This window comes from Pleuronectes platessa, chromosome 11 (assembly GCF_947347685.1).
Source record: "Pleuronectes platessa chromosome 11, fPlePla1.1, whole genome shotgun sequence".
NCBI classification, from domain to species: domain Eukaryota; kingdom Metazoa; phylum Chordata; class Actinopteri; order Pleuronectiformes; family Pleuronectidae; genus Pleuronectes; species Pleuronectes platessa.
In genome coordinates, this window is record NC_070636.1 from 24,146,323 (window position 1) to 24,218,411 (window position 72,089).

General features: G+C 40.8%; 4 protein-coding genes across 5 annotated transcripts; 2 read left to right on the plus strand and 2 right to left on the minus strand.

Annotated features, from left to right (window-relative positions):
• Positions 1 to 2,898: 2,898 nt before the first annotated feature.
• On the plus strand, positions 2,899 to 13,301 carry dapp1 (dual adaptor of phosphotyrosine and 3-phosphoinositides). The gene is made up of 9 exons (XM_053434117.1): positions 2,899 to 3,057; positions 4,523 to 4,645; positions 5,182 to 5,315; positions 7,030 to 7,160; positions 7,626 to 7,673; positions 9,194 to 9,256; positions 9,390 to 9,475; positions 11,696 to 11,783; positions 12,552 to 13,301. The coding sequence occupies exons 1-9, from the start codon at positions 3,008 to 3,010 to the stop codon at positions 12,573 to 12,575; spliced, it is 747 nt and encodes a 248-aa protein (XP_053290092.1). The 5' UTR covers positions 2,899 to 3,007; the 3' UTR covers positions 12,576 to 13,301.
• Positions 13,302 to 14,441: 1,140 nt separating this feature from the next.
• lamtor3 (late endosomal/lysosomal adaptor, MAPK and MTOR activator 3) lies at positions 14,442 to 18,319 on the minus strand. Of its 2 annotated transcripts, none has more exons than XM_053434118.1 (7): positions 18,198 to 18,319; positions 17,917 to 17,952; positions 17,483 to 17,517; positions 17,326 to 17,384; positions 16,931 to 17,064; positions 16,487 to 16,550; positions 14,442 to 14,825 (listed from the first exon to the last, which is right to left on the minus strand). In XM_053434118.1, the coding sequence occupies exons 2-7, from the start codon at positions 17,923 to 17,925 to the stop codon at positions 14,752 to 14,754; spliced, it is 375 nt and encodes a 124-aa protein (XP_053290093.1). In that variant the 5' UTR covers positions 17,926 to 17,952; positions 18,198 to 18,319; the 3' UTR covers positions 14,442 to 14,751. The 2 variants fall into 2 exon arrangements, with proteins under 2 accessions (XP_053290093.1, XP_053290094.1); XM_053434119.1 differs by having other exon boundaries at positions 18,194 to 18,289.
• Positions 18,320 to 19,434: 1,115 nt separating this feature from the next.
• On the plus strand, positions 19,435 to 24,940 carry LOC128450574 (protein YIPF7). The gene is made up of 6 exons (XM_053434115.1): positions 19,435 to 19,503; positions 20,634 to 20,756; positions 23,236 to 23,378; positions 23,725 to 23,870; positions 23,979 to 24,160; positions 24,634 to 24,940. Exons 2-6 carry the CDS (start codon positions 20,635 to 20,637, stop codon positions 24,794 to 24,796), a joined length of 756 nt encoding a protein of 251 aa, XP_053290090.1. The 5' UTR covers positions 19,435 to 19,503; position 20,634; the 3' UTR covers positions 24,797 to 24,940.
• Positions 24,941 to 33,166: 8,226 nt separating this feature from the next.
• On the minus strand, positions 33,167 to 35,872 carry LOC128450753 (retinol dehydrogenase 14). Its single transcript, XM_053434404.1, has 2 exons — positions 35,537 to 35,872; positions 33,167 to 34,290 (listed from the first exon to the last, which is right to left on the minus strand). Exons 1-2 carry the CDS (start codon positions 35,792 to 35,794, stop codon positions 33,673 to 33,675), a joined length of 876 nt encoding a protein of 291 aa, XP_053290379.1. The 5' UTR covers positions 35,795 to 35,872; the 3' UTR covers positions 33,167 to 33,672.
• Positions 35,873 to 72,089: the final 36,217 nt, after the last annotated feature.

Here is a 72,089-nt window from a genome sequence, read left to right on the forward strand (position 1 = left end):
CTTTTCCTCTGTCATCCTCTACTCTTGTATCCTCCTCTTTCATCTTCTCCCCTCTTCTCTTCCTCATCCTGAATCTACAGCGTGTCATTGTCACTCACTCCTGTAATGCATCACACATTTGAGATTATGAGTCTTACGTAGAAGAGGTAATATGCCTACCCTTACTCTGTAAAAGCTTTTGTAAATCAAACTAATGAACCTAAAAGGAAAAACATAAGGCTGGTTCCCCTGTGGTTCCTCAGTACAGCAACCTCAAAAATGTCTCACCCCAAATGTTCCTATTTAGTAGTATCATTTTTTTAAAGAAAAAACGAAAAATCCCAAAATAGCTAAAAGTAGATATAAGAATGAATGTTACAAAATTTATCAAGACTAGACTGGTCATGTCAACTAGTATAGAAGTAATGTCACAGCCTAATGTGAAAATGTATTGGTAGTTAGCTAGCAACGCAAGCTAGCCAACACTAGCTAGTTAGTTAGCAAGCTGAATGTTGGCTAGCAAGATTGCACTGCATGTGCTTGCTAACCATCATTAATGAATCCAAATTCAAAACAAACTCCCCTAAATGTGGTGAGTAACACGGTTTTAGGAAAAGTCAGTGAGTGAAATACATATGGGGATCGAACATAGTTCTAGTATTTTAAAAGCAAGGTAAAAATTACGTCAACAATTCTAGTGTAAGCTGAAGCTAGCAAGTTGCAGCTTGCTAGCTAGCAAGATTGCACAGGTTACTAACTAACGTTGATAAACCCAGGTTTATCACACAGTTGAAACACAGCTTCTTACATTTGAGGATAAACTTGCATAAGAAGTTTCACTGTAGATGTCAAGGCTCCCGTGTTGGCTGGGAAATGCATGTATTTGACCCTTCTATTGAGATCGCGAGTAATGTTTCTCGGTTATTATTCCCGAAGTCCACCAATCCGAACTATACTTTTAAAGTCCATATCACCAAGTTGCCTCATCAAATTCCAACATCCAATACACCATATAAGATGCCAAGAGCATGTTCTACAACATGGGATCATCCATTTCTATCTACAGTAAGAGCTGTTCACATGTAAAGGGTTTTTATAAACTTATCTTAATTCTGTGCTCAATAGTTTCATTTTATTACTATTTTACACATCATTCAATACAATTTTCCAGGATAACTGTTTCAATTTCCATGTAAGTGTTCACTTTTGCTCAGTTTCCATGACTTTTCCAAACCTGGAAAATGAAAAAATAAATTCCATGTTTTCCATGGTTTCCAGGTACCGTGGGAACCCTGCTGGTGCGGACCAGGGGAATCCGATTGTTTAATTAAAACAAGCATCGCGAAGGGCCACGGTGGGTGTTGACGCGATGTGATTTCTGCCCGACACTCAAAACAGGTAAAACTGAGGAGGGCTTGTTAAGTTATCTTGACTCACGCAGTGTAACTTGGTGTAAAAAGTATGAGCGTAGCGTCTGTTTAAGTACTTTATTCTCATGTGCATCGGCTCTATTCATCCGTCTCATGCACAGGTAACAAGGGAACTGACAACATACGTCATACACACAGAAGCCGTAACACATCTAATAAACAGGCAATACTGCTACCGTAAATCAATGAGAAGAGCGTTCTCTATAATGATACTTTAACAGGGCTGTTTTAGACAGGGTAAAAAGGTGCTGTTTTAAATAATCCTTGTGGTATTTTGACCAAAATATGTTAGTCATTTCATTAAGATCCCAAGGAACCATTTCAACTTGCGGGAAAATGGTCATTATATGTCTCTGTTAAATAAAGTTTAGTTAAATCAAAGATTGTTTCATAAATCTGATTCAATTTGTGCTCATTAAAAGATAAGAGTGATGAAGGGCTGAACATTTTTTAAATAGTGCTTTTTAAATAATGATTTAATTATTTTTCTGGCACAAAAGGGTGAATGAATAACAACAAAAAGAAAATAAACAAATATCGGTATCGGCTATCGGCCAGATTGTTATTTTAAATATCGGTATCGGCCAAGAATTTCCATATCGGTGCATCCCTATTCAGAACTCTATTTTAAAGATGTATGGAATGCAGCAAACGCTGCATGTTGAATTTCAACCCTCCACTGTGCATTTCTCCATCACATGCACAGATAATTCTGAGCATCCTGCACACTACAGCAGGGCTATTGAGGCCTGCTGTAGTGTACCCTACCCTCTCTCTATTCATTTATCCATCAATTGTAAAATATTTTTAAAGACGATTCCAATTGTTGGGCCAACTATTTATATCTCTGGCATTGCATTAGTGTTTTTTTCAAGCTTTTTTCTCATCTCTATTCTCGGAACAATGCCACGTGCACTATCTCATGTGTGGAGACATTTCACCCCAGCCAATGTAGAAGGAAAGGCTGTGTACATTTGCAAATACTGTGCAAAGACCTATGTTAAGAACTAAGACACTAAGATGCAGAAGCATATAGTCAAGTGCCCAAAGTTTCCTCAGGGCTCAAATCAGCCTATGACATAACAAAATGTTTATATTTATGTCTGTATATGAAAAGGTAAATACAGTTAGTATAAATTACCCACACAATTTCCAGTTTATTCCTGTTAATTCCCATGGAAAGTTTCCAAGTTTGAATATTCCCGGAATTTTGCAACCCTATTGGCATCATTTTGTAATGTTGGGAAACCGAACTGACCACTTGTTAAATATATTTATGAATTACATTTCATGTGCTTACAATAAATGTATCGCTCATTAATCCAGAACATTAATAACAACACTTTTCCCTGAGCCATACTAAGCACAGAGTAAAACACCGGCCTGTCTTCAGATCTCCTTTTTCTAGCCGGGTGACTTGCAGGAATGATTTCACTGGCTGTTTCAGTGATTTGTCATGAGCATGGAAATGCAGAGAGAAAACAGCAATATACCAAATAGGTGTTGGTAAAGCGTATTTCCTCTTAGGCGTGTCTTATCTGAGCTGACAGCTTTCACTTCTGCATGGCTGCTGCAGTTGGACGACCGTTCCTGCAGAGATGAGCTTCTACAGTGATGAAGACACGAGCGACGAACTGGGGACTTTGGGGTAAGACACTGTTCATTTGATTTGAAAGCTCTACTCGGCCTTTCTCCTGATGTTGAAAAATGAAGACCTGCTAGAAGCAAACAAGTCACCACCAGCTCCCCTTGACGTATATGAATATGTTACTTACATGTATGAATAAATGCCTTTGAGGACATAAATCAAGAGGAAAGCAGTGGACTAACCTCTGTCTTCCAGGGCAATAGACGACCATATTTAGATTCTCGGCAATCTGTTAATTATTTTCTGTCAAAAGCGCAACATTTAACAGCTCAGCTCCTTTCTCAGAAAGTAGGTTAAACTGGTTTATCGTGTGACCTATTCAATCTGATTAGGGCAGGGAGAAGAACTCGATAAGTTACTGCATGTAAACAATAGCCAACCTCGTCCCTTTGAGAGAGTGGCGCACAAATGAAAACTTGTAAACTCTTGAATCCTGAAGCGATGCTTTCAAAGCCAGAACACACCGGCCCAGGTTCGCACTGATGCAGCTGACGTCCCCTACACCCGCAGCCCTGAGGAATGAAGTACAGGGACATCTAGTGTCCTGGTGGGGGAAGAGGGGGTCGTCACAGTCACTGGACCAGTTATATTGATACAGAGCGGTTTCAGGGATTTGGAAGTCTTTGCTCTGTGAGTTAAAATGTGCAGATGTATAGAGCATGGGTTGGGAGGCATTTTGTTTTTTGAATGTTGGGCAAGATCAAGTCTGACTGAAGAAGTATCAAGATAATAAGATGCTTCTTTTATTTTTGTGTTTGTTTTCTAAGAGATTCTTCTTTACTCACTCTCATTCACTCTTGATGCAAATATTGAGCTTTCACATCCGTATTCTGGTTTCCTTTGCACCTGTGCAGCACTGTGAGGTTTGATCTGAGGTCAATTCTTCTACATTATTCTAGGCTGCGTTGGACACTGCTTTTTGTTGTGTCTCTGTTCATGGGACTGACGTACAACAGTGTGTGTTCTATAGAGGAAGAGCAGCCAGGAACATCTGTATTAACTCAGAAAGAGAAGAACACGGAGGCGTACGGGCTCTAATGGACTTGGATTTCAGAGACACTGTTTTGGTTTCAAACAACTCAATCATGCTGGTGTATTATTTCATAATGAATGGAATGAGACATGAAGTTAAACACAAGGTGGAGTAGCTAAACTGTAAAGGAGACTTGAAATACATGTTTACAGGCAACTCAAAAATGAAAGAACGATTTGATGGAATGAACACAGTGGGACAAAGCATATCACAAATACTATAAAAAAGGAATGTTATTAATTACTGTGATGTTGCAAAGAATACCTGGAGTAATATTAATACCCACAAAATTAAGCTGTGATGGCTAAGGGAGGAAAACTTCATTGATTGTAGAGAGTGCCAGGCTGCCCCAGGCCTGTCAAACTGATCAATATGGCTCCTCAGCTCACCCTGGTATTGAGGTATAGTTGTTTCTTCTTTTCTTTGTTGAAGGTGGTACCACCATGACTTGTCCCGCCACGCTGCAGAGGCTCTTCTCTTATCCAACGGCACTGATGGAAGTTATCTCCTGAGAAACAGTAATGAGGGACTAGACTGCTTTGCCCTGTCTGTCAGGTCAGTTTGTTCTACAACATTGTTATTCTAACTGAACGACTTACACCATTGTCTTTATTAGTTCAACCGATGAACCTACTTTAAAGTACTAAAATCTGAGGTGACTTATCTGGTTTTATTAATCCAGGGTTGGCTATAGAACCCTTATACTTCAATGTGTATGTTAGAACAAGTACCGAAAACTGTCCATTACCAGAAGTCAGCAGTCGATATCTGATCGGATTCATAAATCTGTTTATTCATTATTTGATCAAGCAGTTCAGATCAGCATGTTGACAGTTGTTGGCTGTTCATTATTTAGGAAGAAATCACGCATGGATGATTGTTCAGAAATGTTAAGAAAACATTATTACAACCTTTGGCTTCAATCTCTCATCTCTGAAATTCCATAAGATGGATATTTACCAAGTGATGGATTATCTCTGCTCTTCCTCCCAGTGGAAATGTCCCACTGCAGCAAGTTTTTGGAAGATTTCTGTGCAGACCAAGTCGTTGTCCTTGACAAGTGCAACGTGAAATGTTTTTTTGTTTGTCAGGGCGAAGGATTCTGTCAAACATTTTCACGTGACGCGCAAAGACAGCAGCTACGTGTTCGGCTTCAACGAGTTTGCAAACCTTCACGACTTTGTCTACCACTTTGCCAACCAGCCTCTATTGGGCAGTGACTCAGGTACACACAACTTCAGATCCTCACTGGCTGCACTGTACTGCATGTTACCAGTTTATGTAATAAAACTGCACAAAGCCCTTTTGGTTCCCCTCAGTTGATGCTTATTTTAGAGACTATAAGGCAAATGTAAAATCTCTGGTTCAGTATTTTCATGGTAAAGGTGGCCTAGAACTCACTTCTTCCAACACAACTCTGTTACTACAACTCAAGTATAAATAGACAGCAATCTGAAATGTTCTAAAGTAGAAATGTGTCAAGAATACAAAACAATCCCGATTATTTGACCCATTGACTGTGGACAACATGACTGCTCCCCAAAAGGGAAGCCAAAGCATCTCAATCACCCCCTGGTGGCTGGCTGCACTATAGGTCATAAACCCCGCCCCCCCTCTATGTTAGTGAATGGGAAACAGAAAAAAGACAATTCTTTTGCTTGTTCTTATCACACTGATCTATGTCCAGTTGTTCCATGTTTCTGATCATTTTGGTCTTAATGAGATATTTGATGCCATACAAACGGGCTATGACCTCATGAGTGACTTGTGTGACTGACTTCGCCCCCAAATGATGTCTTCAGCACAAGATGGCAACATTTACATCAGAGCAGTTTGGCTTCATTTATAAGGGGAAGAGAATTCTCATGTTAAAATAATATTATATTTCTTATGTTATTTCTAGAATTGAATCAATCCATTTCTTTAAAATATTTTCAGAGAGTGATTCATGACTCTATTACCTCTTGCCTGGATTATTGAAACGCTGTGTTAACATACCTTCACCAAACCATGACTGCTCTGCTTCATGGTGTTCAAAATGCAGCCGCAAACTAGATCCCGTAAGCATGATCACATCTCCCCCGTGTTAGCTTCCCTTTATCTGTGTTTAAGCATAGCTTTTTAAATACTGCTGTTGACTTTCATGGACTTAATGACCTGCATGGTTTGGCACCAAGCTACTTGGTTGAGCATCTAGATCAGTGCTCATCTGCCTGTAGCTTCTACTGAGGCCCAGTTATCTGTTCCTCTGTTGTGATTGGCCCCGTACCCACCGGGTATTAACATGATCCGATCACAAGTGGACCGCTCTAAGTACAGATGTGAACACATCCAGATTGGATTCATTCTTATCACGACCACATTTGGAGTTGGTCTGGGTCACATCTGTCTACATTCTTTGAGCAGTGTCATTGCGAATGTGTCCTGGGCCACATATGAAGGACCGGCTTCTCACCTGATGACCTCTGACCTGCTGCAGTTTCACTATGAACTGAACCTATTTCTACTCTTATCTGTGCACATATACAAAATATCAACACTGACCACGACATCCTGACTGATCCTTTTCTTCGATCTTTCTTCAATGCAGCAGCACGAGATCCATTCAGCACCTCCTGACTTCTCTCTCTCCCTCATGCCGGCACAGACACACACAAACAGTATCATTGGACACATCTGTAAACTCAGACTGGCTCAAAACAACATAATATGGTCTTAAATGACACAAATGACATCCGTTTTAATTTGCATGTAGAGCAGGGAAGTGGTTACAGGAGAAACATTCAGGGTGCGTTACAATGCCAGGTTTGAACATATGTACAAAGCTTAAAATGTTTTTTTTTTAATGAATCGTTTATAAGAGAAAACACCCACCAATGTTTAGTAGTGTTTCTCCTCTGCTAGTCCGGCCTGAAACCTCCCCTCTGCTTCTCAACCAGGAACCCTGATTGTGCTGAAGAGTCCATACCCGCTGCGAGTGGAGGAGCCGTCCATCTACGAGTCCGTGAGAGTTCACACAGCCATACAGTCGGGCCGCACAGAAAAAGACCTTGTGGCGAATGCACCCTCTGTAAGACGCACACCCCCACACGCCTATGAAAATAATGTTCTATTGCTGTACCATAGTTCTGTTGGAACCTAGGGCATTTCAGTGATGCAATGTGTTACTGTAACGCTACTGCTTTTGGCATTAACTAGTATTGTGACTATTTACTTTTTTTCCAAATAAGTAACCCGTGGAAAATCTTTTGTGAAATGAACATTCGCTGACAACAGTAGACAAATGATGCCGTCACCCGTCTTTAAGGTGTTGCAACCAAACATGTGCCAATCAGCATCAGCTCACACAGTCGCTGTCACTTTGAGTAACAAGGGCTTTTCCTGCTGAAAACAAGTTAATTTATCCTCCTTAACATGGAAAGGGAAAAGGCCAATGAGTGGCTATTGAATGATGATGTGTTTGCCCCAGATCCAACTTGTATTAAATCATAAATATCCAGTAGCCATTGACCTGGTAACACGCATGTCTTTTCAGCTGGGCACGAAGGAAGGCTATCTGGTGAAACAGGGAGCATTTGTAAAGGTGAGTGCAGTGGAACAGAGACTTACACCACATTGTAGAGTACAAGAGAAGAATAAACTCTTGAATCTTGAATCTTGATGTCACCGTTTCACAGGGAATCTTTTACTTCCTGTGACTTCGGCCAAAAGATTTCCACAGTGGTATTAATAATGATGTGAACCCATTGGAATGAACTGGTTTTCTGCTAAATGTTCACAAAATGCTCTGGTTGTTGAGACATTTTGATCATCCTCACACATTACATGGGACATCTTACATCTGTACACCATTAGGAGAATATAGACGGCCTCATTCCACACATACTCCCTTCTCTCTCCAAGCAGTACCCAAGGTCAGGTTATAGATAAAGGGCCAACTATCAGTACATTGTAGTTTCTATGCTGAGGTACTTTCATATCTAACTCAGATGCCCCAGACAGACAGTCACCAAACTCCAACCTTTTCGCGTGTTTAACCAGTGGAAAGACAAAAGAACACAATGTGATTTAGGAATGCATGCGTTTGGCTTAACTGTCCAATAGGATGCAAACACACCATGTGTAACATAGAGAGTGAAAGCAAATCTAGCCATTCATGTGCTGTTGGAAAGGTTGACGCAAGTAAAGGGAGATACTGTATATGTTGATGCTGTGGGAGACATCTTCAGACTTGATGGTGACAACTTCTCATGTTACTCTGTTGGCGTTTGTATATTGTTCTACCTTCTGGTCTCCTTGATGCATCAAGTCTACATTAAAACCTTCTGCATAAGACATCAGCTGCTGCCTGAGTTCTCCTTTCACCGGCCTCCAGGAAACTTCCTAACACGGGTCAGGTATCAATGTACGTCCTGAGGGATTCTATCACAATGAACAGCCTAACTGTAGGTGTGAAAACACCCAGGGAAGGACCTACTTGAGATTCAATCACTCAGACCACATTCCAAGGTGGTCTGGACACATGTGGCCACAAATGAATACGCTGTGCTGCAGATTCTTCTCAAACAATTTTTGAGAAGAAGTTTCAACATTTTTCCTGAGCCCTTATGGTTTGTCAACACAAGTCGAGCCCACTGTTGGATTTAACTAGAGTGCTCAACGTGGACTGATGGAAATCTAAATTTCCCTTTCCATTTTTAAACAAATCAAATATTGTTGAGCATAAACCTTGTGGTTGTGTGTGGTTCAAAATGTATGAGAAGCTCGATCACACATGTACAGACACACATCTTCTTTCATTGGATGGACTTCAGCTTTGCTAACTCCTGACTTGAGATAGCTTTTTTCAGTGTCATAAGAACAATCTGATGTTATATGAACAATATAAGGATTTGTGTATTATTAGTTAAAATAGAATGTGATTGTCTCGTAGATGAAGATCTGATGGCAATTTAAGACACATTGTATATAAACACCCGCTGTTTAAAAGGGTTCACTTACTTGGTGTTGCTGCTGTAACTGTAGTGATCCACAGTGTTTGAACACAGTGCAGTGAGTGGAGTGACATTCAACACACAAAGACATATCAACCTTTTTTTGCAGAACTGGAAGCAGAGATGGTTCACACTCAACCGATATGACCTCAAGTACTTCAAGGACAAAATGGTGAGTCTGCTTTTTAGGATTTGTGAGTACAGGATGTGGCTGGAAGATATTGTGTTAAGTGTCACCTGTTTCCATCGTCACACCAGACAGTTTGGGATTGTGTTTAGATTAAAGCTGTTGTTTGTCTGTGCAGGATGAGGAGCCCATTCGAACCCTGGATCTGAGAGCCTGCTCTGCAGTCCAGTTCGACTATTCTCAGGACAGAGTCAACTGCTTCTGGTAAGTGATGGTCAGTCATTGATCAGCACTGAGACGACCTACTGTCAGGGGGTTTGAAATGGAACCTCAGGCCTGTTTCCTCATTCAACTGGAGCCATTTCAAATGAAGTAACAAGAGTAGAGGCCAAGAAGAGGCTTAGGGCAACACACCATGTTATAGATTTATCAGAATATAGAATTGAAGGACAATTTTAGTGATTCAACTTGCACTGAGGACTTTTATTCTCAAGTTGTAGTGTCATTAACTAATTAAACGTTGGTTTAAAGTTATATTAATTAGTTACAATTAATTATTCACCCTATGTTTGCTATCATGGCTAAGTTTTGTCAATTTTTTAATCACAAACCGTGCCTGTCAAAACACCAACGTTTTGGTTTTGTGTGGAGTAGCACTTTTTGGGGAATAGACATATGAAAATGATCATTTGAACAAAGATAATAAAGGTATTAAAGGTTGATTTACAGTATCAGGCTTTTCTAAGAAACAACGCCACAGCAATGTTTAATACACAGAACAGAGCCCTGCACTGAATAATCCATTTTTGCTAACTTGCACCCACCAAACCCGTTACAGGCAATTTTTTCCAGGTCAAATCTGAACGCGCCAGGACTCATTAACATACGACCCTAGTCTACACCTACCACCTGTGATTAAACACACATGCTCCATACACACTCACTCACATTAAATGCGTTACTCCTCCTGTCCTTTTTATAGTTGTGTTGTGTCCTTGAAAGATATATGTGAATTGTTGTTGCATCTGTACTTCTGCAGCCGTTCATGACTGGGCATTTGATGCACAAATGTGGGATTCATCAATATCCTCTTACCTAATTGTGTTCGCAGAGTACAAACAAGCTCAGAACTTCCTGAGACCATGCGTACGCACAAATTAAATCTCGGCTGTCCTACAAAAAGTAAACACACACCCTTTTAACCATATGCATACTATGTTAAAACAAAACACAAAAAAAAGGTCTTTAATAGACAACAATGCATTCACCAAATGAATGAAATCACCATGAACTTCATGCCCTTTCATCCTTTCATCATTTATTGCCAGCAAAACCACTGACAATGAAATCCCAACTGGCTCTTTTTGTCTTATTCAACAGTTGTGATGTTCTAGGTTGTTCAGTGTTGGTAGTGACAATTGATGGAGCTGAAGTGAAGCTGTCAAATGTGGTGGCTTTCACGATACTGATACATTCTTGCAACTGATAGGCTTCATACAAGTGGGTTTAGAAGATGAAAATACAGAAACTCTTGACACTTTATAAAGCATAATTGAATCATTAAATCTAAGTGTTCCATCTATTTAACTTACTTGAATACAATGAAACATACGTGATATGATAGAGTGATAACCCAATGTGTATTGGATATGGACATTAACAATATGTCAAAATACATATTTATACAGATTTGACTTTAGCCTCCAGTCTGTGGCCACACTGAATGTTACTTTCTGAGCTGGACTTCCCCGTGGCAGAAAAATCGTTTGTGTTGTTTGAAAAAGGGGAAGTTTGAATTGGTGAAAAACAGAAGGAAACAGGGGGAGGGAAGGAGAAGTGCACATGAGGGGGAACAAGGCAGAGATTACAACCACTGACCAACTTTTACCGTTTTACACAATGTCTAACACCGTTTACTGATTTTACATTTGATTCTGTTTCCTCTACTTCTCACTTTATGCAGCAGCAATGTGATCATTTTCCAGAAACACTTCTCTATCTTCTCTCTTCTGCTCTACTGCTGTCAGTCTCAGGTCTGTACTGTGTTGAGCCAGCACACAGCCAGAAGAGCCCTCAGTACAGGGGCCGCACCCTTCAGAGGACCGGTCTACGCAGCCAAACTTTGAAATAAGATTTACTTTTAACACTATCAGGCTGAGTAGTTACATTAAAAAATATATATTATTCGAACGTTTTCAACACACTTTTTTGCCGCCGTAACTAATCTGAGAACCAGGTCGTTTACAGAAGCGCAATGAATCACGGGATATGTTGGACCAGAAAGGATCCACCTGGTGGAGTCTCCTTTGCTTGGGGGTTAAAAAACAGCCCCCGAATTGAAACACAGCTCTCCTCATTCTCAAAAGGCCAATGATGGAGTTGAAGTTTCCTCTGTGTCAACACTTTGAATTGCAAATACACAACTGTTGTGGCTAAGAATGTAATGTAGAAGTCTCCCTTCCTCCCTCTTCTGTGTGTCGACAGCATGGTGTTTCCCGAGAGGACATTTTATCTTTGCTCAAAGTCGGCTGTGGAGGGCGACGAGTGGATCAAGCTTCTGAGGTGGAAACTGGTGAGGCTGCTCAGGCTGGATGTTTTTACACAGTTAACTGCTCATTTTCATGGGGGTTGATGAAAATCCTCCTGGAAAACAAGAAAACCACCAATTGAGTTTCTGTTGAAGAAGACAAGGCGGGACGAGGGAAAGCAGCTTGTCACAACATCTCATGACTCAGTATTACAATGTAATGGATCCATATGTCGGAGGCAGAAGTTTCACTTTGAGCAATACTAACAAATTGAATGTCGGTAATAAGTCAATACTCACCCGCTTCCTTATTACTGAAAAAAAACCATGTATCTTAAACCACCGACTCACTGTTGGACAATCAAGGCGTTTTTTAAGAAATATGACAAGCATGATCTAAATAAGTAGATCTTTTAAATATGCAATGACAGTCTCACAGTCACTGATTCAGGTGGAGAGGGGTTCACACCCCACAGAGGAATATGAATCCCATTAATTTAAGTATAACTTTTGATAAAGTTAATTGAAAGCTCAAGTATCTAATATACTGATCTGGGGGAAACCCTGTAAAATTCACTCTTCTTCTTTATCTTAAGTATTTGATTGAGTTTAAGGGAATCTCAGAGGTCGGCCAACTTTCATTCAACCCAATATAGAGGATGACTTGAACTCAGTCAAATCGGTGGTTGCAGCAATTTGATATACTTGGCATTGGCCTAAAACTGTAAAAAGAAATACTTGATTGAAAGGATGAGTTTTCTTGCATCTGGACTTTTGCAGCCAGCAGTGACCCTTTCTCTTTCTTTTCTGCAGTCCCAGTTAAGAAAAGGTCGATGACTGCCGTCAGTGGGAGCGCAGATGATGGAGAGAAGCCTCACCTTAATGAAAGATGAGCTAGATGAACAGTAAAGAGCACTGTTCAAGTCGGAGGGGGAAACTTTAGCCTGTAAAACACTGAGACTCGTTTTCCTGAGTGTGCTGACTGGAGGCCCACAGCTTGGACGTGACTGCATTTTGCTTCAAGATATAAAGAGGCTTCATTTTTGACGAGTCTCCTGTTTATGGTCTCACTTGGCTGCTTTATCCCTCCACAGGTTGTTGGTGACTAATACTGTATGTTTAACATGGCACAGTATGCAGCATCATTGTGTAGCATTATTCTTTAGCAATAAAACTAACACATATTGTATCATAGAATCATAGTTTATTTTAAAAAGTGACATGAGATTCAATTAATTTACATGAATAAAACCAAATAAAGGAAATATTTAATATATTTACATTCTGCCTTTTGAGAGGGAGAATCCTATTGATAGTTTTATCAAGGTACAACTGAAAATGATAAAGCACCAGTTGAGGGGAGACTGACTCAGACTGTGCCTGATTGGCTACAGTGAGCGAGAGTTCTTCACTCTCTGGGATAAATAAAGAGGGCCGACAGGGTCTTTCTTCACTGTGTAAGTTTCCCGCACTAACTTTCCATTTCCAAGTGACGAACTTGTTTCGTTTTTTGCCTCTCGTTTGTGTGTCCTGTTTGAATAAAGTTTTTACCTGTAAAATGAACGGCTGCCTGCCCCTCCTTGCTTCTCAGTCACACTACCAACTGTCCTAAAAGGCAACACTCAGTCAACCAGTTGTGTGTTTACCTGTGTCCATACATGATGATACACTAGTTGAGAACTCACTTGAAGGTTCAGTGTGTTGGATTTAGTGACATCTGGTGGTGAAGTTGAATTTTGCAGCTGACACCCCTCACCTCACCATCCCATTCCAAACATTAGAGAAGCCAGTGGTAGCCTTCAGTTGTCTTAGAAACTCAAAAGGTGTTTAGTTTGTCCAGTTAGGGCTACTGTAGAAAACATGGCGGCCCCTGTAGAGACGACTCGTTCCTGATGTACATATAAAGTAATTAATATAAAGGGCCCATTCTAGGGTAAAGAAAAAAACTTTTACAATTTAGATTTAACACACAAGTGAAAACATCACTAGAATTATTTTATATTCAATTTCTGCCTCTACATCTCTTTCACCTAAATCGTACAACCTGTCCCTTTAAGACGGATATATATGTTCCTAACAAATTATTTGGAAATGAAGGATTAAAATGAAAAGACTCATGTCGCAGTCACTTCTCTAAAACTGCATTTAACATACATGTAACTACATGCTACACAAACATTATCAAAGAGTGATGCATCATGTTCATATATGACAGTATCAGGACCTCAGGATGACCTAACTGCATTAGTCACTATATTAAACTGTGGAGGAATTCTCCTTTCCTTAAAAGAAGGGTTTGCATTTAAAAGCCTGCTCCAAGCTCCAAACCCTTTTACTTCCCATCTGAACAATGCCAAAGACTTGAGGTGCCAGCACAAAGCCATCAAACTAATAACAATGCCATCTACATTACATAGGGACACAGGATTCTTCTCATGTTTCAATCTAACGCGAAACACAACATGTTTGCTTCAACACTCTCAAATTGAGAGGTTCTTTTGGGATTGGAGGAAGGATATCATATCAATGCAGACATTTTTTCTCACTAGAATTTTTCTCAGAATTCTGACATAATCTCACTAATTCAGAAAATCTGAGCAGCTATTTTTCTCAGGTGAATGCTATATGGTTCCATTAAGACTACAATATGAGGAATATGTATTCTGACATTAAAACCTTGATGAAAAAGGTCAGGGAAACCAGTTTAGGTGCTAAAAATGAAACATTTATTCAGAATTGATTTGACATACAAACTCTTAGCCGTGAAGATGCAGATGAGGCGCAGCTTAACTCTACAGAAAACAGCAGGAAGCAAAGTCAACAGACACAGTGTGTAAAGGAGAGTTCACTCATGGTGCAGTCACGTCTTAAGATGTTTATCCTGAACTGTGAAAAAAACCTCCAAACAAGATTTTCCCACAGGATGTGAATGCATAAGCAGAGATGGAGATTCAGTGAGCAGGATGCGATCCAGGCCGGTGATCTTGCTCAGGGTTGTCCTCCCTGTCGGAGCTTATGTGACTTCCACCACCTGCCTCAGTTCCTCTATTAGTGGAGCCAGCTCCTTCTCCAGACTCATGATGATGCCTGAGGACACACAGAGTGGGTTGCTGTTAGCTTACCAGTCAACTGGGCCCTCGCCAAACATCCGAAATACAAGGAGGAAGGAACCATTAAGTCTGTGACGACCCACAGACCCTGTTCTCTGGCAAACACGTCAGCTCTACACACAAGTCATCCGACTATAGAATACTGCTATATTATTCTGAATATAAAATATTGTAGTGTATTTAAAATATATCCTTTTTTTTTCATTTTAGCTGGATCGTTTGAGGTATTTTCCTCTAATTTGAGTCATCTGCACTGTTTATTAAAATAATGAGTCATAAAATTGCTCCCTGATATCTTGCATGTCTGGTTCATTCTTCACTTCAGTATAGTCACCCTTGTGAAGGCCAGAGTGTCCCAATGCATAGGTGCACTTCTTATCCTTTCCATCTTTAGGCTGCATTACCCACTCTAATTAAGGTTTTTTACTTCTTTCAACAACAACAGTGACTTGGTTTGTTTTATGTTTTTCCGAGACAGATGCACTCCTTTTTGTCTTTATCCTTAATAAATGTTTTCTATGTATATAGAGCTTTTCTAGTCTTGATGACCACTCAAAGCCTTTCAGCAAATCACCCATTTCAACACACATTCATACAGTGCATGTATTAGCAGCACTTGTTTTTCTATTACAGACACTGTTGGTAAAGCCATCGAGGGGAATTTGGGTGCAACATCTTGCCCAAGGACACTTCGGCATCCAAATGGGGAAGACAGGGATCACACTGACAACATTCTGGTGTGAGGACCACCGCTCTACCCCTCAGCCGCATGCCACAAGCTAATGTTGAGTTACTTTAACAGGACTAGTGGACCATAGTGGACTGTTGTGTAGAGATTGTATGTACCATAGTTTGTCTACATTTTTGGGGGGGTCATTTTTCTTATAAAAGTGAGACACTGACTTTCACTCCCCTCACCACCTCCACAATGTACCAGACGTACTGTGGTTATTTATAGTCCCATTAATATCGGACAGAAAAAGAATCACATGCTCTGAATAAAATCTCCACAAGAATTACATTTTACTTCTGTGACGTGATCTGTCAACTAAGAAAATCACAAATTACATGTTCTCTACATTTTGAAGTTCTTACCCTTATGATGTAAAGTGCCTTGGGATCATGTATGTTGTTATTTGGCACTATATTAATTAAATTGAATTGAGAAGCATTTTCAGTAAATCAGGACACAACATCCAGTCTGAATGTTGACTGATCTCTACGTGTTATGTGTTGGTGGTGGATGAACACATTGCACTCAGATTCAAACTGTGCCCACATACATGTGATGTGACTGTACTGTTGAGTGGATCTGAAGCTTGTAGCTCATATTTTGTCACCTCTCTGTTAAACTTAATAACTCAGTCCTGACAAATATTTCCTTGGGCTGAGAGGGCACAAGACTGCTCAACAGGGGGATACAACTTAAAGTGAATCAGTTGTAGCACTGCTCACAAAATACACTGTATTCAGTTCTTCCTTTAACATGATGGATGGTAGACAGATATTTTAGCAAAGGGACATTCGCCCCTTCCGTTTTCAGTACCCTCCAGAAGTGAGGCCAAAACATTTGATTGCCCCCTTATGGTGTCTTTGCAGTGGACTGAAGTGAACAGTGACCTATGAAAGAGATTGTACCTGTGTTGGCGCTGCTGCTGGCAATGAAACTGATGACCAGTGGTAATCGATTGAACTGCACAATCTGTAAAACAGAGACACAGGAAACATGTCAGGTTCCAAACTTTTTTAACATTACAGGCTAAGTTTGTCCAAAAGCAATCTGACAAGATCTAGCAGTTGACTGTTGGTGTGTTGTGTCAGCATCTTTGACTGAAGGTATTCACAGGACATGTGTTGCACTGAGGAGTTTAGTCAAGTCAGAACTAATTCTGAATGAAAGTCCTCATAAACAAGCTGATGAGTATTTTTTTCAGCTCTAAACAAATGTGTTATCAGTCATATTAACACATTATGTGCATTTGTGAGATGGTTAAACCTGACCTGAAAGTTTCAATAATTTACCAGACAAATCTATCACAGTCTACTAAGATTGTAATCCTGAGTGCAGAGGGGCTGTCGGACCTGGTACGTGTTGTAGTAGCAGATGATGCTCTTGTTCTTGGAGAGACCAAGCTTGCTTCCCTGATCTGTGGCCAGAGCAAATGTGGACAAGAAGCCTGGCCTCAGAGCGTGGACTGGAGCGTTGTCATTGGCAACTGCAGTGACACAACAAGAATTGATGACAAACAAATACACATGAAACTACTGAGAAAATTATTAGAAGATGAAGTGAGAAACCAGGTATCACATGAACAAGCAAAAAGAAAGGAGAAGAAGCCAAGCAATATGACTGAGTGAATGTCTTGAGAGGGATTTAAAAAAAAAAAATTCAACCCAGTTGTGTTAATGTGACAGAGGAAACACAGAGATACAAAAGGCAAGAAGGGGATTTTCTAGGATTCAGAAATGTTTGTTACCTTTGATGACGGGGACACCGTCCCTGTCTGTCACCACAATAGCATGAAGACCTTCCACGCTGAAGGAGGGACAGCAGATCACAACGATCAGATACTAAACATTCAGACACTAACGGGGGACATGGCTTTATCATTGTGTGCATTAGGTCACACTCACCTCTGCAGCTGTTTGTACAGGTATCTCTTCAAATCCTGCACAGAAAACAACACATTGGAGAACAAATGACAAAGAAGGCAAGATCCTGTACGAGCGTCACTGACAGACACAGTGAGTCGATGGGTTAAAGCGGAGGTGTGTAGATACAAGGGGATGTCCCGTGTTAACCAAACATCTGTTTTGATCTGGTTGGAGAATCTGTCAGGTTAAAGCTGTGGTTGTCTGATCAGCTCCTTATGACAGAGCGAGACAGGTACAGAGTCTGACATGAGACTCAACAAGCTGACCGTACTTCTGTCGTTCACCCTCCAGATACATGCTGTATAAGCGACATATGCAGCGTGCAGTCGCAGAATGTGATGCTCGGTTCTCTCAGTGAGAGCAGGCTGAGGGACGAGCTACCAGGAGGAGGGACAAGGACGGAACATACTCACATCAGCCATGGTGGCCACGGTTTGTCGTGTCAGCAGCTGTGTGGGAGGAAACAGGCTCCATTAAACATATTAGTAAGTTGAGCAGCTCAGTAACTCAGACTGTGCGATAATACAGCTGTGGGTTGTGGAAAACCAGTTCAAGCATAACGTGCAAACCGATTAGCAACTAGCGAGGTTTAGCTACTTCCTGTTTGAATTCAACAACCCGCTGCTGGAGTGAACCTCTGGGTGCTGATGTACACACTAAGACCCCACTGAGGGACGCAGGAAGCCTCACCTACCTTCTCTGGACGCGTTTTAAATGGACTTCACCACCAGCAGACACATACTCGACCAAACTCAAGCTCCAGACGGAGTCACATGACGGGCTTGTTTTGTTTCCGGCCAAACAGGAAGTGATGAGGAGCGTCAGCATTGACGCAAACACAGCGTGCAGAAATCATACAGTATATCTCTATCTCTATATATATGTATATTAATCTACATATATCTATATCTGTATCTATATCTATCTCTTTAATTACATATATATCTCTATATATGTACATGTCTCTCTCTCTCTCTCTCTCTCTCTCTCTCTCTCTCTCTCTCTCTCTCTCTCTCTCTCTCTCTCTCTCTCTTTATATATATATATAAACATACATGCACACAGAAACACATAGACACAAACACACACACCTTATATTATCTTATTAAATAATTAGTAAATTGAAGACAAATAAATATTATTTGTTGTGGCAGGAGGCCAAGTAATTCTGGAGATGTGTTAGAAATATATTTTTCTTCCAGGGCCTGCTGAGGGATCCGAACCCTTTACATATCGTGTTCAGGATCTATGGCCCTCTAACCAGTTTGAACAGAGATTGTGAGTGTGTAGAATACATTTTTTAATTCCACATCCAATAGAATAAAGGGCTTGTTGTCTGTTGGGGATTTTGACAATAGATTACTAATACATTTATACAATTTTATTTATTTGTGCATTTGTCTTCTTAGTTGTAAAGCCATCGAAATATTGAATCTTGAACAAATGATTGAGGAAAATGTTATATTCCACATCACTTAGTTCGAAAAAAGTTCCTAGGAGTAGAAGTTTCAGGTAGGCTAAATTGAGAATCATTTATAATCTGATAAACTCAAACCAACATAATTTTAGGAGGAACAAGTGAAAAAGAAAAATTGATGAAAGTATATATGTCTGGTGGTGTATTCATTGCTGTGCTGTCCAGAACCCACTAACTTGTAGAGACAGAGAATGGGAAGAGAACAATTTAATACAATGCCAAGTGAACAGCAGTAAACATCAGCTAATGTTAACTGTGTTCATATCAGCTAGACCATAACTTTTGTACATTATTTTGTCAAAGCCTGTTGTCTTGGATGAATAGAGAAACATCAATAGACAGCTCGCTTGCAGAGGCACAGGGCAGTTGTCATATCCCTGAGACCAAGTCCAAATATAACCACCTATTAATAGAATATCCTCCCAGCGTGCACATGTTCTCTGCCCGGACACCACACAAATCTGTGAAGTGGCTTGAAGGAAGCCGTCTACACTCTCTGGCTGTGTACTGTAGACTAAAACAGGTGAGTGTATGGAAGTTGTGTGTGGCCTGTAGGCCTCTACTGATATTTAGGAATATTCTGATACTCTTGGTTTTCCGTTAGCCAGAGAGAAGACTTTATCAAATCTGTACCAATTGTTTTCCATTATCTACCCAGACTATCCTATGAGGGTTGCAGGGGGGCTGGAGTCAGTCTATCACTGATATACAGACCCTAAACTGACTGTAGGTGTGAAAGAGAGTTGTTGTTTGTCTCTGTATGTGGTCACCAGGGTATCTGAGATACAGTCCAGGGTTATCCCGCCTCTCGTCTGTGTCAGACAGGACTGACTCTGGATGGATGGAGGTCTTTGGACTCTGGGAGGAAGACAGAGTACCGGGAGAAAACTCACACAGACAAACTCCTCACAGAAATGTTCTATTTAACTTGAATAACTAAAACAAATCTGGCACAGAACAGTACAACCATGACTCTCTCACCTTTAAACACCATTCAGCTTCTTTGTTCACATGACACTCTCAGGTGTACAGAGGTTTCAGTTTTCCACCCTCTGTTGTGGAGACTTGATTATTGACTCTTCACCTCTTTGTATTCTGGTTTGCAGCAGCAGCAATTCTCTGTAAATTTGCTATGATCTGCCTAAATCACCTCAGTGCGCCATTTGATTATGTGAACACTGGTATGATACAAATCGACTGCATGATGTAAAATCCGTTATTATAACAACTTCGATAAAGAGACATGATACTTGTCAATGCCAACTCGATTGCCAAACCGCTGTTAGCCTGTCAAGTCGACTGATAAACGTTATCGTCCTCGCCATCCCAGCTCTAATGTTTAATGGGCACCTGTGTCTGGTATTTTCCCTTATGTACAGCAGCAGGGCCATGTCTCTTGTGTTTCTAAATGTTACAGTTTGGGAAAGCTCGATTTACATTTGCACAACAGGCTCTAATGAAAACCATGCGTGAAAAGGAACAGACAGTATCGTGCTAGTTATTCAAAGGGTGACACAACTAAGACTGGATTATATATTTTACATTAAATACACAGTGAGATGATTAAGATGATTTACAGTCGAAGGCCTGTGTTTTCCTCTCTAAACAAACTGAGTCTTCCTCAGTTTCTCTTTTCTTTGTTCCTCTGATTAGCATGGGAGACTTCGAGCAGTATGAGCAGGACTTCTACCAGACAGGATATTACACAGATGACCAGGGTCAACCTGTGGCCTATTACAATATCTACGATCCCACAAGCCCTGATTATTATGGCGCGTAAGTATTCAGACTTCTGAGGATACACATACGGTGTGACTTTTATGTGTTACTGTCTCCTTTCGTTCACAGAGCTCCCCTGTGGAGTTTCTGACCACGGTTAACATTATTGTAACATGTATATACTGAATGTGTGGGTCCATGTTTTTGTTATGTGACAGGTGAAGTTAACACATTGAATGGTGAAAAGGAGGTGAAGTGTAAGACTGCAAGCTAGTAAACGTGGATGTAAATAGTGCAGGTTTCAAAATAATTTCAACGGTGAAAGAAATGTGCACACGCTCATTAGACACACACACACATACACACAAACACACACACACAAACATTCATCTTTGGTATTTAGTGGTTAAACAGTCTTTGGTATGTGTTTGTGGTCTTGATGTGATGACTTGTACAAAAGGAAGAGCTCACACTCTTTCACTATTTCTTCTTCAAGTGTTTGCAGTCAGTTGTTGTCAGGAGGTGATTTGTGTGTGTGTTGGAGGGGGGGGAATACCAACCCCTTTTAACCCAAAAAATGCTAAAACCCCTCCCCCTTGATAACTTGTCAATCCTACCACCCCCTCTCAGGCACAGAGTCTTGCTTGTGTGTGCAGTGGAGCATCCGATAGATAATGCTGCTAAATATGTCACAGGATCTACAATTTATTCTGAATTGTTGAGCCCAAAAGGTGTTGGAATTAAAGGAGGACAGCGCTCATTGTCTCACTCTCCTTGCATCTCCTGTCTCTGTCTTATTGAATAATCATCGGCTGCACCTGAAGAAATCCACCCATGTCCATGGTTGCTCAAAATTCCTCCCTGCATTGTTCCATCATATTGAAGTTATATGTGCACAAATTGACAACATTGTGCTCGCAGATTTACAAATTGGTATATAAATACATATGAAAATAAATATTCAGTGGACACGCATGAGCACGTAAACAATAAAGAATCAGCAGCATATGATTATTAGAAGTATAGTTGAGTGATTGTAAGATCACTGGAAGGGGTGGTAGGAACATGGTATGTGTGGGTTTGTGTGTGTGCTGTGGTTTGAGTTTGTGGGTGTGGGGTAGTTTGGTTGGGGGAGATGGGCAGTGTCTCCAGTTTGACAGCTTTGGGGAAGAAGCTGCATGTTTGTCAGTCTTTTGGTGTATGTTGTGTGTGTGTGTGTACTGTCCTGTATCTAGGGTTGCAAAGGGGCGGAAAATTTCTGGTAAATTTTCGGAAACTTTCCATGGGAATATTGAGCTCGGGAATTTGGGGAATTTTGGAAAAAAAATATTCGCAAATTAAACGCATATAAAAACATCATTCAGAACTCTATTTTAAAGATGTATGGAATGCAGCACATGCTGCACGTTGAATTTCAACCCTCCACTGTACAGATAATTCCCAGCATCCTGCACACTACAGCAGGGCTATTGAGGCCTGCTGGAGTGTTCAGGAATAGTCATGTAAGTTTCAATGATATTACTGGGGGAAATATATTAATATGCCGATTGAGGATTGTTCATCTGTCCATCTAGCCTTTTTCTATTCATTTATCCATCAATTGTAAATATTTTTAAAGACGATTCCAATTGTTTGGCCAACTATTTATATCTGTGGCATTGCATTAGTGTTTTTTTTCTCATCTTATTCTACAGAACACTTCCACGTGCACTATCTCATGTGTGGAGACATTTCACCCCAGCCAATGTAGAAGGGAAGGCTGTGTACATTTGCAAATACTGTGCAAAGACCTATGTTAAGAATGACACAAAGATCCAGAAGCATATAGTCAAGTGCCCAAAGTTGCCTCAGGGCTCAAATCAGCCTATGATAAAACAAAATGTATATATTTATGTCTGTATATGAAAAGGTAAATACAGTTAGTATAAATTACCCACACAATTTCCAAAATGTTCCCGTTAATTCCCGTTAATTCTCATATATTCCCGTATATTCCCATGGAAAGTTTCCCACTTTTAATTTCCCCGGAATTCTGCAACCCTACCTGTATCTCCTCTCAGAGGGGAGCATTTTGAAAGGCTGATGTGCAGGGTGAGCTGGGTCGCGAGGGATGTTTAAGAATCTGTCCCAGCCTTGACGGCGTCTAGTGCTTGAAGCTGAGGCCCAATGATGCTTTGGGACATTTTGTGGAAGCTGCAGAGCTTTCTGCTCCTTCCTGGTGAAGCTGGCATTTCGCTGTGATTCAGTCAGGATGCTTTCCACTGTGCACCGGTCGAAGAGGGTCTGGGTCAGTCTGGCTCTCCTCAGTTTCTTAAGGAAGTACAGGTGGCGTTGTATTTTTTAAAACACAGTGGGGATGTGGACCAAACATACTATAAAATGTAATCATGTAGCATGCAAAAATGTATTCTATTTACACCGTACACCAACTGTATCTTAGATGAATTTACTGACTGTTAACACCTTAAAACTAGGAAATGTTAGCTGATTATCAGTGTGGTTTTATGAGTCATTTTATTCAACTCCTGGTTTTCAGTGGGGAACAAGCTTCCATGCCAGATGCTCTGGATCCTTCCATGCAACAGTACACTGGACAGTTCTACCAACCTACTGTGTCTCCTGGTACTGGTGGAGGCGCAGGGACAGATTCTCTTGAAGAGGAACCACCTCTTCTCGAAGGTAAAATAAAGACTATATGCTTGAAAAATAGACATTTTCTTTGGGTCATTATAACTACCCATATGGATTAGCTGAAATCTAGCTGGCAATGCTCAGTTCATTCAGAGGTCAGATGTGTTTACCGCTGGAAACAGCTGGAGAACCAACTAATCAGTGAAACCAACATTCCTCGTTTCAAACTCCAAATAAAAGCCACATGGCACTGGAACGTAACAGTCACAGAGTTACTGGATGATCAAGAGGACCTTTTGTTGCGTTGCATGCAAACAGAGTACAAAGATTCGAGTTTTAAATATTTGTTTTCTGTGAATTGAGCAATCCCCCCTGCTTTCTGCTCATTGTCCAGAACTTGGCATCAGTTTTGATCACATCTGGCAGAAGACGCTGACAGTGTTGAACCCCTTCAAGCCTGCAGATGGCAGCATAATGAATGAGACTGATCTGACCGGTCCGGTCCTCTTCTGCATCACACTGGGGGTCTTTTTAATGATGGTGAGTCACTTGTATGGTTCTGCCTACAGCTCAACCATTACCACTGTATATCATGTACGGATGTGCGATTTAAAACGTGTGTGTGTTTCTTGGTTCTGGTTGATTCAGGCAGGTAAAGTCCACTTTGGCTATATATACGGGCTCAGTGCCACAGCCTGTATGGGGGTGTACATTCTACTGAGTCTGATGAGTACTGTGGCAGTGTCTCATGGTTGTGTGGCCAGTGTCCTGGGCTACTGCCTCCTGCCCATTGTGGCCCTCTCTGCATTTGCTGTCTTCTACTCTTTGCAGTAAGTACCCGTGTTTCATTTCTCTTTCTATTTTTGACTTGTTGGATGTTAAAAGCTCAAAGGTTGAGCATGGAAATTCACTGGTGTAACACATGTAAGGTGCCCGAACTAGCTGCTCCAACCACGTGTAATGATCTTCATTTGACGACTAATGCATCACTTGTTAACTGCGTCAATAAAGTCATCATCAATATAATCCAATAAAATAAACCCAAAGCCACCAATCATCTCAAACGCCTATCACCATTTCCCCTTTAACCGTACTGGAAGCGGCACCTTTAGCTCACTGATCTCATGTCACCGATACTAGGGATAATCACCATCTCGTCCTACTGTTCTAAAGTAAAATGATCAATTTTAGTTTGAACTGACAAAAGAAAAAAGACAGTTACCATTTAAGAATCCACTCAGACTCACGACAGTTTGACTTCCAACCACTTTTCATGCTTGCCATCCCTCTTTTGTTTCCACAGAGGAATGCTGGGTACAGTTCTGGCCTTGTTAGTGATTTGTTGGTCTAGTTTCTCGGCCTCCAAGATCTTCATCTCCACCCTCGGTATGGAGGGCCAGCAGATGCTGGTTGCCTACCCATGTGCCCTGCTCTACGGACTCTTTATACTGCTCGCTGTATTTTAACTGGCTCTGAATACAACCCATAGTATTATCATTATTATTATAGTTATTATTATTTATCTGTTAAGACGTCACAGGGGTATTTACCGAGCATTTTGTGGATGACTGCATGTTACAGAGCCTCAGCTCCACACTGATCTCTGTGTTTTTATAAATGAGGCAAAAATGTTCTCAATGCCCTATATACTTTGATTTGTTCTCTTTTCTATGTCGATGTTTGTTCTCTTGATTTATGATGTTTTCTTTAAACATTGTGCTGACTGTATGTTTTCCACTCTTTTTTTATGCTCATATTGAAAATGTGCCTCTATTCTCATCATACACCCGAACAGTCCATCGGCCAACAACTCACAAGGAGAAATAACACGGAAGAAAACATTATGTGTGAAGTCTTAATATCTCATGTGTAGGCTATGCCAGTAAGTGACTACCTTTTTATCTACTGAGGTCAGTCTGATATTCAGTGTTCATTGTGCACAGAGCCGGGTTGTTAACCCTGCATTTGGAATGTATTTTCTTGTTGACATCTCTAAGCGATTTACAGTACAAGTCACATTCATCCTTTCCCACACATTCATACAGCACTTTTTCTATTACACACCATTTTTATTACACAGACTGTTGGTAAAGCCATCAGGGGGAATTTGGGATTCAGGATCTGGCCCAAGGACACTTTGGAATGCAGAGCGGAGGAGCTCGGGAGTTTACAATGGTATCCTACAGTAGCTTTTTTCTCTAAAGACATTAGAGGGAGCCACAACATCAGCTTGGAATGTGAAAAATACTCAGACTGGCTGAGTGACTACAAACGTCCCACATCTCAAAGAGTGGTACAAGCTGAAATGCCTGTATGTTGGTTATATGGGTCCAGTTGTTGTTTTGCACGTTCCCTCTTCAACACGCTGCCTTCTCATTCTGCTCATTGCAGAAAACAAAACAGCTGTAAAGGCTCCGAGGGGAGAACCGACCACGTGAGTGTGAACGGGGACTGAGGAGTGCGTTGACACCGAGCCGGGGAACACTGGGCGAAATTAAACAAGGGCACATTTTTTCACACAACTTCCATGATGTATGAGGGTCTGAGCAGACTCTGACAACTGCAGGCTCGATGATATTCTGCAGACAACTTGTTTTGAGTGGGGAGGGTGAGCGGGGTAAGGGCGTGGGGTGGTGGGTGTCAGCAAAGTGCGCTGTGATATTAACAACAGCTAACTTCTGAGGGCGCTGGTGCAATCAGTAGGGTGGATCCAGTCCCTAAGGTGCTGCGCGAGCAGACAGGGTCAACTTCTGAGGGAACAAACCCCACGGCCACCTTCTCCCTGTGCTCTGTTACTGGGAGAGAAACACCACAGCACTGACTCCACTGAAGGAGAGTAAGTGTGTGTTTTTTTTACCACTTCCTCTGAGAAAGCTCGGTGTGGCGGCCACCGACCCATTCGTCACACAGGGTGGAACTGTGGTCAAACAAAGCTGAAGAGAAAAGTGATGTGTGTTGTAAACATTTATCACGGTTTACAGACCCACTTCCTGCTTCAACTGGGACCCCCTCTTTCTACTGTAATGGTGCACACACTTTGACTGTGCAGCGAAGGTTCATGGGCTACGCTTAATGCGCGCGTGTGACTTTCAGTTTGACCTCCCCACATAAAGTGACACTGGCCACCTGTCCAGGATGTGCCCCCCCCCTCTCCCCCTCAGCTGATATACTGCTTTAGCTTCCTGCATACAGGTACTACTTGAGGCTGGGTGACAATTATATTAATTTGAAATCTAGATTGTTGCAGAAACACACAACATATAGCAGATGCAAAGTAACAAAAAGTCACATAATGATAATTGCAGCCGAGCAGAGTGCTATTTTCTCAGTGACACCATGGATCACGCTCTAATTGGCGGAGGAAGCGCTACAAGGACAACGTATTCAGGAAGTGCAAAACCAGACCCAAGGATCTGGAGGATTCTGCAGCTGACTGGGACACCTGCAGCTGTGCCTGGGTATGACCCCTATTCTGGAGGAGGAACACACAAACCCATGGCTGCCTCTCCCATGACAAACATATTTACAATACACAACTAAAAGACAGAAGTAGAATTAATCATTGGATTCAATTGACAAACTGCAACATACCCTTTAAATGGCTAACTCCTCTTAAGGCCTCCTGACACAGGAACATAGAACATGGTTGATCCTCTCCACAGTCTGGACAAACAGGGAAAAGAAATAACCACAGTTTGTTTACAGTGCTACGTTTGTTTATAAATAAAAGTTTTCGTCGATTCATGAATTAAAAAGTAAATGAAGTCAGTTAAAATCCATTGTTTTCACTTTCAATGTTTCATGAATTTATAAAGAGAACTGCAACAGAGGTCAGTTGTAATTGTGTCATGTGCCAGCAAAGTATGGCAAGATATAAAAACATATAAGTGCTTCCAGCTAGACAATGTAAAAAAAAAAAGAAAAAATCTGGGAGATTTACAAAACTTTCAGATACACTGATCAACTGCTCTGATTTATCTGACTCTATCTGAAGCATTACTTGGACAAACCTGGTGCAGGAGACATCAGAAGAAAACCTTACCTGTCTCCTCACCACATAAATTCTGCAGAGCAACATCTGAAAATACAAAGGTGTAACTTTCTAAGAACTGACTGATTAGGCTGCACACTCTTACACAGGCAACAAATACTGCCACAAATCCCATTTTGCATATTTCCGATTAATTACTGTATAGTAGTGAGCGTGCAGCCCCCTGCAGTGCCAAACTCTGTGAGGGAACATGTGTGTATGTTCGACAGAAAGGGGAGGGAAAGGGACGGACAGTCCCACGGTGAGACTGCGAGGAGCAGGGCCAGTCTTTCTTCTCCTGACTGGACTGGTTAAAGCAAACAAATCCCTCTGGCCAAGCAGTAGGCCGAAGACAAGCGCTCCCTGGGCCCCGCGGAACTCTCCTGCTACTTTACACTAAACTCTTCCAGATGATTTATGGGCTCCCTCTCCTCGCAGAGACTCGCTGCTGCTCACCTTTCATTCACCAGAGCGCAGGCGGACGGGGGCTCTCCGCTCAGTGCACTGGGACTCGTCATTAACCCAGTATGCACCGCATGACAAGCACCACAATCTGCTGCACGTTCGACCTGCTTGTTCTGCTTTAAACCGTTCGTCCCCCTGCAGCAGTCGGATGAATTCTTCATGCTAATTTCCCAGGGAGGCATTATGGATCAGTTGAATTCCTGTTTCTGCATCCTGCTGTCTTAATGCTGGGATGAACTCAACGGGTTTATGAAGGGTCACATCTGTATATGGGGCAAACACACTGCTCTGCTGCAGGGATGATGATATGAACTTTCAGGGCTGCAATTGCCCCGGTCGAGACTGACCCGTTGTCCTCTGTATTTTCATGTGGTGGACTGCAGGTACTTCAAAATCCACATTTGGCGCTTTTATGATTTTAATTATTATTTTTAATAAACCAATTAGCATTAACGCGCCTCTTTGTAATGTCTTTATTATAAAGGGACACCTGTCAACGGACCATCACCCCTGTATTTGTATAAGACTTGCTACAGCCCCGAATGTCACCAGGGTCTGCTTTGGTTGTTTTTACAATACAAGTTCAAAATCTCACATTATATCAAACATGCTGTGATCACACTACTCCCGGGTCGGAATATAGATCTTCAATAACAAATTGTCTCGCAGGTCCAACAGGGGTACATTCTGAAGTGAGCAGGTGTTTGGAGTTCTTATCATCAGAAAGATGAAATGGGATGTTCTGATTGCACCAAACCTGATCTAGCTATCTGAACCGTATGATTAGCAGTTACACTTCAAACGTATTATCCAATGATGCTGGCTGGACATTAACTCTGTCATTATCTCAATGAATGCACTCTTTGTATCTTGTGTTATTATTACACACAAAATGTCCCCAATGTGTGGATAAATAAAGCTCTATCTCATCTAAACACATGCATTCAAGTATAACCAGGATTTTATTGTTGTATCTTTATATGTTTTGTATGCAAAAATCAAAATTTCGAAATTAACTAGCAACTATAATTAAATAAATAAATTATCGTGGAGCAAAAGTGCAATATTTGCCTGTGAGATCTAGCGGAGTAGAAAGTTGTAGTAGTAAATTACTACACTCAGGTAAAGTAGTCCCTAAAATGTGAATACAGTAATTGAGTACTGCTAATGAACCACAATAATACAATTAAAAGGATTTATTTATAGGAATATGTATGAGTCAATTTCAGTTGTTAAGGTCTCATAGTCTATATTTAGTCTTGTATATGGCTGACTGAAGCTTATCTACTTTATTTTATATAACGGCGTTAGAGAGCTGCCCAAAAATGACAGTTTACCCACCACTTTTTCTTTTACCACTACAGCCCTGCTCTCAGTCATACTGCTTCTAACCTGTAGGTCACCACGACCCAACCTCCCTCACTCTGTAGCACAATACATGGTTGTTGTTATACTTGTCCACAGGACACCGTAATTGTTTCCTGCATTAGTTTATGAAGCTAATAGCATTCCTGTGCTATTACCGATTTTTATGTATTTATTTTTGCCATTTTTATATGCTTTATAGTTTTTATTGTTTGACTGGAGTCATTTGGTGTTTTTCCCACCAGTGTGTCGACCTGAGCTCTCTGTTTTGCTTTATGGTAAATGGGCTGCATTTAAGTGTTGTGCTTTTCTCGTCTTTACGACCACTCAGAGCGCTTTACACTACGACTAGTGCAGAGCTTACAAAACTAAATTCCTAACAGCTCCACTGAAACGGCAATAAAGCCTGAATCTTCTGTCCAAATTGCACCTGAGCTTTAAGACCACATGTAAAGCCATAATAAAGACAGGCTGCTACAGACAGAAACATCGTCCAGCTGCCAGCAGCCCGTCACTCACTTTCCCCGCCACTCTGGTGATGATTACCAGAGCTGGGCTTTAGTCAGTGTAACGCAGCTTTTCCCGGTATTTGAATATTTCTGCATCACACTTCATATTTCACTGACGTCTCAGGCTTAGTCTCAGCAGGATTTTGACAATTGTACAACTGTATAATTTATTGTTATAATAATCATCTCCAATGATTCATTCTCCCGATTAGGAGCAAACACTGAGCTCAGATAATGTGATCATTACTCACTGATTCAATGACTAGGGCTTCTGAGCGTGGAAGGAAATTCAAAGGAAAATAATTCACAATACTATATTACTATTATATACTAACATTATCCAAAGTAATCTGTGTTGTTCTTAAGTCTTGTAAATTAACCTTGTGTATTTTACAGTTATACTCGCAATGTCAATTGTTTAACAACGAGAAAAACAAACAAAAGTAAGACTTCAATTAAAAGTAAAGGGGCCATATGAAGAGATTTAAAATATAATGACATCATTTAATGGGTAAAAAGTAATAATAACACAAGAATAAAGTCATAATTTATTGATAAAAAAGTTTTTAGGATTAAAAAGAACAAGGAGAACCTGTGCTGCTCAAAGTTTCACACAGATGTAACCAACAATAAACAGTAGAGCACTTCCAAACATTTCCTCCACATTTCCTTTATGTTGCCTTACTGCTGTATGTAAGTCACCTTACTAGTTTCAAGTTACTCTTATATTTGGTTTTCATTGTAGTGGGATGTATTAGTGTGATAGGGTAACATTATTTACAATATACTTTACAAATGCAGTGCTATATGAAATACATGTGTTTAATGTGCAGCTGTGTCAAGTCATTCGTTCTCTGTTCCTATGACTGCGTTTAAACTCTGTGCAGTATTTCATGTCAGGCTGTTGAGCTGCAGCTTCTCACATCTTAATCACAGCGGCTCTCTGGAGGTCTGTCCGTGTGCAGCGCTGCAGCTCTATCTGAGGCTTATAGCATGAAACTATTAACCCCAACATCTTGATATGTAAAACTACAAGCACGCATTCTTTTAAAGATTTTCATCACCCTCCCTAATGCTGTTGCCGTGGACCTTTGCGGCCTCAGTTGCACCACCATCATCTCACGTCAGCTGTGGTGTAACCTTATCCCGCCTTGTGTCACTGGGGAGCAGAGGGCCGTGCAGCAGCCCCGTGCGCTGCATTCACAATCTTATTTCCACAGTGAATGCTTTACAGTATGACTTCTACTCAAGCTACAACAATTATATAGCACAAAAATATATCAAATTAAAGCTTATCATGGATTTAATACTTCCTATATTTCCTGAATCTGAAACTTACAATTCCCATAAATGTTATCTGCTTGTCAGTCAAAGAAACAGCTGAATAATCCAATGTTCAATCCAATGTAAACTGCCTGGATACTCCATCAGCACTGCTGGTCAGAAGGTGAAAAAGCTTGAGTGCGAGTTAAAACAAGTTATTAAGAGCTAAGTAGAGATTTTTGCACTGATTATTTAAATGTAGAAATAGAGGTAAGTAGATTGGTAACATGGAAAACTAAAATGGCACTCGGAGAGCAGGGTCCTCCTCCAAGGCCCAGCAGTTCCCTAATGAAACCACATTTACATGAATTGATCCAGATCTTTATATGGATCTGCACCAAATTGCACAACCTCATAAGTACCGGTCCCCTAAAAATTCCTGATTATTTCCATCAAGATGCACCAATCATTTACTGGGAAATCAAGGAAAATACCCAATACCCCAATCCAGATCTCCACCAAAATACTGTGTTCTATAGGCTTTTGTCCACATCAGCGTGTTAGCTACACAGCACACAAGCATTTAGATCCACATTCAAGTGAAGGTGAAAATTAAGTGTGGGAGAAAATCCTTCCGGTCCCACCACTGAGTGACGATGTCGGAAAGACATCTGTTATCTCCTGGTAGGTCACAATACGAGTCATTATGGTTCCAGCTTTTTGGTTTAACACCGATGTTAAAATCACATTATCACAACTGATCCTGTGGGGAGCATGATTGTACCAAATTGTACAAGCAGCCTCTCTGGTCCGAACCGGAGCGACGGAGCTGCCTGATGGAGAAGCAGCAGTGAAGTATGTCTTCTGCTTGTTGTGAGGTATGAGGTGATGGAGCTGGAGGCCTGAGCACAGTGAGTCCAACAGAAGCTGAGGGAAGGACAGACTTAATGCACTTTTAATTAAACCATCATGTGTTGCATCAGCGGCTCAAGTGAGGGCCTCACATCTATATTAGCCCTGCAGTACCTAGCCTATCAATATTACTGCACCGATTAAGAACATTAAATTCTGTAATTGCACTAATTGGGAGTTATTTGTAAAATAAATAGGACGGAGCTGCCATTAAAAGGCCCCAGCAGGCTTTTGTGCCAGATAGATTTGATAAAGTGGCTGCCTCGGTGTTTCCACCTTGTTTTCCATCTCTCTTTAAATGATCCAGAAAATATCCTAATGAAGAACGCAGGTGGGAAAATCGTTATGTATCCTGGAGGTCTGACTACCAGGGAGGAGAGCTCTATTTGTGGCTGACCAGGAGAGAAAATACAGCTAATGACCACGCTCAGAGCAAGCAGCACGGCTGATTGGAGCTTAACTAACCCATGAAGACCCATGATTTTCTTCAGGGGCTCAGTGGCTCGTTGCAATCCAATATCCGGAGTACAGTGTCAGAGAGTGTGTGTGTGTGTGTGTGTGTGTGTAGGCTACAGCAATCATTTTAATGTAAGTGACTGCTTATCAAAGGTATGTTAATACAAGGAACGGCTTCCAAAGAGCAGAGACCTTGTTGAGAAATTACAGTACCCGTCATGTTTTTAAAGAAAATACATCTCAAGACATTGAGTTCTGTCTGATAGGAACCTTCTGCCTAAAGCTGCATTTCCACCACAGGAACTTTCCCCAGGAACTTGGAACCCATGCAGGAACTCCAGACCAGGGGCTAAGATTTCAGGAACTAGGGTACAGGTATACTTGGGGTGGAGCCAACAGCGCTGAAGATGCCTGATTGGTTGAGTACTCAAGTATTTTATTTCAGCCAATAAATCTCTGCTATATGTCACAAAATCTGTTTAGCTTTTCGAATATTTTGAAAACGCTTCATAATAGTCTTATGCGATCAACAGCTGAACAAATAGAATCGCATATTGTACAGTATCATATTTATTGTAGAGTATTCTACATTACTGCCACCTGGAGTACTGGAATGGAACAGGTTGTTGACTGCAAATTGTTGTGATCCATCTTTAATAAAAGCGATTGAACTGAATCTTATAACTTACTGTTGATAATATAACAGAATTGTGAAATTGTATAGTGCAGTGGGTTTTTATTCAAATGTAATATTATGCTGCATCTTAACTGTAGAAAAGAAACTCAGAAAAACGTAACTCAGGCCATTATCATGGATATGAAAAACAAATGAGACATTTTTGGCATTAAGTTACATTTATTTTTAAATGAATATATTCTAACATATTGTATACACTTCGGCATATTTACTCCAAATGTATTTGATCATAATGTCTGTGACTCATAGGACAAGTCTAAAGCCCTTGTGATTTTTGTTCATAGCTTGAAAGATAATAAATTTTGATTTAAATGTTAATAAATCATGATAAAATATGTTCACTATTATTTAACCCACAGAGAAAAATCTGCATTCTGTGTTTTCAGAGGCTTTCAATGAAAAAAAGTCATACTCCCCAAAGTAGAGAACCTGATAGCCAGCCCTAACCTGAATCACACAAACATAGCACTCTGTCATTCACTATAAATTTGAAAATATATAGAAGGAAATAGTGACCGAAAGCAGATGCATATGATTGCTTCTCAAATAACACTGCTGTAACAAGCAAGACACTGAATATTTTTGATTTGATTTCTGATCATTCACTTCACTCTGTAACGACAATCTGTTCCTGAGATCTTGAACTCATGTGGTTATGCCCACCATGACTTCACTAATGTCCCACAGCTTACTGGCGACTTCCCGGTCTGTGGCCTTGTCCAGCAGAACCTGAGGCCGACAATCTGCGAAGCACTTTCCCTGCACACCGCCTGCGTCTGGGCTGCAGGCCAAGAACACTGAAGTCCGAGCTCCTTCTTCAGGGCTCTTAAACAAGCCCCAGGAGAGCAGGTTGAACATGGGCTGAGCTAACACCGGGACATGAACGTGCCTCCCCAGATTAGTCCTCACTATGCCTGGAGTCAGGGCGTTCACCGTCACGCCACTGCCCTCCAGTCGATGGGCCAGCTCACAGGTGAACAGCAGGTTGGCCAGTTTGCTCCGACTGTAGGCGAAGGCCTTGTCGTAGCTGTGCTCGCTGTTCAAGTCCTCAAAGTTGATGTGACCGTGCTTGTAGAGTTTGGAGGAGACCACCACGATGCGGCTGGGAGCAGATCGCTTCAGGAGGTCCAGCAGCAGGTGCGTGAGCAGGAAGTGGCCCAGGTGGTTGACCCCAAACTGCATCTCGAAGCCGTCCTCTGTTCGGGTGTAAGGACACTGGTAGACTCCAGCGTTGTTGATGAGCACGTCCAGCCGAGGCTCCTCCTGCTCCACAGCACAGAGGAGATTGTGAGACGTCTAGAGATAATCTGTGTGCTTTTACTTTGATGGTGTACTGTGAACAGTGCAGGCTGTGCTTCAGGTTCAGTGTAAAACCTGCATTTGAGGATATACGACAATGTGTCTCACTTCTATGTAATATTTGAAAGCCATAATGACAGTGTAGACTATGCTTTAATATGGGATGGAAGCTGTGTTAAAATGAAATGATCAGACTACTCCTGACCATACACTGATCACTAACTGCTGTTAGTGTGGTATGATAAACAATAAGTGAAGTGCTTTCACTTCAGAGTCAGGATGTCTCAGCAACAACTCAAAAAACAAAAAACAAACTTTCTGGAGGTCTTTGATGACACAATGAACTAACTTTAACTAATCATATTGTGTTTCATACTGAGGATAGCTTACTCTTTAGATAAATATGGAGCTGAAAAGACCTTTAAAACCATATGGGAACCAATTTGACCAATTAAAGAAGATATTACCAGTGAAAGTGACAGAGCTCCATAAAGTTCAGATTGTATTAGCTCAAATCTCTCTCCATTACATTTCAGTTCCATAAGTTTCTCATGTGACCAAATCAGCATATTTCATTAAGATCTGAGGGGGTGTGGCCCATACGTGTGATGATTTGACTGATGTCGGTGACACACTGATCACCTGTGCCGAACCTTCAATGTTTTTTAACTGTAACTCAAAAGATTAGCAGCAGGACATTATCGGTTGCGATTAACAGTTTACTCACAGGTATTTTTGTCACTTTCCTATTTAGTAATATGTATAATAATTTTAAATAATTTATTATATATTTCATTTTCACAATAGTGTCAAGTCCTTTATTTATTTATTTTAATTTCCAGTGTGTGTGAAATAACCTTTAATTTAAAATATTTCGTCACGTCATATGTTTGGTGATTATGAGCAAAATATCGAAACATTATTCATCATTTCTACTATTCATGTTTTGGGGGAAAGGCAGCAGATTTATAACTTTGACAGTGTCATTAGGCGCATGTTGTTTTAGGTTTAAAATCTCTGCCGAATCAAACAGGGGTATTTCGTCAAGGACATAATAAACAACATAAACTTCTGAGTAATGAGGTTTCTAGATAACAGAGGTCCAATCATAAAATAGGTGGATTTATGAATGACGTTTGGCCTGATCGTTCTTTTCTTGCTGACACCTGGGATATTCAGGCTGTGTGGTGACATGACGCCATGTCGCTACCTTCATCATGTCCTGACAGAACGTGTGTACAGATGTGAGGGAGGCCAGGTCCAACTGTTTGAGGACCAGCTGGGCCTGATCGGCCCCGGTCTGCTCTCGGATCTCCCGGGCCGCCTCCTCCGCGCTGCTCAGGTCCCGGCAGGCCATGATCACGCGGCCCCGGAGCTTCACGATGGCGGTCGCCGTGGCCTTTCCTATCCCGCTGTTAGCCCCGGTCACCACCACCGTCTTCCCGCTCATCATTCTCTCCTCAGCCATTCGGAGGTGAGGCTGAGCGGACCTCCAGGCATCAAGAGCTAACGGGCTAACAGAGCGGCCACTGACACACAAACTTCATTACCCAGAGTTCAAAGCGACAGTTCCCTTCGCGGGAGCTCGTAAAAACAGACTTTCAACCAATCAAATGACTACAGAAATGTCCAAGGGAAACTTTATTTTACAGAAGTTTAGTTAAATGTAGATTTAGTATTGCAATCTTTAGCTCTGCGTGTCTTCTTTTGGAAAAAAATGTATATATAAAAATAATTAAAAAATTCAACAACGTTCTTTTCTCTGTGATGTAAATTGTGGGGTTTTTCACTTCTTCATATAAAACCCTTGACTTTAATATGTCAGCAAAGGGTAACAATAATTTTTGAACCAGGCTTTATCCAATTTTCTGGAAATGTATCTAAATTATAGTTATATAATTACATAATGCATCCATTGCATATCTGAAACAATTTTTTTAGAGACAGAGATACTAAAAAAAGAATCCTCTTAATATAGATCAGCTGTAGAAGTTTCATTGTGATATCTATTTTGTAAATAATATTTTGACCTTATACCACTGTTGCATTTTTTCTTTCAAACTTTACATATATTCTTTCCAATTGTGAAATTACACAGCCATGTGCATAACCATTTTATTTACTGACATGCAGTCTAAAATTTGTCTGGCAACAATTAGGACCTTATAATGTATTTATTTTCTTTGTGGTGCATAAAAGTGTGGACAATCAGATGGAAGATTAGGCCCTATCATGACATCTGGCCTCTACACACATCAACAAAACCATTGCAGATAATGTGTTTTAGAAAAGAGCAGCACCAATCAGTGGTGTGATTAAAGATAAAGATGAAATGACCGCTGCAGGGCCCAGAGGTGGTAATGTCAGTCCACCGACAACTATGTCATGATTCCAGCTCCATCTTACTGGTAACCCACTTTCTCTTTATTCGTCTCTAATGTTTCTTTTCTGTCACACTGAGCCACTTGCCCAGTGTGTGTAATGGAGTGCTTCTCCTGATGGGCACACATGCAACCTCGTTTTACTGCTAATGTCAACAGTAGATTTGAGGTATGAGGAAAGGGAAGACTGGAGGAGACGGAACAGGATAGTTGAGAGCAAACAATCTTTTTCAGAGATCAAATTTCTTCATATATATTGTCTTGTTGTAGTATTGGCTGGTCAGTGATGAATAGTTTCATAAATGGTTATCTTTAATTTTGTATTTAATCCTGTTATTTCAGCTCTCCTCTGTGTTTCATATTAGACTGACGCCAATAAAGATGATTGATTGAGATGTGTGTGAATGTTCATTCTTGAGGAATAGTGGCCTGACACAATAATTGTTTAGTTACTTTTTAAAGGTCCTATCGCTCGCTTTCACTGCATCACTAAGTTTTCCTCAGCAGATTGTCAGTGCATATTTTTTGAGTTATAGGATCTCATGATGATGAGCAGTTCCTTCTTTGTGGAGATCGAAATCTTTGTCTCTGTTATAGAAGTGAGTGTCCTCCATGATCTTTCTCTGACTGTCCACTGACTGCTGGTAATGACCTGTGATCTTTTTGTGCCGTTGAACTCTGTGGCATTATACCAAAAGGTAATTTTTGCCTACAGTCAATGATTTGATTGCAATGAACAAAATTATGCCTATGGACATGACATAGTGCAGTTCAACAGCACTATATCCTCGAACATGAGCCACAGTGGCTGAACATTGGAACAAGCCTGTTGTATCAGACTGTATCAGCTAGGTGTTCCTTAAAAATTTAAAGTGTAGATACAATAAGTATCAGGATCACTGCACTTTCAACGTTCTACTGAAAAACCTCATGATTTCTTTGCTGGAGCCTCAAATTTCCTAAATACATCAGTTAAAGCCTTTAGAGGCCCCAGTGGCCTGTAGCCAAAAGAAACAACACAGAGTCAAACTCTTCTACTTCCACCGCTAGCATTGAGGCTGGGCCTGTTGTGGTTGGTTTCACAGTTGGGGCTCTACCAGCAGCAATAATGTGGTAATAACATCTGTAACATCTGGAAATCATCGGAGTTAAAGCTGAGCTTGTAAATGACAAATAAGCCTGGGTCCAGACCAGTGCTCAGCTTCGGCTTTGCAACTTCCTATCACACCAGTAGCTGCTGCACAGCTGCCCACAGAGGAGAATAAAAACTTCTATACCTTATACAAACTATGATGGGAAAACGAACACGTTTATGGCTGCACTGAGAAAAGCAAAGGAAGCGAGAATTAAAAACTGTTAAAAGCAGCTCCATAAAGGAGCAGTCCAAAAATACATATGTTCTTCATTCCCACAGTTCGATGAAAAGACACGTTCTGCATGTCCATGTTATGTCAGATCTAGGCTATAGTTAGTCTGACTTATCACAAAGACCGGACACATAATTTACATTAAGTTAAATTAAAATTATGTCGACTGTTAATGTCAAAATGTACAGACTATCAAAGTTTATTCAGGAAACTAGATTTACATTTTTTAGATGGCACATGATGACACCTGTTTAACTCAGTCTGATTGTATCAACATAAAGTAAAGCATCACAGAAATCTGTGTTACCTTTTTTTAGCAACTTCATTTAATGTCATTGCCACAAGTGTTACACTTCCTTTGCAATTTGTGTAAATAATATTTACCCAAAAATTATTATACCTAATTGTTAACTATTATAAGCAGTGTGAAAGGCCTGTGTATGTAAAACATTAGTAAGGATATTGACTAGCCTTCAGCATTCCATTCAGAAGAGCAACTTGACCACCTCAGCAATTTCTGTCAGTAACCAATGTGAAGCTCCCCCCAGTCTTCAGACTGTTACTCATTCCCAGTGGGCATGCTCATAGGGTTCAGGAGCTCCACATAATGCGGTTTCCACCACTCAACAATATTCCCAGTTTGCATCAGCTATTCTCCTCCCAGGCTGAATACAGCCTGAACCCTGGTTTCCCTTCCAGAGTCATCTACAATTCGTTAGAACCTTCTTGAGGCCAACTAACAGACAAAGCCTCCTCCGACACCAAAGGTGACTGCTGCAGCCCTTCTGTACCCTGCTAATGTTTTCTGGTTCAGGAGACTCCTGAGCCAAATGGCCTCCTATTTTACCCTGATGGCTTCCCTCACTGTTGATGTCCACCAGTGGATTCTTAGGTTACTGCTTCTCTAGGCAGGATACAGGGTTACCATGGGCGGCTGTGGCTGAGGGTTAGAGTGGTCGTCCTCGAACCTGAAGTTCGGCAGTTCGATCCCCAGTCTGACCCTTCTGCATGCCGAAGTGTAATTGGGCAAGATGCTGAGCCCCGAATGACCCCCCATAGAATAACTAAGTGCTGCGAATAGATGCACTGTGTGTGTGTGTGTGTGTGTGTGTGTATGTATGTGTGTGTGTGTGTGTGTGTGTGTATATGTGTATGTGTGTGTGTGTGTGTGTGTGTGTGAATGGGTGAATGTAGAACTGTACTTTAAAGCGCTTTGAGTGGTCCTCAAGACTAGAAAAGCGCTATATAAATACAAAGCCATTTACCAGGGTCTATGCTACTAGCCATCTGGTCTAACCAAAGCTGGAGCTGGGTCGTATGTATAAGACAAACGCACTGGGTGTTGTCTCTGATTTGTGATAATCCTGGACAGAAACTCAGAGTTCAGCCAAGGCGAGCAGTGTCCAGAGTTTGGAACATAAGAACTGCAGATGATGTGGTCTGCCTTCAGTGTGGAGCAGCCAGGATGAGAGGCAGCACCTCCAGGTCTGATGACAGCTTAGGGATGAGTTACTGCACCAAATGAAGGAGTGCATCTCAGGGTTTGTCCAGGAGTTTTTATCTGAAATACCTTGCATAGCCTGCTGCCACTGTGACCTGACCATAGATGAGCGGAAGAAGAATGTATTTGGATCATAAAATCAAATCACTGAAATGCAGGAGCTCAGTTAGATCAAACTTTGAAAAGTTGGGGAAGCAAAGTGGGTTCAGCTGCCTATATTTTACATTAAGAATTAACCAGCAGAATAGTTCTATTAAACTGGAATGATTATCTAATACCGTAGTAAATAATACCCATAGTAAATCTATATTCTTTAGGTCTGTCTTAGTGCCTGCAAGTTCTCATGAACTGACATATGAAAGCAAGTGAATAACTCAGTGAGTGACATCTGAATTTCATTTAGCCCTTTTAGTTTTAGGGTCAGTGCTGGTTCACAGTCACACTGTCATGTGGCTTTGCTTGAATTGACTCTTGAATGGGGAAAAAAGCCACTAATATTACACTGTGCTAATCGAATCAAAATGTGAAACGGGCCAATAGAACAGAACAGAGCAAAGGAACAAATCTTCATGCTTTAAAAATCTGCTAACAGCAAATGTTGAGCAGTTTTCCTTGATGAATGATTTTTATTCGAATTATGTCATCTCGTCTTTGGTTAATTTAAACTGATCATAACCAAAAGATGATGTCAGGTCCCAAGTTGACATTATTCCATTTCAAATGGCCACAAGAAAAATCTTAGACCCTGCTGCATAAGATACATTTTTGTTAAATTCCCTTGTAATAAACTGAGATATTCTTGTCGAAAATCTGTGATGGATAAGTCTTCACCTCTCACCTCCTGCCTTTCAGTGTCTTCACCACCACCACCTCACCCACATGCTCCCCAGGGATTTGACGTCACACACTGATTAAGTTGTTTATTTATTAAAAAGCCTTCTCTGTTATATGTTTAATTAAAACCATGTCCTGAGACCTCGAAACACGTCACTGTGCTGTCAGTTTTCTATATATTACCACATTAGCAATCCTCACACATGCTCTGTAAGACTTTCCCATTTTTCTATCCAAACATAGCAAAAGCAGAGGCCACACATTCCCATGTTCAAGCTCTGTGTTTTCTCACATACGGAGAAAAAAAATAACAAAACAATTAAAGAACTATCTGTCATCCAGCTAATAAAAAACAGCTTTAACTGACATAATGTATGGTCTAGATGACAAGTGCAGTCCCAGTGTGTCACTAGCCCAGGCCAGGACTCAGCTTTGATAAATGAAGGTCGGTGCATGATGTGGAGGTAGAATAATAGGGATAGGTCTTTCTCAACAGTGGAGCTCAACACTTACAGCTGAGCACTCCCAGGGCGCTGCTGTCTGCACGCAGCCCTGAACAGTGAGACCCGCTGAGCCTTCAGGTGACTGGCTCGGGCCCCGTCTAAACGCACAGAGTTTTATGGAGACTTAACTCTCTCATTTTGAAATTTAATTTTTTGTGTAAATATTCTCTGAAGTAACAGTAGCTAAGAATAAAATATTTTACCACTTTTTAAATCTCACAGGTGCTGTCATGCAGGAGTAGAGCCAAAATTAAGATAATAACTTCAGGGTGACCTTTTTTCAATGGCATCATCTGCAGGTTAATATTATTCTGCAACATTACAAGGTTTAGTGCATAGGTTTTATTGGCATATAAAGCCAGGGTTGGTAAGTCCGGAGAAGCTAGCAAGAGCAGACTACACAAATAGGCAATGGATACATCCCACCCCCTCCCATTGGTCCTCTTGTGAAAGCTAAGCCCCCCCCCCAAAAAACATATGAACGCACATTTATTGCTAGAAGCTGACTTTTTTTGTATTTGATCCCAAACTTCTGGCTACTGTCTCTGCTTCAGCGATGTGTGTGTCTCCGGCTGAAGACTCAGGTAATGCACAAGAGGGAGAGCACCGGCAGGGTTCAAACAGGCAGGAAGGTCTCAAGGTCGGTTCAACTCCACCTTGTCTCCTTGCCCTTCCAAGTGTGTGAGAAAACCTACAGAGATAACATAAAACATGAAAGGACCTCTCTAGAGCCATTGTCTGTTTTGCCCAATTTGTCAAATAGAATGAATCAATTATCAAATGCAACGTTACTAGTTTTGTCTTTCAGTATCACTGCTTCATTCATAAAAAACACTTTTGTTTGTGTCACTGCCATGAGGGAAAAACATAGTAATCCAATCAGTTTTCTTTGATTCTTGAACTTAAAGTTTCTATTTTCTTTCATGGGACAGTTAATGTCCTGTGAAAACCATGTTACTTAAAAAAAAACTGTACATAAATAGAATTCATAGTCGTGATGGATTATTAACTGACTTTGTTGGCATGTCAGCCTCCAAAACACTGAGACATCGACTACGTTTCCATAGACACCACTATTGACCTTATTCAGAGCAGGTCATTATTTCAATTACTGTTTGCATGAGTCGCAAATGTAATATTTCAATCATATTCAAGTTTACATGTCACAGAGCATAGCCAGACAATGACTCATTACGTCCCTACGCCATTATGTCTGGCATTATTCTACCAGTTTTAAAACCCAAACCTGAAATTGTTTAATGTATGATGCTATATTGTATACCATTTTGGTAGTTTCTAATTTTGCAAAAGCCACAACGCCTTTTTATTTTCCATCTTACTTACAACCTGGACATGTGTTGTCGAGCAGTTGGTAACTCCTGTAATAACCTGCAATTAAGACGTATACATAATACAACTATGGTCCAAATACATTTCTTACTTCGATTATTGCATATTCCGAGTCTGGCCTTATTCAGGTTAATGGAAATTAAAATTATGTTCACATGGCAGTGTCTTATTCAGGCTGTTGTCTTAAATCAGGTTAATATCGGAGTCCGTGGAAACATAGTCATTATAGTCAAAGGAAGGAACAGGGGTTGTTGTGTGAAAGTGTCTTAATGTGATTTTGTTGCCTATTTAAGCGACTCCCTAAACCAAGACCTTCTTTAAGGAACCAGAAGTACTTTGTCCCACAAAAATAATTGTTTACATACGCAGTCCATCTACAGGCTGTATCCCCCTTCCAACACCCGAACACATGCACCACTGTGTTTGTGTTCACTTGTTCACATCAGACAGAGCGCTGCTCCCCTCATAAACCTCTTGAAGTGAAGTACTTATACTAAACTCTAAAAAAGCAACAAATTCCATCTACATGCATTTAGCTGATTAGTTTCCTGTGCTACAGTCATTCTGAAATTGGTCTCAGGCTCAGCCCTCAGTAGAATTCAAAAATAGTTTGGATTTTTGGCCTTCAGAGCTTCTCCTGGGAGCCACGCTGACAGGCCTGACCTTGAATGACCCCATCTGTGATTACCAAGCAGTAGGAAGAGGCCCAAGAAACATGAGTGCACACTGGATGTTGTGGATTTGAACATGAACAAAAAAAACACAATGTGATTGTCTTCATAGGTGCTGACTTTCATGTGGATGGTTTACAAAGTTGACAAATATGATATTTTTTAGTTACCTAGGTAATGCTTATCAAACATCCTGCATTTTAATCTCTGTTGTCCTCTGTTTCATTTGCATTTAGGAGTTAATTTGTTAAAAAAAAAAATTATGACACATTCCTCTTCTTATAAATGAGAAGTGGAACTATATATCTGGTGTAGTGCACGCAGCTTACCTGTCACTGCTTCCCCTAAAACAAGATTCTCCTTCTTCACCTCTGTCCTCAAACCACTGGGAGGGACCCACAGGATGAGAGTTTGTGAGACAGAGGAGGACAACATCTGATTACACATACAAACCTCTCAATGAGGCCTCAATGATAAACTCAAGACTGTTTCCACCGAAACTGAACAAACTCTAAGTGAAAGTTATTGTTCATTCGGATCATAACTGACCAAACATATTTTCACTGTTGCTCCTCATGAAAAGACTGCCACCAGTAAATGTGTTCTTTCTTTAAATTGTGAAACAGACAATGAGGCATAGATGCTTCTTTCTTGATGACAAGAATCCCCATTTGAACTTGAAACCCTGATTTAGGTGCTGTGATAAAAGCAAACACTTGGGTGTCTTGATAACTAGGCAGATTTTTTTATTTGTTGATGTCATATAAACAATGCTGAGTGAAGTCTTTGAGCTCAGTCCATAGTTGAGCTGTCCATTTGCGGAATAGAGTTAAATTACAGCAGCCATAATTCCTCTGGTATGACCAGTAGTGTATGATGGGTACGCTAATGTTAGCAAAGTCTAATCAGCAAATGACTGTGAAACTCACTGAGCAACTGACACTCCTGTCCTCTGTTGTTTCTTAATGTCACTTGAGTCAATGTTTTACATTTCCACAATATCATTTCTATTATGTATATCAGAAAGAAGGCTCACATTGAAACTAACTGAACTGTTAACAGTTTTGCCAACGTATGATTGTCAGCTATTACACATGTATTTACCACAAATTTACAATGCTACAACCAAGACTCTTAGAAGCACAAGATCATCACGCAAACAGTTTATTCAGATTATCTGAACTACATGGGTCAACATTGAGAATGCTTCTAATAATTCATCGCAAAGGAAAACTGCGTTTGCACAAGTTTCAATGCATCAAATGAAATGTCTTTTGTACAATATATTTAATCCCTTTCCTCAAAACTATTTGTTTCTTTTTTCATTTTTCATTTGTCATCGCCATCAGCATGAAAGAGACACAGTATGAAAGAATAAACCCAACATGTAGGGTTCATCATGTCTCGTACACTTTGCACAAATAGTTTGTTTCATGAAGTGGATCCATAAAACTGTGAAGGATGTTTACAATAGATAGTTTGCGTAACAATGTCACTGTTTGACTTTGTTTTTATCTCCCATGTAAGTTTGAGTTGGTACATACAACGTTACGAGGACAAAAATAAGATGTTGTGACAAGCTGGAATTATCCGTAAGTGCAGTTGTTTTCCACCATCAAACATCAGGCCTGTGTTTCTCTGAGATTGAAGCACGAGTGATACATTGTAATGCACTTTACATTGCACAATTAGAGAGATGTAATTTGCCAGCTGCACTAATCCATCATGTGGGTATGCACTGTCAGTCTGGGCTACATCAGGGGCTGCAGCGTTCACCCAGATCTCTCCCGCTCTGCTCATTGATTTGCACTTATTACCCACTCCAGAGTCATTTCGGGGATATGTAAACAACTTAATGGCGGGCATGTTCCTGTACTGTGTGGGATGACTGATTATGCCTGACTGATTTTCATGCAATGCACGGGGGCCATGGTCGGATGCAACCTGCCCCCGATGGACTCTCCGATCTCCCTCTCCCTTCCTTCTCCTCATTCAGCCCGGTGTGAGGGGAAGTGCGATCCACTGAAAAGTGTGGTAGGCATTTTCTGCATTAACACTCTGACCCCCATGCTCACTGTTGGTTCTGATGTTAATCAGGTAAATCGGCCAGGGAGAGACAGCTGGGAGGCAGCTCCAGGAAAGTGCAGACTCTGTGGTAGTTCATGGAAGTCTAGCGAGTAGATTTCCTAGTGATTCACAGCTCTGTGGTTGGATGAATCAGTGAAGGGTGAAATATTGAGATGCTGGCTGGCTCCCCTGAACTTTCTGTTGACTCCCTCAGTGCTGCTATGCCCCGCTCTGTTTATAGCCTCTCTAAGCTTGGTTGTTTTGGCACAGCCAGTGGCTTAAGTAATGAATTATAATTTCCTATATTTTCTCTCCGGAGCTCACACACTCCATTTTAAACTCTCTCCCTCATACAATCCTTTCACTCTGTTGCTGTCATATTTGAGATTCTCCACCTGGTGCAACCACCATCAGGTTGATATCACATACCAGCACTTCCAGGGCTGAAGACAAATACATGTCACCCTGACCCAGGAAGAGGTGAGTTGGGTTTTGATTGTGCGTCAGATCTACATCCATCAGTCTGCTCTTGACAGCGTTCTTGTTAAAGGAGATCTATGAAAGTCATGTCCCGCTCTATATTTTTATTCTGGGTCTCCAACTAAAGCAGGGGATTCACAGCTCATTAAAAAAGTCCTTATTCATCTTGAAATACCTGTTATGAAGCCTCACGTTGGAGCTTGTGTCTGAAAAGGCTAATATTAGGTCTAGCCTCCTTCACAGCCTGTCTTCTGATTAATCAAAGATCAAGAAGCCTGCCAGGTGCTGCGTCATCCTCTTACCGGTGTGGAGGTTAATGAATTAAGTGGTAACTGAAACTATGGGAAGCATTGGGTGGAAATGGCCCATTTTTTTTATATCTATCTGCACACGTTCGGGCCTGAAACCAATTCAGAATATGAGAGGGATCTGAGGTCGACCCCACCCTCCACCTCCCTCGTCTCTGGCTGACAACACATAATGAATGATATTGATAAGTTTGCCTATTTTAGAATGAATACAGATATTGAGTGTAAATATGACATCTACCTTTTCACATATCTTTCATTAAATTGTATTTGTATATATCGAAAAATCATAAAATACATTGTCTCAGGGTTATTTAGAATGTTGTACGTAGAATAGAAACCCACCAGTTCCCACCATGAGCAAGTACTTGTAACAAGTAGTAACAGATAGGTATAAACATTAGTGGACTCTGGTTTAAGAAGATGAATGATGTTATAATGATAGTTTAAAGTTTAATTAAGATAATCATAATAACATTGTAATACTAGCATGATTATATTTAAGTAGTAGTGTCCAATCTTGATTCTGCAGCTCTGCAGTCAGAGACACCTGCAGAATGAGGACAGAGAAAAACACACACTACAGGAGTGCTTAGTGCATTATGGGAGTTCCCCCAGAAGTCTAGGCTTATAGCCGCATAACTGAGGGATAGTTCAGGTTATTTTTATTTGTATATATATATTGTATATATTTGTATTTATCGAAAAATCATAAAATATATTGTCTCAGGGTTATTTAGAATATTGTACGTAGAATAGAAACCCACCAGTTCCCACCATGAGCAAATACTTACAAGTAGTAACAGATCGATATAAACATTAGTGGACTATGGTTTAAGAAGAGGAATGATGTTATGATATTTAAAAGTATTATTAAGATATTCATAATAACATTGTAATACTAGCAATAATTATATTTAAGTAGTAGTGTCCAATCTTGATTCTGCAGCTTTGCAGTCAGATCCACCTGCAGAATGAGGACAGAGAGAAAAGCAGGAGTCCTCAGTGCATTATGGGAGTTCCCCCAGAAGTCTAGGCTTATAGCTGCATAACTGAGGGAAAGTTCAGGACTCACCTGATCCAGCCCTAACTATAGCCTTTATCAGAGAGTCTAACCTTAGATGTAGAGATGGTGTCTGCCTGCCGAACCCAGAGTGGGAGCTGGTTCCACAGGAGCGGAGCCTGGGAGCTGAAGGCTCTACCTCCCATTCTACTCTTACAGATTCTTGGAACCACAAGCGAGGCTGTGTTTTGGTAGAGAAGAGATTTATTTGGACAGTATGGTGGTATGAGCTCTTTTATATGGGTTGGGCATGCTTTGTAAGGGCTTTCTATGTGAGGAGTAGGATTATGAATTATATCCTGAATTTTACTGGTAGCCAATACAAAGGAGCTCAATTGCTACAGCATTTTGGACCAACCAAAGGCTTTTCCCAGACTTACTGGGACATATTGATAATAAAGAATAACAATAGTCTAGTTTAGTCTTGATTTATATGTGGATCAAATTACATGTCCTGATCAAACATAACTCTAAGGTTCCTCACAGTAAAGCAGAAGGCCAAACTCATGTCAAGTAACTATATGGTCAGACAATGTTTCTCTGAAGTGTTTAGGGCAGAGTACAATAACTTCAGTTTGGTCTAAGTTTTCTGATTAGAAGTACAAAAAATAAGTTGCCCAGAGCTTTACGTCGCCAAGTCATTATTGAAGTTTCAATCAATCAATCAATCAAATTTTATTTGTATAGCCCATATTCAAAAATCACAATTTGTCTCAAAGGGCCAATACGATATATATAGGGGAGAGGGGGTAATGTGGGAAATTTTTACATTTGCTCCCCTCTAGGCGAGCTAAAATGATATATCAGTAAAATTTACACATTTCCCATTAATTCAGGATGTTTTCTAGCAATGGAAATGATCAGAATGTTGTCAGGACAAAGGGCAGTGAAAATATGATTGTTTTAAAAAAAGTGGTCTTGTGTCTCACTTTACCCCAGCTACGGGTTAAAGTTGTCCACTTACTTTTCCACTTTAAAACTACCATAACAACACATGTTGTAATAGTTAAAATCCTGACAGCTAGATTGACAACCACTAATATCAGACTAGTAACAGAATCATGGGGATTGGTCAATTAAGCACATTTATGATTATTATGAGTCATGTGATCTCTTGCACACCCTAGCTTACCTGCACATTGTTTCTCTGTCCAATTGGCAGGGACAGGGATGTTGTTTTTCTCTGCGTATTCAAATGCCAGTTCACGGCACTTAACTGGAGCAAGGCCATGGAACTGGTCAGCTAGTTGTTTCAAGTGTTTGGCAAGCTCCTCCTCCATCTCATCTGTGAATATTCTCTTTGCCTCAGCTACTGACCCCAAGGCTACTGATTTTACTTTCCCTTTCTCTTTTTTCTTTATGAAACTTTTGAGGGTTGTCTTGTCAATATTTCTATCCCTTCCAGCTTTTCTTAAGGACTTCTTTCCTTGCATGACATCAGCGGCTGCACTCTCCATCTCTGTGAGGGGTGTTTGGCCCCAGGTTGTCTACCTGGTGTAGTTTCTTGGCATGATGGCTTTTCTACAATGTTTATGACATTAAAAATAAAACATATATAATGTAATATAACACTAAAATATGTTTAAGACTAAACTTAACTTGTGCTTCATGGTGGGGTTAAGTGAGACACTGTCTCACTTTACCCCACAGCATTTGTCCCACTTTACACCACAGCCACCGTTTTAGAAAAAACAACATCTCTTAGCAATTCAGGCTAATCTTCAGCTAGCATCAATCACATGGTTTTATATGTTGGAAGTTCATCAACATGTATGATATAAGTTTTTATACCTGATTCAATTTGTTTTAACACAACAGTTGATTAAGTTCAAAGCAAGAAAATTACATTTTTGTGAAAAAACATACTTTCCACAGCACCAGCACCAACTTCTCCGTCATGGCACGGGGGGAATGGGAGGGGCTTAAAAACATAATGGTCAAATGACCACAAATGTGTTCCGTTGCCCAGATACAGGGGGTGTCTCACATTACCTGATGTCTCACATTACCCCGCTCTCCCCTACAGGATCCGCCAATAGGATCATGATCAGCCAACACTATCCACAAATATGATCACGATCTCTGATTCGCAATCCATAATTATAATCCACAATGAGTTATATATGATATAATGGCGCCATATTATTAAGGGCTATATATGAGGAGGAGAATTTTGATTTATTTTCTAGATTTAACCGGAAGCCAGTGTAGCGATGCTAATACAGGAGAAATGTGGTTTCTTTTCCTGGTTCTTGTCAGGACACGAGCTGCAGCATTTTGGACAAGCTGCAGAGTCTTTACCGACTTACTGCTGGAGGCTGATAATGAGGATTTACAATAATCAAACTACTACGTTTTCATCCAGTTTCTCGGATATATACCAGTGGTTTATCTGTGTAGCAATGGAACTTAGGTGGGGCTTTCTGATAATAACGCCCAAAGAAAGCATCTTCTTATTAAACACATGACATTGATCGTATCAATGTATAGAAGAGTCCATTGTCTGAGGCTACAAAATCCCTTATAACTTTCATCTGTGTTGTTTCTGTTTAGGTTGTCTGTCGAAATCATGATCATCAGTAAAGAGTGTAAGAGAGAGAGTTGTCCTACATTGTTGGAAATTGGAATAAATAACATTTCAATTATTAACAGATAGACATCAGCATTAATTCAAGGCTGAGTAGTCCATTAATGTAAAGATTATTGTCAGTTAATAATCGCCATACAAAAGTTAGCTTGGAGTTTTCTGGTCTTGATCAAATTTCGGGCAATCCATGTAGCTATTTAGATTTATATTTTCTTCTTTCAAAGAGGTTTTTTAAAACATATTGAATGACTGTAACAGTAATGTTTGGATTACAATGAGCCGTGAAATATTTTTAGTGATGTGTTGTTTATATCACGTCTGATGGCTTCAGTAGCTTTAGAAATATATTCTTCTAAAAGTGGAGCCCAGAGTCTTTTATAAGCATATCTTATTAAATCTGGAGTGAAACCAAATCAAAACAGTTCAGTGGAACTGATTTATTTTTTCTCTGAGGAGTCATTTTACGGCTCGTTTTTAACATCACCACAATACATGCAAAAACATGGCACAGAAAGTGTAGGGGTCAAAAGTCGGGTTCTCATTGGAAACATCGAAACCAAAAGTATGTCTCCTCATTATCCTATGATGTGTTTTGAATAAAAATGTAACTTTCATCAATCTGTAGTCTATCAGCAATAGGAACTCATAGGCACACATACTTCCAGGAAGCCCTGGATTAATCTTGCAGCTCTGTGTTGCTCTCTTGGCCGGAGAACAAGGATTTCTCACTGTTGCAACTCCGCTGCCTCGCTCGTTTCGGGGTCCATGGCAGCAGCAGCTAGAAAATACCAGGAGGAGCTTGGGGAATTGGAAGTGTTTTGAAATTCCAGTGGGTGGGGAGTTCCAGATCCCGGCCAAGAAATAGATGAGTCATCACAATTGATTAACAACCCTATCAACCCCGGCAGATATATAATGCTCATTTAGAGCTGCGGGCCAATAAAAACCTTATTAACTGTATCTTTAAAAAAAGAATTCAATAGTATCATAACCACAAACCTGACAACGAATGGTGGGAAAGGAATATGGCCAATAGCTAGCTATATTGATGTGACAATTTAAAGTTAATTTAGCGAACAGTGCACATTATACGAGCTTACTGTTAAAATAACACCTCCACATATCGTACCCTGCCGCCTTCAATGCATCACTATGACATCATGCTACAAGTGCAATTTTACCGTTGCCCTTCATTCTAAGTTCAACATCTCATGTTTTTGCAGCTTGACTTCATTTGATACATGATGTACCGGTGGAGTCGACTGCTTCACTTAGCGCAGAAAGGCACCCACCTGTTTTCCTCCACTGTCACACAGGTTTCAAATGAGCATTACACGGAGGTAAGGACACAGGGAGAGACAGTTAATCTTTCTCTGTTGCGCACGATAAACGGATCAGATTCTTTTCTACAGCTCTTTAGTATGAATTAGGGGAACCCAGTTGTACTTGAGAGCCGCTCTTTTTATCAGTGTGCCCAAATTTCATCTAACGCCTGATCTGAATGAAATAGATCCATGCATGTGACGCTGTTCATCTTTACGTGAACAGTGAGAAAGTTCCCGTCTTTGAGAAAGGCAAGGGGGGGGGGACTTCTCACTCTTCATGCACTACATTTATATCAGAGTAAGCCCTTGCCCAATGATAATCTCCCATTATTTCTGTCAGGATTGTTTATTGTATATGTAAAGCCATTCTACATAATCAGCAAGTGGTTGTGAACCCTTTTAAACCCAAGACAGTCTTTGACTTGTGGACTGATTTTGAGAAATTTAACTTTCCTTCAGGCTATGTGCCAGTGTTGCAGGGTCGCCAGTTGCTATATATCTAGCAAGCTAAGGAAACTTTGAATTACACTGAAACCTTTTATAGTGCAGAATTTGTATGAAATCATAGTTGGTTATATAGCTGACGTCAGTCTCCTTAATTCTGTATGAATACTGACCACGTGCGGGCTTCCTCCTCGCGTCTAGCCCCCCCCCAAAAGAAAAGAAATGAGCTGAACGGAGCCATAAGATCCGGCTCCCCTCAGAGAGCCCTAATTCCCAGCACTATATGGTAGTTACATCTCTAGGGAGGTGTACATCAGGCTAAGCTGTACTGACACACTACCTACAGTGTTGATTCTACATAAAGGATAATGTTTAAAACTACATCAAAATCAGTTGCCTACATTAGCACTGTACCGCAGCTGGTCAGCTCCAATTAGTTGACGTGTTATACCCCGTCGAAGCCTACAGGTGGATGCTCGGGTGGTGGAGGGGCTGAATCAACCGACAGCAGTACTGACGACGCAGCGGCGGGGACCAAGAAACAGATGTGAAATGTTTGAAGCTTAAATAGGCTTCCAAATTGTGATGGTGTAGAGAGGATTGTGGAGAATGACACATCACATGATTGGAGCATAACATGAGCTTGCAGTCTTCACTTCATTAAAGAAAATCACATCAAATTATATTACAATGTTGTCCATATAACCATCATTTGACCTCAGTGTGGATGGTAGGGTGTGTCCCATGTGAATCTCCTTAATCCTTCTCCACAATCAATGACTCCTAGTGACTCCAGGCTGTTGACCTTTGACCTCTTCCTGTGTGGTTTGGCTCAGGTGCTCACACTTTGCTGATGTTGAATGTTCCCGGTTGTCACTCATGTTCCTAAAGGCTGTCATGAAAACACTCCAGTTTTTCCAGGAGGTGTACCAGCAGAGATCTCGAGATGGTTTGACATCATTTCCGACGCCTTGTGCCTGAAAGACTCAATGCTCACCTGTTCAGACAGTCTCCCTGCTTCTCTGTCCACTGATGAACACTGTTACCTACTACGAGATACAATTGAAACTCTGTAAAAAGCTGAAGCCAATGCCCCTGAATGTCGTGAACATTAGAAACCCTCTGTTCCTCTGGCAGACATTCCGACTCTCAGTGTTGCTCTATTTATTGCCAACTGCATTTTCAATTTACCAATCTCAAATGGGACATTTTGAATTAATTAGCCAAATACCTTCAGCGGTCGACGGTGTCTGTTTTGCAGAGAAGTGTTGGTAGATAAAAATGTCTTTATAAGGACCCACTTAAGTCATTTGTAAAAGATAAGTTCTATCTGATTCTAAGATGGAGGTCTCTTTCAGTGTAATAGAGCTGGAACGCACCATTTCCCCACTGCTGTTTCCCACGTTAACATGCCAAACTTTTGCACTTACATATCTGATGTAAGAACCAGTGGAGGGTGACAAAATGGCAGAGTGATGTGGAGTGTGGAGACCCCACAAAATACAGTCAGTGATGTATGGGGGCAGGGGACCAAGCTTGACACACTAAGGTTACGATTTCAAATTTAGCTTCTACATTGTATTTTATATATCTTTTCTCTGGCTAATGTGCCTCATGAGAAAGTATAGTAAAATATGAGCCTGCCGGGCTCCCTTAGTGAATTTAAAAGTGTGTTTTGCTTCATTTGTCTGTGTGGCTCTGTCAGGTTGTTGGCCTTGGCTGTGTTCATGTTTAGTCGAATGCTGTGTAGATGTGAAGGAGGAGCAGTTGAGAGGGAGAGAGCAGGATGAGATGGATCTGAATGTAAGGGAGCTGTGGTTGTGATAACCAACCAAAGCCGATACATTACTCAGATGACAGCCGTTATATAATCCAGTGGTGTTTTTTTGTGCGATATGATGAATATTACTGTGTTATTTATGACTTTAGTGGTAGAAGTTTTGTAATAGCTCTGCAACAGTTCACAAGTTTTGACAGACATTAGCATTTTTAACAATTACGCAGCTAATGGAATTTCATTTTTCATTATCATTACAATTTATTGCAATTCTTCTTATTTTTATATGAAACACATTTATTAAAAAGTTCACCATAAAAAACATACTTGCATAAATTGATGTAAAATTAGGATTTAACACAGGAAATAATGAGGAACATAGGTTTTTCGATTGATTAAAGAAAGCAGGAGCCATCTTAATACATATAGGTTATACGTTTTCCGTAATAATCATAAAATGCCTGTGATATGTAATTTATTATTGAGCAAAATTGCTTTAATGTTCTCTTTTGACATCCCCACACCAGAGTGAAATAACTGTGGATGGGCCAAAGCTGTTTAGTACCTCTGCAACAACCTGCCCTCTTTTCTGAGGTCCACATCACACTACAATAAGAAAGAACAGTAGGCTTCAACTCTGAAGTAAATGTGTCATGGTTTACACGTTATCAGTAAATCGACCTTGTTATAATATGAACTATGTTATCAGGATCTGGAAAGTAGTAACTCCAACTCCAGGGTGGTCTTAATTTGCTTTTAGAATGACAGGCTTAGCTTTGGTTTTACCGTACGTGCTCACAGATGCATCTAGATATGCAACATGCAATAGATGAAATGGAGCGTTACCACAGCATATCTTGGGGGGCAGTGTAGCTAATAGTTCAAACAAGAGACTTTGCGATTTGGTAAGAAACTACAGGTATCCATATGATGTCACTTCTCCTGGGCACAGGGACAAACAGCCACCTTTAGCCACAGTCTTTTTTTAAAGGTAAATGGACACAACCTCCTACACCATTGGAATGTTTGTTGTATTCAGAAACTCAGCGCTAGTGGGTGTAGTGCTTACAGGGATAGTTCACTGAAACATGAATATTCACTCATGATCTCCTCACCACTATGCTGATGGAGGGGTGGGTGAAGTGTTTGTGTCCACAAAACACTTTTGGAGATTCAGTGGTAATCAGTGTTGCAGCCAAATCCAATACAATCAAAGTAAATGGAATTGAGCGGCGGTGGACTAGTGGCAGGAAAGATGGACATCAGACTGGAAGGTCGCCCACCTTTTACATTTTTGCTGAACTATCTCTTTAATAACCATGTCAATGTAAAAGACAGTTGCATTGTTTACTATGGAAGTGTCTCTTAAAGGCAGCATTGAGCATTGAGGGTTGTGAAAAAAGCAGATGATGATGAAAGTGAAATATTGTGTTATAGTGTAGTTTGAAATTAAACATAAATGATTCATTAGTCAGGCCGTGTTACATTATCCAGTTGCTTGTAAATCAAACAGTCATTAGTTGTTTCCATAGTAATTCAGTTCATCAGTCAAATATTGTGGTTGAAAGCTCAGAATGAGTTAAGATTATTATTTCACACATACAGATGCCAAGGTAAAAATGAAATATGTTTGATGGCAGAATATATTCCAGACATAATATGTGGGAACGAATGCATGGTGAGAAAAATAGTATTTGGCTTTGCTATTGGACACCGAGGCAGAAAAAAACCTTTACTGTAAAAAGGGTGGCTCTGCATTCCGTTCATTATAAAAGTCTCTCTTAATTAAAACTTCTATTGTTGGCCAAATGGATCTGTCTGACATCCTGTGGCACATGCACATTACACGTGGTACATTAAACATGCTCTGAGTAAAAGCACATGGAAGACATGCAGGAATTTCAGATTGATATTCTGGCTCTGCTCTACTGCTATAAGAGCAACTTTAATGTATGGAGTTTCTCTCCTATCTTCATTCAGATTTTGCAATACTTCCCTTCTAAACCCTGCCCTCTTTCTCCCCTGCTAATCTGCCCTACTGCTCAAAACTGTTTAACTGCACTCAGAGATACTGTTGCACAAATGTCCTGTGCTTCAGTTTGAGTCCGTCTCCTCGTGCTCAGGCTGCTTCTATCAACCAATGCCAGGTATGATGCTGACCAAAGGAATCATCACTTCCTCAATGTGGATGATTGCTTTACTTCCTACAGTGTTGCTTGTAGTCGACTATTCTAATCTGTTTAACTTTGGGATCACTTGCCAGCATGAATCATATTTTATAACAAAACATCTATAATATTTGACTTTCTAGTGCTAATCTTATTAGAATTCAATTAATGTATTAAATTGAGAACCATTCATCCAATGGACTTCAATCTTTACATGTTTGTTGCAAATGGAACCAGCTCCGCTAAATGCAGATTTTTTATAATATTCCCCTAAACATATTTGATTATTAATCACCAAGATGCTTGAAGTATTCTTTAGGAAAAAACTGAAGATGTTAAAAATCTCCCAAACAAAATGATAGAACTTGCTGCGGCCCTTCATTCGGATTTGTGTAAAATATAATAGTTTAATTATTGTCCCAAGTCCCATACTTCCACCAAGTTTCATGGACATTTGTTCAGTAGTCTTGCAAAGTCCTGCTGACAACAATAAATCAATAAATGACAAAACCAACCAGCAAACAAGAGGAACAGGGGAACAGGTGGACAGTGTTCTGTAGCAGTGGAGACTGGGACTCAGTGACGTTAGAGGAACTCCAAAACATGAGCCTAAGCTTGATTCCACTGGAGAACAAGCTGAAGCTGGAACAACTCCCTAGTGTGGGAGTAATTTTAGGCTGAGACTCAGCGATAAGGTGTTGTGTCGGTTCTGCACATTGGAAATATCACAGCAGAACAACCGCTCTGCGTGTGCACAACAGAAAGACAGCACAGCATCATCAGTTAAAGTGTGGGAGTATTTCAGGCTAAGATACAACGTTGTGGTTCGCTGTAAACTTTGCTAAATTGGAAATGTGTTATCACAGGATGATAAATCAGAATTATCTACTGGGGGAACATGCTTCTGTTAATCACTTAAATCTGATTTTGTGAATGTTTCCTCATCGGCTCCATGAGTATCTTAGCACTGCTGCTGTTGTGGTAACGTTATGCGACACCATGCGTAACTTAACGTTGTGTTTCCATGTATTATAATTAGTGTTTGTTGTTGCAGTCTGCAGACTGTTTCACTTGTTTTTTTCTGCCTCACATGATACAACAACATTTGCCACACATTTCACAGCATAATCCAGTTTGGGAGACGAATCTTGCAGAAATTGTAATTGAAGCAGAAAAAAATACTGATTCTTCATTTTTTGGCTCTGTGAACTGAGTCGAGCTTCACCGATTTTGACAAAAAAAAGGTGAACTCCTCTTTGTGCAGAAACAAGCCAAGTAAATTGACTGTGTATAGTTAATGGACTGTTTATATGTTTAGTACTTTTCCAGTCTTTTTAAGTGGACTTCTTTACACAGCACTTTTTGTTTCACACACCATTCATCCCTTGTATGCAATCCAGGATTCAGTGTCAGGACATTTCTGGATGCAGACAGGGGGAACTCAAACTGTTGACCTTCTGTTAAGTGGTATGTTATCTACATTTGAGAGTTTATGAACAGGTATAACCAACAGCAAAAGTCACTAGCAAACACAATAAAACATCATAGATTGAAATAACCTCTGTGAGCTACAACATTAAAACAATTGATTAGGTCGGACACGTTATGCACAGAAAGAGTCTGTCACTGATAAAGCTAGAGAAATCATTTCATTGTCAAAAATATGATACTAGTTTATTCCAAACTAAGCCACAGGGACATAACTGAAGATGTAGCTGCTCGTAGCTTCTCTGTTTGTTTGGACAATGTAGAAGAAAACATGTAAATATTTGACTACACTGCATTTCAGAACACTTCACAATGATTTTTACCCAAGCTGAAGTATATATATTATAGTCCACCTTTCCTACAGACGCTGCTTAGATCTCACAACTTGGAGAGGTTGCCAAACAAGGCAAATTACACCATCAGCCCCCCTGACCCCAGCCTCGACTATCCTCACCTCATGTTCTCTCATCAGGTCATCCTGACTGATGCGGAGCAGATGGAGTGGCAGTGAAACCAACCAAAGCACTTAGAGAACTGTGCTACCTGATCAACTATGAGGTGGACAACCAGAAACGAATAAATATCAGTACCCGTCTTTTCATTCCACACATAAGACCTTACCAATTCAATCAAAAGAAAGTACACACACATTATAACAAAATACTTATTTGAGGTCCTTGATCTTATAAGTCATGCTGGCGTGGGATCTGCTGAATCTAGTTAAGATATACCACCCGTAAAGGATGCATTAAAAAGTAAAGAACACGCCCAATGAGGCAGTGATAATTTCATTAGTCATTGTAATTCCTGACACTGTATTGGCTTTTTTTTCAAACGCAGAGAAGAAGCTTGAGTGCAAACTCAAACTAAAGGTCAGGAAATTAGTGCTACAGTATATTTCAGTGGACAAAAACAGTTTTGAAAAGGAGCAGAGGGAATTTGCAAACAAGCAGTGGCCATTTGTGAGAGGCAGGTTTTTGAGGAATGGGGTTGGAAAAGCTGACGCATAAATGAATTAATATTGGTATGAAAATTAAAGGCCATGCTTGAGAATAACGATGGGGAAGTAACTTCATACAAATGGGCCTGCTGCTGCGAGCTGGGAGGATGCGATAAAACAAGCTGACATCATCATCATCACAGCAAACATAATCATCAAATCTCAAGAGTGTTGCTTGCAACACAGAGTAATTCAAAATTCAAATGCAGCTGAGTTTAATTATTTGTCTTCATTGTGAGCTGTTGAGATAATGATGTGTTACAGTTATCTGCTCCAGGAGATTGACTTTATTAGATGTAAAGTATTAGTGTTCAAAAACTCATATTTATTTTCCACAGAGGTTGAGGTTGGGGGTTAAATGTCAAAGGGAAGTTCTTGGAAGTTCTTTCAGGCAGCTCATAGTGTCTATATGGTCAGTAGGTGACTGTAAAAACAAGGAAGCTCAGCGGTACTGTGTCAACATCAGATGCCTCACTGAGATGAGAGGGTGGCTAATATCTGAGAGGTACCACATGCTGGGTTGGGTTGAATTTCAGATTATGCTTTCAGACATGCTCTCCGTATTTTCTCCGGAGGAGGTGCAAATGTCAGAGTGAGACGCTCCGCAGTTTCCACTGAGGATTGGATTAAAAACCACACTGAAAATCTAAGAAAAAAATTGAAATCACAGGCTGTTCCAACTTGTGTGACTTTCATCATGGCAACTCATAATGTGACTCAGCAGTCTGTATGGCCTCCCCGTGCCTGTATGCACTCCCAACAACATCTGGGCGGACCTGCCAATTCTGGTGTCCTCTGGCAAATGCCAATCAAGCTGCCCGGTGCTGAGCTTTGAGCACTGCGCCTACACCTGGAGACACAGCAAACCTTTTTGCAACAGTAAGTATGGATGTGCCACGTTATCTGCAAATAGCAGGGACGCAATTCCAAAGTTCACAAACCAGAAACTCTCATCACCCCAGCTGTGCCATGGATATCTGAACCAGGATTAGTGCTACCTTGGCTCAGTCAAACTATATCAGGAGTTTATTGGTCAGGAGAAATCTCCCGGGTTGTTTCACGTGTATGAAGCTGCTATACTAGTTATCTGACTTTTATCAAGTTTGAACAGTGTGGAGAAGAGACACGTATCTTAACTGTAGCCTCTTCTATACACAAAATATCAACAAATCAACGAGACAAGCACACCGACATTAGGACATAACTAAACCAGAGGTTAGGAAGATTTGAGTGACAGAATGTAGAGAGGAATCAGTTCCGGATGAACAGCAGGAACGGAGTCCAGGTGTTGTGGAATGGGGTCAGATTGTCCTTTAGGGTTGATGTGCACTTTTCTGTTTGCATGGTTTCCTAACAGAGAGCCAGTGATGTATTGATCATTTTCTTCTGTCTTCCCAGTTGAGTAATGTGGTTTTCTTGGCCACAGTCGGTGCTATTAAGATAAAAATTTGGAGATGTTCTGGGATTGTAAGTGAGGAGAGAGGGTGGGGGAGAGGGGGACCCTGAGATAGAGGATCTCTGACAGCTTTCCCATGACCTCCAACCAAAACAGTACAACTGGTTTACAAAGGGAGAATGCATGGTGGCTTTGTATAATTCTAGCTTTATTTGGTAAATCAAGCAGAAACCTGGCTGCCAGTTATATCACTCAGTGGAATTTATTAAATCAGACAAAGAGCATTCTGAAGTATCAAACTCTGAAGAAGACTTCGGTTGTATAGAGAATCATATAAAGAAGGGAAGCAAACAAGACCATGAGGGCTGTCAAGCTAGCACATGCCTTTTATATAAGCACAGAGGTATTGGACTTCAGAGTTTATGTCAGCAGGCCAACATGTTTACTATAGCAGTTAAGTGTGTTACGATTTCATCATACATTACCTCATACATCAACGCAGACACAGAGTGCAGAGGACTTGCTCTTGGAAAGCAGACGCACTTCTAAACATAGAACATTCGGGGTCTTCATACATGGACAGATTTCATACATCTGTACTTGGCAACTAGATGGCATGGCAGCAAGAAAAGGAGCTGCTTCGTCTGTTGGGTTGGGCTGAAGGACAGGGAATTTGGTGCAGCCATATAAAACAGTCAATTTGCCATTTGAGTGCATATACAATCAGTGCCCGTTTAGGACATACAGTCTGCATTGTAACAAATGCTGGGTAAATAGCAGAGTATGAATGGACTTTACACTAAGTACAGCTGCTGCCGATGGGGCTTTCAGGTTTTTCTGGCATTTGGTCACAAACTAAGAAACTAACCAAAGGTTCGATCTAATGGCGGATTGGGAGTAAGGCTTCAAAGCCTTACAATTTATAATGTAAGGCCCATTCCGAGAAATGATCTGAATCAAATTCAACAGCGATCCAGTAAGTTTTTGTCAAGCCTGAATCAAAGAGGCCAGCCATCCTACTGAGTGACCAGCATCGTCATCGCTAAGCACGCATTGGTGGTGAAGCTAAATAGTGACAAGTCTGTATCCTTTAACGTATAAAAATGTGAAATGACTCTAATCACAGAGGACATTCAAAGACATGAAAACAAAGATCAAGTCAATATCCTTTTACCAATGCTTAAAAAGCCTCCCGAGTCATGTTAGCATTAACTTCTCCAAAATGACGACAATATAATCCATTGCCAGCAATGGCAGGTGTACTGTAGTTTCATCATAATGGCAACAGTAATAAACATGTTGTTAAGGCTGTAGAACAGTCACAGTTTAGTAAGGTGTATCCATAGCACCTACTTGGTTAGGTTTAGGAAAATAAAGTTAAAATAAGTACTTCCTTGGGTTTAGGGGACCTTTGTCGTCATGGTTACAAAAACACACAACTGGTTCAGGCTTTGGAATAGACCTGGATAAAAGAAACAAACGGTTTCACATGGGGAACGAACAACAGTTTCCTACGAGGACTTCCATCCAGGCCAACCCTCTTTCTAACATGTACTTCTCATTTTACTACATGACCTGAGTTCCTGCTTTGCTCACGTCCTAATTACAGCGACTCCTAGAGGCCACCTGACGAACAGTAAAACATCGCCATAGTATTTATAACCTGCTTCTATAAAAAAAAAATGGGTTTGTTTTTTCAAGGAGGATTTCCTCAAAGCCCGGACTTCAATTATCGTTTTTGGACACATCAATATTTTCCCACGTGTTCTTGCGGCTATACATAGGTGTGCAAACAGTGAACATCAAACGAGCCTGTGTATGTTATGTTAACCCTTTCCTCTCTGCAGAGTGCCATGTGTGTTAATGAAGAAGGTCCTTTGGGAAGAGAGTGGGAATACCCTGTATATTCTGGTATAGGGGCAAAATTTCACCGGCACCAACCTTTTTGATTAACACATTTAAACAATATTACATTAATCAGATCATTTTCAACTTAAAAGTGTCATCTGGATCCCTGCAGGCCACACATCCACCCCCTACCTGCCCCGTCTCGCACACAGGATCTGTTCCTCAGGGAATGCTTTGGATAAAGGGGAAGCTGAATCAACATGGAGCCTTGACTCCTGTCAGTTTGCTCCGGCAGGGCTCACACCAGAGGCACAGGTGGAAAAACTTATGGAGATTCTATGACTTTCAGCTCCCAGGAGGAAGTGACATGATGCCCCACGGAGAGACTGGGGGAGGGGTTCAGAGACTTGAGTGTTTGTGTATGTTCTCCATGAGACGTGACTCCCTTAGTCACTGTATGCTCTGTCTCTGATGATGTAAAAATGTGGTCAGCAAAACGGGTTTGCAAGGTAGACTCTCAACCTCGAGTTATTCCACAGAGATGTAACATCTTGGGTCGAGTCTTTTTCTTGTTCCATTTGTGTTTTGCACAGATTGAGCAAGAGTTTGTGTGAATGTTTTGCAATAGTATGGTTTATTACAGTATAGACAGGGCCTTTGATGCCTCACTCTGGTACTGTAGGGATGAAGAATTATCAACAAAACGCAGCTCTGCACTTCAACAGTGCTCCCTTTAGCCAGAAAGCAGTCACTTCTTATTTATTTGACAAAATTAGTCTGCTTATCATTTAATAAATGTTTATTGTGAAATAAGCATTATTTCTATAGAGATGCTGGAACACAGCAAATTCTACAGGTCAAGCCTCAGGTCAACTGGAAAAATGTAAGTAGTCACTCTGATTCTTACTTGTTCTTACTTACAAAGGCTTACTAAAATGCATCGGAGTAATTGAAAGTTAAAAAAATCCCTGAAAATTGATTATTTTGCCTGTCAGATAATAAGTTAGATTTGTCTGAGCTACAATGGACATGGTTTACTCAGGGTTCCCCAACTGGTGGCAGGCATAATTCATGTTTTTATCACGGTTGTAAATACAAGTGTAGGCTTTAGCCTCTCCATAGACAGTGGTATACATGTACGTTAGTTTCCAAACTCACGGAGAGGGAACAGGCCACCTCAGAAGCCAAAGAAACAGGTCAACTGACAAGGTAGAGCTATGTTACAGGATTTTAAACTAATTATGACATAGCTTTACTTGAATGGAGATACAAAATTAACATAACATGGATACCCTGCACGTACATCATATATAGGAAACAAAATATACACCATCTCTTATTGTTTTCATTCTAACAACTGATGGTGAACAACTGTTCCTGGTTTCTTTCCCTTCTCTCTCTTGGCGCTGTACAAATTGAATTAAATTGAATTAAGTATTTGTCTCATTATAGTTTCTAACTTTGTCTCTGTCTCAAGCTCAGGGACTTTGGCCCTGTACCAATTCTTCTCCCTTAGCCACAAGTTGTAGGGGGTAGAAAATCTTACCCGAAGAATTGGGACACCACTCGCTACGTGATCTACAGCCACCTGAAGTTATCACTGTGACAAACAATATCAACTAATAACCGTTATCAACCAACATTATAATAGTGACACATCTAACAACTGCAGGACAGACGGGACAGATGATCTATTGATCAATACAACGTCAGTCAGCATGTTTACATCGGTGATTTCAACGTTAGTCCTGTCCATAGAAACTTCTTCCCTGCACCGAAAACATTAACATTAACGTCTGTTCGAGGGGGGTCCTGAATACACTACAGTTGAAGGAATGTTTGAAGGTTGACTGATGAAAACAAATATCCTCTAGTGAAAAAGCGGATGCCATACAAGTAAAGGACACCAACTAAGATGTCTAGAGAGGTTGTAGCGGTAAGAGCAGACGGCGGTGTCGGGGTGCTATAGACATCATCACGTGATCTCCTCTGCAGAGTTAATACGTTGCTTCCTGTGTCTGTCTGCTGCACCCAGCTGCTCCACCTCTCGCCTGAATAATGTGGAGGATTTAATGCTGTTGTGAAAGGCAGATATCTCTTCAGCAGCACCGAGATATATGACGCCGGCCTGTTAAACATCTACGAAGGTTTTATTGCCCTCTGTAGGCCGGCAGGACTCTGAATGCATCTTTGCCCAATCAGCACCAAAAGTCTAGGGACAGCCTAGGAACCAATTAAACCATCAAAATGCTTAATTTATTACTTTACCTTGGTACATTACCTTTCATTGGTATCAATTAGATAAATAACTCATGCCACTTCATGCTGTAGCACAGCTCTTTAAGATGTGTCTTACAAGATTTCCAAAACTTCCATACCCAGTTGTCATATATTTTGTATTTGATCTAGATAGATATTGTTTTGTATTAATATACAGCTTTTTTAATCTTGATGACCACTCTTAGCTCTTTAGTTTGCCATTCACCATTCACACACACATTCATACTGTGCATCTATTAGCTGGTTAGAGGACGACCGCTAAACCCCTAAGCCCGGCCACCTCCTAAACCCCTAACCCTAACAGTTTGAAGGTAGTCACCACTTAAAATAACAGAAGGGTCATCGTGCTATCCTGAGCTAAGAGGTGCAGCACAGTATCGCTTGTAATCATGTGTCAAATGTTCTAAATGTATTATTCATCTAATTAATTCAATTTAAATGTGGCGATGCATTTCAAAAGATGATGATAATCTAAATGCTCTCAGTGGTGTATTGCTTAACAAAAGATGTCTGTGTCCAAAATGACATGCAAGTATCATAAAAGGTGCCAGAGAAAGTGACCAATAGTTACAGTCCAACAACAGTTTCTGCTTTGTTTCCATTCAAAGTGTTGACAAAAAACAAAATCCCCAGGAGACATTTTTGTTCGCCATCAAATCTTAAATCAGAGCATCACAGGCAGTAAGACCCTGCTGCGGGTTCGGCTGGAGCACATGAGCAAACTGGCCCCAGAGGATTCAGCTGTCCAACTGCTAGAAACAGTCTGACACAAAGGCATATGACCCCACCAGTGGAGGACCAGCTTACTGATGCAACTGAAGAAAACAAAGGCCCTCTAATTACAAATAAACCTCCGTAACATCTGCGGGCGGAGAGAGGGGAGGCACGGCGAGGCAAACTGCTTCTGCCAGAGCCGCTGAGAATGTGACCATAAAGTAAATAAAGTGAGCGGCATGAGGCGGGGATGTGGCGTGGGGTTTGGACCCCTCAGGCAGACGGATGCTCCGGCCTCCATGGTAGAGGTCTGGCCTGTCAGAAGACCGGACAACCACAGCTGTGTTTTCACTGTGTTTGTTCCTGAGGGCCACATGGAGAGGCTTCAATAACCAAAGACGACTGTAAAAAGTCTGTATAAAGGACACTTTGGCTGACCTTTTGATCTCTGCATCTTCTTCTGTGGAGCAATTGGACTGGTCGAGGTGTTCGGCCAATCATACTCTGGTATCAACAGTCTGGTCCCTGTTTCCAGGTTCTGCTATCTGGGCTTAGCCTCCTAGAAGCCTGATCTGGAGGGTTTTAATCTATGGCCCTGCTGTTCGGTCTGTACTTATTCATTCTGAAATCAGAAATTTGATAACAAAACACATGACTTTTTTGACAGTAACAGATTCGCCTTGACTTGCCTTGCTGTGAGCCTAGAACCTAAAATGCTTGTGTGGGCAGAGCTTGGTTTAGTTTTTCGAATGGCTGACATAGCCATAGCATCCTACTTGTGGAACTCCAGTCTGACAGGAGGACAGGAGCATGGGAGATAGGGGGATCTTCTGTTTAACATGGACAGTGTCCAGGGACCAGGTTCCTCACTGTGTGGATGGAGCTGAGGAGTCCACAAGGTCCAAGCCTGCAGTCTATGCTGAGAGGAACAATCGGTGTAACCCCATTAAAACTATGACTCTACAGCTGGTTTCTGCTGCCGCTCGCCTGGCTTTGAGCACCTGATGATCTCATGCCATTCATTTCTCCTTACTTTATTTATTTTGCTTGTCATCTTCACTGTGTGTGCATACATACACAGGGGAACCTATTTTTAGTTGGAGGGGCTGCCCAGGATTTGTGCGTGACAGCTGAATCTAATGTGCATGTGCCTATTAATGATTTAGAATAAACAAAGACAGATGTAATATCCCAGTTTCTGTAGCAATATCGTAAACTTTGTGTTGAAGTTACATCACAGCAGTATAAACAATACCATCCACAAGCTCGAGTTTATTGAAACATGCGAGAACTGCAGCTGTTGGTGACTTGCTGGAAACTGACCACCCCCCAACCAAAAAAAACAACCCTTAACAGTTAACATATATGGGCTGATGTGGTTTCATTAAACAGCAGTGACATGTGTTCTTTGTTGCTCTGTGTGTATGAGAGAACACAAAAAAAATGACCCAGTATCCAGGCTTCACGGAAACTTACAGCTTCCCTCTCACTCTAGTTGTGTCTTTTTCCCAATATGTTTTTTTTTTAGTTGGACAAAATAAACATGTGGTTTTTCTTCTGTGGAAATCATTTGCCATGGCCCGTTTTATCCAAGGTGATAGCATGCAGGCTTATCAAGTGAATAATAAAACCATATAGAGTGGCATCCCATTTTTACATTGTAGCTTGTCAGGCCAGTCAGTTTGTGTGTTGAGCGGCACAGAGACACAACTCTGATCATGGGAGCTGTAAAGTTTCACATTAACCTGTTATCTCTATGGTCACAATATGCTCAATTCCAAAAAACAAACCATCCACTAGGTATTGCCCTACATGCTGAGACGCTCTGGCACATTAGCAGTCAGGTATGGTTAGAGTGACTCTGACTGGACTTTGCTGAGCGGACTATCATTTTATCCCCCTAGCATTTTGAAACTCTATCTCAATGCTTACTATGTGACAAAAGTCTTTGAACATTGCCTCTTTACTTTTCTTTGTCAAACATTTGTATGTAGAGATGGAGAAGGAGATTTGCAGATGCAGATTTAATCTTTCCCACTACCTACTACTTCAGTTTTTTGTTCTACACATTACTTTTGTATTTAAACATAATACTTAATGGAGTTTGGTTAGCGTTGACACAGCTGAAGATATTTTGCCCTAATAAAAACAGAGCCGGACCTCCCTATACGCTCGCTACACCCTTTGCATGGGCCCCGCAAATTAAGCAAGGCCCCGCCTCCCACTCTAATCAAGCGAATCCGAGTGTAGTGTAGGTCTTAGCCACACGCTCAGGTGTAGATCTGTGTGTTACTGTGTGCAGTCGCTTTTCAGCACCTGCCTATAGTTTTCAGGTGATGAATTGGATGGTTTGAAGCTCTATACTACTACTACTTTACACAGACATCTGACTCCTGTTCACATCTGCTTTCTGCCTTCATTATTCAATCGTCTGCACCAGTTCACTTAACGCAGTGTTTATGTCATTCGGGAATCATTTTAGCTATAACCAAAGCACTGTCTTCAAGAATAACATTGGATCTTTATTAAAAAGGCAACAAATTTATTTCATCTACTTTTATGACTATCAGTAGAACGAGTCTAATTGGTTGTAAAATTAAAATACTGATTTCATAATTTGGGATCAACACTATTTCTTTTTCGCCATGTGTCAGACAGACGTCATGTGTGTCTGTGTGTCAACACGTATTAAGATTCAAAACCATAGAAGCGTAAAGGATTGCATTGGTATAAGCAACATGACAATGTGTGTGTTAGATTTACAGTGTGTGATTGAGCATTGACAATCGTCAATAGTATTTCCGGCACCAAGGCGCTGGGGGCCATGAAGGCCAGGCCCGGCTCTGAATAGATAACACTAACCCTCTTTTTGATGACTAATGTGAATAATGCTCTTGTTACATTCAATGGATCCCATGAAAAGTCCAAAAACAACAATGTGTTAAACCATCTGTCAATACTTCCTGACTTCTCCGCCCTGCATGTGGCTCTCAGCATCAAGAACATTGGTTTCTACTGAAGATGTACATCATTCAGCAGTGGACTGATTCATATTTGTTGTTCTTGGGGCAACAGGGTGATGGATTGCGTTTGTGAAATCATAGTAATAAATGAACATGTTTGCAACAGCTCACAGATGGAAAACAGTGGCGTTCTATGGCGAAGGAATAAGATACATCTAGATTCACACTGTACTTGTGGGGGGTGGGGGGTACAGGTTTCATCCCTGTCCCCGGTTTCATGTTCTGATGCAACATTGATTTTTCAATACCGTTATTACCATGACAAACACACACACACACACACACACACACACACACACTCACTTTGGTTTTAGCACATACAGTATGAGTGAGATCTTCTTCCAGTTCCCACAGCAGCAGGTAAATGACAACATGCCCCCACAGGTTACTTAAAGATGATATACTCATTTAACTACAAAATTGTCCATCATACGATGGCCCTGCAGAATGTCACTATGTCACATGACCTGAAAGCCATGTGGGAGCAACGCTGGGTCGGGCGTAGCAGTTGTTTTCAGCTGCACCAGCTGGGAACCACCTCTCTGCTGACGGCACTTTGCATTTGCTTAGACACATGACGTGTGGTATGTTTTTATTCTAAGACCTTCACTTCCTTTATCTCTCGTGGTCATCTGTTACAAAGTGGATAAAATTAATTTGATCTCCTCCTTCTGACAGCTCATCTTTTACAGATGGGCATCAACAGTTTTAATTTCCAGCAAGCTGTAAAAACAGTTTAGTTCAGGAGTTTGAACTAAACTAGAAGAAGCAAGTAAGGAGAATCTGTGGTATTTTTCAACTCTGTCTGAACTTAAGGTCTATCCAAGTTGTGTAATGTTGGCCTCTAACTGTTGTGTTGAGGAGTCAGTTTTAATAACTTTCTTCATGTGGGTTAAGATGTAATAGCTTATGTCAGCTTTTGGTATGATGTAAACTCAGGCGAGTGGCTGTGGCTCAGCAGTTCAATCCCCGGCTCCGACAGCCTGCATGTTGAAGAGTCTTTGGGTAAAACAGCGAGCCCCAAATTCCCCCTGATGACTGTGCCCAGCAGCATGTGACTGTATAGTATAGAATGGCGTTATGGATACGGGGGAGTGGGTGACCTGTGGTGTAAAGCACTTTAAGTGGTTGTAAAGACTAGAAAAGAGCTATTTAAATGCAGCCCATTTACCATTCCATTTCACAAATGATGTGACACCTTTATTTCAGAGGTGAAGAAACTGAACAATACAGCAAATGTGGAAACAGCATTTTCCCCCCGAATATTCTTTATTGCTCACATTCAGGTTGCTCAGCAATACAGTTCTCTCATAGCTCAAAACAACAGTGTGGCTGTTGGTACAACGCTGAGAATGAATCACATTACATTTTCCAATTAACCTACGCTACGGGGGCGAGCTACTCCACCCAAAACACATGCAGGCCAGGCATTTAGTCATATTTCCCACCCATGATTATTAGTAGGATGAAGACACAGTTGGTCTCGGTCGCATTTGATGATAAAATGAAAACACAAAATATCATGAGATTTATCATCTAAGAGAAATAATAATGTAATATGTTGTCATTTGAAACAAGGTTGTCTCATCTGTCTCTGTATGTGTGTCAGGCAGTTGCACTTCAACAGCTGAGGGCAGCCTTTCCCATAGTTTGAAGGCTGTCACACTCTTCCTGTATTGACTCTGTTCTGACACTGATTGGAAACATGGAGAATATTACAGAGCTTTTATCTGCTGCACAGCAGCGCAGTCCTGTCTCTGTTCACAGTGAAAAGTGAGACTGTAAATATTTTTCGAATACACACAGTGTCGACAATGATCTAGTGAATGACCGTGTTGTGACCCAAACTGTGCAGATTTTATTGTACAGAATGAAGCAGCAGCATCTGCAGCAAACTATAAACATCCCTGACGTTCGCTTCTCCTCCATCTCCAGGCTGCCAGCAGCGTTCAACTGTATTTGTTATCGTTGAGAACTGTCCAAAAGCGGATCTAACTCTCCAAGAACCCCTTTAATTTGCTCCGTTTATACACAGGATTGATGCTCAATTGAAGATGAGTACTCCTGTTTCCCCCGACTGCTTCCGTCCACATGAAACCTGAAATGTGCAGCTAAATGGAGGCCGTTAAATGTAAGTCTTTACAGTGTCTGTGAAGAGAAAAGTCTGCTGTGCATACAAATGTGGCAGAGTGGAAAATCTGTAAGAATAAAAACATTCTAGTTCTGCCTATAGCTTATTATTGTGGTGAAAGGCATCAGATGTACAACAGTTGAGTCAAAAGTGTTATAGAAACACATCATATCCCTTTATTCATATAATGATAAATACATTATTTTACAGTACATGGAAAAATGAACTAAGTAGGACTAGGGCATTCATACTGACTATGATTGTCAAATAAGAAATTCAGATAACAGTCAGAGGTTCTACCTTTGGAGATACTTTATGAACTATGACAGGAATACAGGAAGAAGTCAGGTGACGTTGTATCAACAGGAGGCTGAGATTAAAAGATTTTTTCCCTTGTTTGTTGATGAAGTACACCACAGGATCAGTATGGAAGCATGTTATGTGTTTTCTGTTGTTTTATAATGTCTGAAGTGTAGGTCACAATTGACTTCAATTATATTAGATTTGGCTGCAACAAAGTTTACCCCTGAAACTCCAGAAGTGTTTTGTGGACACTTCACCCGTGCATTTTATCGACACTGAATGCATTTACATTTTTCAGTGAACTATCCCTTTAACAATACCACACAATGCGACCAAAGTCATAAAGGACAGCTCCCTAAAAGTAAAGTGCAGTTAATTTGATTGCCCCCCGTGGGGGTCGGCTGCAGTAGGGAACATGAACCAAACTAAAAAGTACACGTTAAGAGGATTTCTGTTATCTTAAGTACTTCTTACCACAATGGTGTTTGTTCAAGTTTACATATTTCTGATAACTATGGTTTTATTTAGGTATTTAATGGTAAAAAAAATACTGGGCGAAAAAAGATCTGCAGAAGGAGCTGATGTAACTAAATGGTTAGTTTCCACATCCAACAGTTTCAGTGTATTGTTAACACCGGAACACAATGGGGTGGAGTAGTTTTGGTTTGTCGTACTTTTCCGATTCAAAAGAGACATTTGAAAAGTTCTGAATTCCTTTTGTGTTAAATATTTTCTAATTTGTTGCCTTAATATGAATTTGACCTTGTCGGAAAGACAGAATTTAAGTTAGATTAAATTAGATTACAGTAAAATCATATTCTACAGAAAGAAGAAAAACAAAGTGCCTATCATATCATCTAACAGCATCTGAAACCACTTTCTATTTGTGAAAGGGAAATTGGAAAGGGATATGTCCAACAGTTTTCGTAACCTTTGGAAATCATGCCGTCTTCACGAGGTGATTGGCACAGTGCCCGGGTGAACCCTTCTGTAAGATTAAACAAAACTGCTCCCTGTCACCCCTCTGATTCGCTTGAAGCATTCAAACTCCAAATAACTGTGCCAATAGACTGGGGTTCACTGAAAGAGGCAGGAGACCAGTGCTAGGATTTATTTCCACATTCCCACCACATCGTGCACTCCTGTCACTTCTGAATAAAAACTAGATGAGCATACTTTAACGGCTATAAGAAGCATTGTCATACCTCATGTTGAGGTGGTATTCATGTATTTGTATTTAATACTGCATAATGAAGTAACATTTTAAATTATCAGCAGGGGCAAGCACATCGGCGATGTTTGTCGTCGAGTGTTTCGCCCAGAAAGCAGTGAGAATGTAAAATGACATAAATGATTTCATTGACAGAAGTATGCTGTGGTTCCCAGGGGAGATAAGAATCTGCTCAGTGGAAATGGGAGTGGGCGGCTGCTTTGAGAGCTGAACACCAGGAATGTCCCCAGTGCCTCGAAAACTCAACGTAAAATACAAGAAAACATTCAAAGCACCAGCGCATGGTGTGGACAGCCATTGGCTGCCTCATCTAGTTCATCCCTGCTTTTTTACTAATGGGAAATGTAATGAGGATTTAAGGAGGGTGGGGTGGGAGATATGGAGAATGCGATACATGACAATCATGTAGACACAGGGTGACAGTCACATGTTTTAGAACTTTACAAGGGTAAAGGATTTTTCTCTGCACAAGTCAACAAAATATCACAAGCTACAATTAAGTCCTGAAAACATGAAACTTAATAATATTAGCTCTCCCATTTAGATTATACAAACGTTCATTCCTCAACAAGCTGTGGTGGAAATTCAATAGGTTGTTTGACACCCAGTTGTCTTTTGTGAGTATTATTTAAGGCTTTGCAAAGGATTCAATCGTTCAGCGTGGAGTGTCCGAGCTGAAAGACAAAGGCAGCGCAGTCAGATACCTTTTTATAAGAACCAAACTAGGCACACGAGAAAATGATGACACAGAGCCAGCTCAAACTGGTGGGGGAGGATTTTTCTGTTTCTCCCAGTCCCGCCATGCAAAGTCTCTTCTGTCTGACACAAAGCAGAAACTAAGACTTTGCAGCAGATAAGGTCAAGATTCAGATCACAGGTCATGTTGGTTTCCCATGTGAGTGAACACATTATAGAGCAGACACACATGAAAATATGGACATTTCTGTTACACAAGCAGAAAGGAAAGAGTGTAAAGCATTTGGTTTGGGGTGACCTGGCAGTATTTCACTTTGAGCTGAAGGTGCCCAGTTCAGTTCTCGGCTGTCCGCACTGCTGCATGTCATTCCCGTATCCATCTTTTGATCATCCCTGTCTCTTTTTCTCCGTCAATATATCAAATTCAATCTATCCATCCATCTTACACTTTGAGGGGGGGGTACATGTTGACAGCTTATCATAGGTCGAACATAAAAAGACAAACAACCGGTCACTCACACTCACACCTACAGTATATTGAGAGTCTTTTAATTCCCAATCAGCATGTCATTGGAAATTCCAGTCAGAGAGACCCTGACCAAACCAATATTGAAATAAGGAAGGTTCTTGCTGTGAGGAAACAGTGATCAACGCACCCCCATGTGGCCCCTAAAGAGTCAACAGGCCAGATATATATATTTTTTAAGTGTAACTTTGATTTCAGGATGTGAAATTGTTGCATACACTTTTCCTTTTACTTTTCCATAGCAGGCAACCCAATAATCGTCGTTACAGGGGACATAAAAAGTGATGAACCCGGCTGCATG

Coding starts and splice junctions, on each gene's coding strand:
- dapp1 (XM_053434117.1), top strand. CDS start 3,008: ATGAGCTTCTACAGTGATGAAGACACGAGCGACGAACTGGGGACTTTG. Junction 3,058..4,522: donor GACGAACTGGGGACTTTGGG/GTAAGACACTGT, acceptor TCTTTGTTGAAG/GTGGTACCACCATGACTTGT. Junction 5,316..7,029: donor TCTATTGGGCAGTGACTCAG/GTACACACAACT, acceptor CTTCTCAACCAG/GAACCCTGATTGTGCTGAAG.
- lamtor3 (XM_053434118.1), bottom strand. Junction 17,065..17,325: donor CGGTGTCCCCGTCATCAAAG/GTAACAAACATT, acceptor GTGTCACTGCAG/TTGCCAATGACAACGCTCCA. Junction 14,826..16,486: donor CAGCAGCAGCGCCAACACAG/GTACAATCTCTT, acceptor GTGTGTCCTCAG/GCATCATCATGAGTCTGGAG.
- LOC128450574 (XM_053434115.1), top strand. CDS start 20,635: ATGGGAGACTTCGAGCAGTATGAGCAGGACTTCTACCAGACAGGATAT. Junction 23,379..23,724: donor GGAACCACCTCTTCTCGAAG/GTAAAATAAAGA, acceptor CTCATTGTCCAG/AACTTGGCATCAGTTTTGAT. Junction 23,871..23,978: donor TGGGGGTCTTTTTAATGATG/GTGAGTCACTTG, acceptor TGGTTGATTCAG/GCAGGTAAAGTCCACTTTGG.
- LOC128450753 (XM_053434404.1), bottom strand. CDS start 35,794: ATGGCTGAGGAGAGAATGATGAGCGGGAAGACGGTGGTGGTGACCGGG. Junction 34,291..35,536: donor TCTGTCAGGACATGATGAAG/GTAGCGACATGG, acceptor GCTGTGGAGCAG/GAGGAGCCTCGGCTGGACGT.